At 37.7% G+C, this 72089-nt stretch overlaps 3 protein-coding genes across 3 annotated transcripts; 2 read left to right on the forward strand and 1 right to left on the reverse strand.

Moving 5' to 3' along the window:
- The first annotated feature begins 21035 nt into the window (after positions 1-21035).
- LOC114296821 (uncharacterized) lies at positions 21036-22019 on the forward strand. The gene has a single exon (XM_028241162.2). The coding sequence runs from the start codon at positions 21036-21038 to the stop codon at positions 22017-22019; it is 984 nt and encodes a 327-aa protein (XP_028096963.2).
- A 1712-nt stretch (positions 22020-23731) lies between these two features.
- Positions 23732-24732, forward strand: LOC145795701 (uncharacterized). The gene is made up of 2 exons (XM_082880569.1): positions 23732-23781; positions 23877-24732. The coding sequence occupies exons 1-2, from the start codon at positions 23732-23734 to the stop codon at positions 24730-24732; spliced, it is 906 nt and encodes a 301-aa protein (XP_082736695.1).
- A 12878-nt stretch (positions 24733-37610) lies between these two features.
- Positions 37611-43349, reverse strand: LOC114274223 (bet1-like SNARE 1-1). The gene is made up of 6 exons (XM_028216121.2): positions 43004-43349; positions 38957-39104; positions 38407-38463; positions 38255-38314; positions 38054-38139; positions 37611-37963 (listed from the first exon to the last, which is right to left on the reverse strand). The coding sequence occupies exons 1-6, from the start codon at positions 43027-43029 to the stop codon at positions 37936-37938; spliced, it is 405 nt and encodes a 134-aa protein (XP_028071922.1). The 5' UTR covers positions 43030-43349; the 3' UTR covers positions 37611-37935.
- Positions 43350-72089: the final 28740 nt, after the last annotated feature.

Genomic DNA, 72089 nt, shown 5'->3' on the forward strand with positions numbered 1-72089 from the left:
TATTCTTAGTTTCATTCTTTACAAATATTTATTAAGCAATTAATAAAAATAAATAATATCATATCATATAATCAAATAATGTAATAAATAAATAAATGATATATAGCAATTCTCTTTGATTATACAACAAACATATACAACTATAATATAAATACACAATCACACTGATGAAATCGACAATTCCTAATCAAGATTAGTAAGACACAAGGATTCACGTAATTTACTTCAGAAAACAATTAAAACTCTTTTACACAATCCAAGAGGATCCCCTCATCCATATATAAGTATATAAATTAGGGTAATGCAGAAGCAACTTGAAATTATCAAAATACCTAACCGGACCCCCTAACTCAGGGAAGGCTCCCCAAACCACCCTCCATTGAACCCAAGACTTGATATTTAGTTTTTATCAGGATTCACAACACCTAACAAATAGCAAACTCATATATGATTGGCTGTCACATGCTCACTCTATCTTTATTTACCAGTAGACAGTGTCCGGAATTGGATTAGAGTGTGCTACTAGGCCTTTGCGGTCCTGCCACAAAGTCTATATCGATAATTCGAATCGTTCAATATGTAAAGTTCGTCGAATATTTCATTCTTGCAAAAAATCATGTTCATCGAATATCAATAGTCACTTTATCAGATTAAATTTGTGTCAATAGTAATTATGATTTTAAAAATAAATTGTTCACACAAATGTGATATGATGAAGTAACTATTAATATCTAATCAATATATATATTTTTTTTTATAAGAATAAAGTACTCGACGAGTTCTACATATTGAACGGTTTGGATCGTCGAGACGAACTCAAAAATAACTCACATTAGGCCGAACTAGACCGTCCAGTTTACTAGTCCAAGTAGAGATAGTACAAGCCCTTACCAATATCGGGGTTATTATCTTTTAGGGTAAACTATCAATAGGTCAAAATAGTTGGATTTAATTCCCATCAAGTCCTATTGAAAATGAATCTTAATACAATCACCGTTAAAAATAATTTTTTATAACAATTTTTTACATATATCGCTAAAAATTAATAATTAAAGACTTTTTTTTGTCACAATTTTTATAAATTGTCATTAAAACTTACAATTAGTGACATTTTTCTATAACGAATTTTTCAAACTATCGCTGAAAGTTAAAATTAGTGACTTTTTTGTGATGCTTTTTTTAAACCGTCGCTAAAACTTATAATTAATGACATTTTTTATGACAATTTTCAAACTGTAACTGAAAATTAACAATTAATGGCATTTTTTAATAATATCTAATGAAAAATATTATTAATTATTATAAGAATAAGTCTAACTAATAGAACCTAACGTAAATGCCTCTTGTATCTTTTCTCCTCCATATGAGTAAGATTACTTGTAAGAACTATAACTCGATCAAATAGAGTTACAAAGGTAATTTTTCAATTTTCTGTATTTTCAAAATATTATGTATTGTTTACTAGGTACTTCAAATCAATATATAACACAAAATTTTACATATATGATATATTTATTCACCTCTATTAGGTAATTAAGAGACAAAAGATAATTTACGTAGTGTATGCTATGATTTTTATTTATTGAGAATATCGCATGGATAATAATCATAAGAAAAGGTTTCCTTCCAACCCCAGATGTAAGAGCTCCAACATCCCAAGTAATGTTGTACCTTATGATTCGTTAAAAGATTAAACAAGTATTTAGAGTTCTATTTAATTTAAGTAACTCGTGTATTTTTTTTTAATTAAATCTTTATCTAAAAATACAAATTTCAATTTTGGTAATTTTTGGATGATCTATCACCTTCTTTTTTCCTTTTCTTTTCTTTTTTTTTTTTTTTTTGGCACGATCAAATTGCTCCAGAGTTGTATTACACAATTAATGCTTGTTGAAAATCTGGCTACAGTTGTATTACACAATTAATGCTTGTTGGAAATCTGGCTACATTGGGCAACATTGTGCGTCACGGAAATATAGAAAAGGTTCGTTATAAAAAAAATTTAAAATGCCATTTTTTATTATTATTTGTTTTTAGTAAAAAAAAAATTAAGATTTCTCACATATATTTTAATGTGCATCTAGATTATTTGCAAATAATTTTTTTTTTAAATTGACTAAAATATGAAAAAGTTGCTAAAAACAAAAAATAAAAATAAAATTGAAAAAAAAAACTCAACAATATTTTTCAGAAAATGAAACCAAACATAATTTTTGTTGTGGAACATTTTGATTGTGCAAAACATAAATAAAATAAAAATCAGATTAATGTTGTGTTTGATTGGGAGATTTGGAGAGGGATTTAGAAAGGGAAAGAGAAAAGGTGTGTGAAACTAGGTGAAATGTATACATATTTTATTCACATTTCACCTAACTTTTCCCTTTCCCTTTACAAATCTCTCCTCAAATCATCTAACCAAACACAACGTAAGGGTTATTCAAAAATTGCCAATATTAAATTTTATATTTTTAGATAAAGATTTTAATTACAAAAAAGATAAATATGTTACCTAAAATAACTAGGATTTCAAATATAAGTTTTTTTTAATTGTGTAATCTCTTAACCAATCGTGAAATGTCACGTTACTTGAATTGTAGGAACTCCTACATACTAGGCTAGAGGAAAACCTTCTCAATAATGATATGACATTCTAATAGTATCTAAGTAATAGTAACCGTGCGATGCAAGAAAAAATAAACTATATATATTTTGTGTAATAGATAAATTATTTTAATCTTAAATTATATTTTAATAGCGGTAAGTCATGATGTTAAGCCATCCGAGTAGATACTAACAATAATTAACTCACAAAATTTCATAATAAAATTTAATATGCATTAAAAATTATTAATTATGAAGATTGTTGGGAATAATAGTATCACAATCACTTGATAACATAAATAACTTGTATCAAATTATACAAAACATTAAAAAAAAGAAATTCTATAAACTCAGAAAAGTTATCATAAATTTACTTAGATTTTTAAATCAGTGATGTATATTATTATTGTGGGACCAAATTATGAATAAATATATCAACTTTTAATTATAATTTATAAGTAGTTTTTAAAATTTTTTAATCTAAGTTTGTTACCTTACTTATAAAAAGAACTTCTCAAACAAATTATTAATTGATTCTGTTAACAACTTTCTATCATTGATCTTTTCTATCAATAACAAACACATATCATATCAAAGTATAAATCCTTCTCCATAATCATTTTCTTCATAATTTGAATAATACTTACATAGTTCCTACGTCATTTATAAAATAAAATTTAATCAAGATAAGAATTTTGTAAGATTATAAAAATTATATAAGAAAATGGTTTTAATCCATTTTAGTGATAAAAAAATGATGAAAAATTATTTGAATTGTACTTGAAAAAATATAACAAATAATAGCTTTAATCATTAAATACCAAAAAAAAAAAAATTATATAGGTTACTTAACGAAAAAATGATCGAATGCAACTAAAGTCATGGATATTGAATTAAATCATATGGGCTTTAAATTGATAGTATAATCTAATAAACCAACTAATAATAATAGAGAGATATTGATAAATATGTAGGACTTTCCTATCATCTTTGTATTCTATTCATTAATTTCATATATCATATGAAAGTTTTACTCGTCTCGATTCTTTAATAAAATAAGCACCAAGAAAATAAATTTGATAAGAAATTGGTTCTAAACTTTATTATTGAAAAAACAAAAATTTCAAAGAGAGAATTTAGAGATGGGATTGAAGAAATACTATAATGAATGACAGCCTTATCAAAAAAAAAAAAAAAACACATAGCAATGATCTAATGCAAACTGTAACGCCCTCAAAATAATACATATAAACCCAACATTCATGATATACAAAGACAAGAGAATAAAATATATTTCCATTAATTAGAGTATTCATTACAAAAATATTACATGTTGACAACAAAAGTAAATGTCTTATAGGCTTACAACTTTCCAAACCAACACTTGGTTACAAAAAAATAATACTAACTCAAATACACATTAAGCCCATGGCTTGAATTTACATGTAATATCAAAAAGACAACATAAATAATCAAAAGAGTCTTCAACTCTCAAGACCTCCCAAGCTACGTCCTTGGAGGTGGCATAACATCTAAACCTGAAAATGATGTCCCATATAAGGTGAGCCAACGCCCAGTAAAGATATACTAAGCATAATATGAGCAAAAACTAAAACAATAACATTTGATAAATGTTTAACTCATACAAACAAACATATATATCTCTTTCCACTCTATTACCCAAACCAATTCAAAGATATGGTTTTCAATTCATCCAGACAGTTTATAACGAGCCTCCAACTCATATCAATAACACTTCAACAATTTAATTTCAAATGATACTACAACTCATATTATGATCATTTCAATACTTCAATTCATCTACGTTATGCAAACGCAATTAGGATTTTGGGACTTTCACCCTGGACACTCCGGCCAACTTAGTTATCACTGGAGTCCATCCCCTATCTCCTCCAAAATCCGGTTTAGGAGTCCATCCCCTATCTCCTCCCAAACCGTGGAGTACATCCCCTATCTTCTCTCAAACAACATACATATACAATGTATTTAAACACTTATCATATACAATGATCAAGCGAAACACATATTCAATGTATTATTTCATCCGTCATATTCAATGACATACTAATATGATTAGTTTTAATTCACCTAATCATCATGCAGTGTCTACAACAATCAAGACTATCCTCCACCGATAACCCAAAACATTTATTTCTAAACAGATAATAAATTATCTACAATTTCAAAGGTGAGTGATTAATTAATCCAACTCCACCATTAAATCTCATAATTACTCAATTTCATTATTTCAAACTCAATTTCATTTTTTCATGACTTTCCCGAATTAAATTATACAAATTAATTCATCACAATAAATTAAGGCTTTTCTCCCCATTTTCTCAACATTGACCAAAGATCCAAATATCATCAATAAACATCAATACCCTCATTTTAGGACCCAAAATACACATAAATGGGTCAAATGAACAAAAACCTTTTTTATACATTTTGAAACCCTAACATCCAAAATTACCCAACTTCAACATTAAATCAAAAGACCACATGTTTATATCAAAGACCATAAATATGAGTAGTTATCCCTACCTCAAATTTCGGAGCTCAAAGGAGAAGATGAAGAAATTCGTAGGTGCTCCAAACCCAAAGATTTTCGGATCAAAATGTAGCTCACACCAAGCTCAACACTTTTTACAAAGGGACTAGGGTAGAAGATCACTAACACTAGATGATTTCTTATAGAGAAAATGTAGTCTAGAGTGAGAAGCTCTCAAGTTTGGATTTTGAAAAGCTAGAGAGAGAGAGAGTAAAAAAAAATGACTAAAAATGCTAAAATTCGGGCTGATATAATACACAGTCCGCTCGAGCATGGGACGCCCCGCTCGAGCGTCAAACACAAACTCCCGCTCGAGCCTGAAAAGCGACGCTCGAGTGTTGAATACACACTTTCAGAAGTTCTTCAAATGAAGGTCCCCGCTCGAGCGTGAAAGTGGACGCTCGAGCGTCCGATGACCTGCAGCGAAAAGTACTGAGGGTTGAATAATCACGCTCGAGCGTCAAAATTCTCGCTCGAGCGGAGGAACAAAAGCAAAGGGTCCGCTTGAGCGGGGCTCGAGCGTGAAGGCCAAAATCTGGGTATCAACTCTTGGTTTCCAAACACAACCCAAGACTCAAATACAAAGAGTAAAGGATGGAAATGAGAATAAGACAACAACACATCCACGGAGCCGAGTCCGGAATACAATTAAACAATGAAGGGAAAACCGGGATCGCTATACAAACTATTTTGAATAACTAATAGAAAGAATATCAAATTATTACCTCGGATAAATATAGTGACGAAAATTAATTTTTTGAGATTTTTGTGCTGCCTTCTCCCATGCAGCCTTCATTATTTTCTTATTAATACTCTTCTCATTCAGAGTGAACCAATTTCATTATTAATACTCTTTTCATTCAAAGCCAATAATTTTATTTTTTATTTTTTTATCTTTATCACTTGGTAGATAATAACAAATAATAAAAATTATCAAGAGAAGGCTAAGAATGTAAGAGGAGATAAGAAATTATAGATAAGGACATTTCATAAAATAAAAAGTCAAAAAAAAAGAAGAAGGTAATATGTGATAGAAGGAGAAAAAAAAATATGAGTAAATCAAAATAAAGATTTAGATATATATGTTTTTGGTAGATATATAAATTAACAAATCATATATTTATTTAAATTTTATTATTTTAATTTTTTGTAAATCAATTATTTAATCTTTATCTTTTTATGTAGACCAAGAAATTAATCTTTATAATTTATTTTTCAATTTTATACATTTATTTATCTATAAGTTATGAAATTAATTTTTTTAAATAATTTTTTTAATTTTTATCTTTATCTTTATCTATAGGTCATGAAATAAATTTTTATAAATTATAGAAAACATGAAAAATGATCCAAGAAGGTTGCCACGTAGGAAATAGAGAGTTTTAAAATTATGAGAATTTAGGAATAAATATTAATTTCATTATTAATGCTCTTCTCATTCAGAGCTAATATATATATATATATATATATATATTATCTTTATCACTTGGTAGATAATAACGAATAATAAAAATTATCAAGAGAAGGCAAAAAATTTAAAAGGAGGTAAGAACTTATAAATAAGGGCATTTCATAATATAACAAATTAAAAAAAAAAAAGAAAAAAAGAAGAAGAAGAAGATAACATGTGATAGACGGAGAAAAAAATATGAGTAAATCAAAATAAAGATTTAGATATATATGTTTTTGATAAATATATAGATTAACAAATCATATATTTATCTAAATTTTATTATTTTATTTTTTTTAAATCAATTATTTAATCTTTATCTTTATATGTAGACCACAAAATTAATCTTTATAAATTATTTATCAATTTTTATATGTTTATTTATCTATAAGTCATGAAATTAATTTTTTAAATAATTTTTTTTAATTTTATCTTTATCTATAGGTCATGAAATAAATTTTCATAAATTATTTATGAAAAAAATGCGTAATTTCGTTTTCTTTTAAATCAATTATTTAACCTTTATCTTTATTTGTAGGCCATGAAATTTATTTTTATAAGTTACTTATCAACTTTTATATGTTTATTTATGGAAAGAAATTTTAAATTATCTATAAGTTATGAAATTAATTTTTTTTTAAATTAATTGTTTAAATTTTATCTTTATTTGTAGACCATAAAATTAATTTTCATAAATTAATTTTCAATTTTTATATGTTTATCTATATGGCGGAATTTTGAAATTCAAATTTTTATCCATAAGTAATGAAATTAATTTTTATTTTAATTAATCAAACAAATAGAAAATGAAGAAAAATAGAAAACGTGAAAAACGATCCAAGAAGGTTGCCACATAGGAAAGAGAGAGTTTTAAAATTATGAGAATTTAAGAATAAATATATAGAGGCTTTTGACAAAATAACTACATTTAGTTATATATATAGTATAGATAGATAGGGGGTTTAAAGGAATTGGTAAATGTTATACCGTGTTGCTCGCATGGGGCCGCATCTTTATTATTAGGGTTAGATTTTTTTTTTCGTGTTGAGATCTCAATATAACAAAACTTGAAGGGTTTATAGGACCTACCACATGTCCCGTTTCAATAATTCGAACTGTTCATTTTGTAGGGCTGTCAATTATTCATAAAAAAAAAAATTAGTTTAATCCGATAATCATAACCATTTTCATTTTATACATCTGTGTCTGAAAAAATGGACAACAAGTATGCTTTCAAAACAAATCATTCATTTTTTTAGAGACAAATACGATAAAATGAAAGGTTACGATTATTGGATCGCCTTAAATTTTTTTCATAGATAATATATATTGCGGATTCTATAAAATAAACGGATCGGATTATCAAAATGGAGCCGGTGTTGGGCTCTACAGGCACACAATATACTCAATGTTTAAACTGCCTATTGAAATTGAGGTGTATGGGATGATTGGTATAGGTGGCAAAAAGATCATTCAATGGGGTGAAGGAGCTTTATTAGCTAGAAGAATAGATTTTTGAATCTCTTCATAGAGTTGGAGCAATTTCCCCATTTCCAAAATATAATAATGAAGAGAATAAAAATGGCAACAAGAAAGAAGGGGAAAAAAAGAAAATAGTGCCAAAATATTCATAGGGAATAACAAACTGTACATCTTACGGTAGCATTGGAATGATGTATATGTATAAATATTTTTTAAAAAATAAAAGATACTCACAGCATGTTGTGCATAAATTCTCCTTTTGGAAGGTTGAATTTTTTTATGTAGTCAACTGATGCAGATGCAAAAACAATTCCTAGAGCATAAAAGCAAGAAATTAAGTTTAAGGTCAAATCAGAAAACATAATTATTGAAGCATTTTACATCAACCATAGCTGGAGGGCCTCACAAAGGAACAAATTATATTTATAGATACATACTCTTTGGGATTTAAAGCCATTGCTCACACAAATTTTTTATGGTGTGTAAAGGTTGTCATCGTTTTACCTATCAAATAAAAATCAATTGCTATCATTAGAAACTTAAAGGAGAAAAGAAACACACAAACAAAAGTACAAAAATCAAAAACCAGAATATTGATTACCAAATCTAAGATCCGAGAACTTTATTGTTGTATCATGAGAACCAGTTACAACTTATGGATCCTGAAACAAACATTTCACAAAGAGGTTTGATCACAAGAAAAGGACTTCCTTGCTATAAATAGATGTTATAATAAAGTTTGCGAACGACACAAAAACTCTCTCTCTAAAAAAAAAACCTCTCTTTTTTCTCTCTTTAAACCTCCTTCTCCGGCCTCTTTTTGGGCTGGCCGGCCGCCGCCTTTGGCTATGGCGGTCGGCTGGCCTAGCTTGTTTCAGCGGTAGCCTTGTTAGTTTTCTTTCTTTCAATAAACTTGAGTCCCTCATTCTTCCCACCTAGGTGTGTTGCTGCGGGTGAGTTTTTGCTTTAGGAGCTGCTTCGGTTGGTCATCAGTTTGTCCTCTTGTGTTTCAACATTGCCGTAATAGCCGATTCTTCAAGGGCAGCCAGGGATTTCATTCGAGCGCTTTTGGCGAGTAGGAGTTTGAGGGGTGCGTTTTTGGACGGAAACAAGGGTATTGTAGGTGATACAGTTCTGTTCGGTTGGCACTCGTGCGCTCCTCCTTGAGGGAGAGTTTGAGGGGTGAAGTTGGGTGTTGTTTTTGTGGAGTTTGGCAGTGGGTGTTGGTCTGTGGAGTTTGGCAGCAGAGGCAAAGGTGTGGGTTTTGGGTGTGAGCGAGAAGAAGGCCTGGGGGGGTGGGTTTCGGCAGTGGGTGTTCCCGGGCAGTGGGTGTTGCAGCAGGGGTGTTTTTCTGTCGGCAGTGGGTGTATTCGGCAGTGATTGGTGTTCCCGGCAGTGGGTGTTGCAGCAGGGGTGTTTTCTGTCGGTGAATTCGGCAGTGGATGGTGTTCCCGGCGGTGGCTATGGTGTCTCCTCGGCAGAGGCGTGCCTAGAGGTGGCGTGGACAGCAGCTTCGAGTGGGTGGCTGAAGTGCAGAGGTATTGTTTCTTGCAGCAGAGGCGTGCTGGGTCAGGTCACGCAGCAGAGGCGTGTTGGGAGTTGTAGATGCAGAGGAGTGGTTTAGTGTTGTTAGCTTATTTTGGGTGATGGGTTAGTTCATTTAGTTAGTCATGGGTGTTTTTGGTGGGTTGAGTATGTGGGGATTCTTGTATTTTAAATTCTCGTTAAGTTCTTCTTAACTTTTTTGGTTAAAAGAAAAAAAATCGAGAGGCTTAAGGGTTGGTTGTATGGATGATGCGAGTAGCAGTAGTAGGGGTATTTTTATACTTCCGAATTTCTCTCAATGCATGTCATCTTCCTGTACTTTTAATTTTATGCTATTTAAGGAAATTTTTCTTTGTTGATAAAAAAAAAAAATAGATGTTATAATGCACAAACTACACAGCATAACCTTTTTCTACTTTGTCATACCAGAGAACTCAAATCCATGTTGGAGACCAAGCCTCTATCTCTATATTTTCAACATTGAGAGGAAAGGCCCAGTCTCTCTCCACTTTCATGTTGATCACCAACAGAAGTATATTTTTGTGTTGTGTCCTTTAGCATAAATTATCAAATCATCCTATGCTTCTAGCATCTCTGACATGACTAAAAAGTATAATATATCTAATAGATGAAGAAAAATATTCGAGGGTGAATTACAGTAGTAGTCCCTATAGTTTGGGGTTTGTGTCATTTTGGTACCTAACTTTTCAATTGTGACATATTTGACTTTGAATTTTGAATCTTATTCCAAATAAGGACAATTGAAGATATCATTAGATTTTCTAAGAGTAAAATCATCAATTTGATAAAATATAAACTAATTTGACAAAAATAAATGTCAAACAAATATTTTTGAATTTTTAAAAATTGTTTCTACCCACCAAAAATAAAATTATGTAAAATTGATAAATCTTTTAGGCATTTATTTTTTTTAACCAAATTAATTTTTATTATGTGTTTGGATGATGATCATGTAAAATTAATTTTAAAAATTAATCATGTAATTTTTATTAATTTTTGTCAATTTTACATAATTTTATCATTCGTGGATAAAAATAATTTTTAAAAAATTAAAAATATTTTTTTGACATTTATTTTTGTCAAATTAGTTTATATTTTATTAAATTGACGATTTTGCTCATGAAATTAAATAATGGTATCTTCAATTGTCTTTGTTTGAAACAAGATTCAAAATTCAGGGTCAAATGTGTTACAATTGAAAAGTCAGGGACCAAAGTCACACGAGTCTCAAACTATAGGAACTGTTAGTGTAATTTGCCCAATATTCTAATGTTGAAGCCATTCAGAAATTTATATAGTTTCTCTCCCACACGATTCTATCACAATTTTATTTAGTCTAGAGATACAAAATACTTTTTAAGAAGCCCATGCAATTTTATTTCAGAAGGAACTAATACGTTTAGAATAGCTCAACATAGGTGCTAACAGTACCATCTGGGTGAAAGGCAATTGATCATACTCCTATAACCTGGAAGAAAAAAAATGAAACAAGAAAATTGTGTGGAAAAAAAAATTCCATCTCCGACCACTAGCAGTGAACTCAACAACTTGTCCCTGCAATTTCTAGTTGAAGAAAAGGAAAAATTAACGCTTTATATGACTTCAGTAGGTAACTAAAAAAATATAAACTTTCACAGATATTCAATTATAAATTATCAGGCCTCGTTTGGCAAGAGGCTATTTTAGCCAATTAGTCAAAAAGTTACTAAATTAGCCAAAAAGCCAACAACCCATACCAAAAAGTCAAATATTCTCTTTTCTCTCTACTTTTTGCACATCTTTTCGTAATTAGCCAAAAAGTCATCCCAAACATACAAGTTTTTTTTACCTACCTTTTTAGCCAAATAGCCAAAAAGTTACTAAATTAGCATGTTCCCAAACGACGCCTCAGTTTAGGGTCACACAACCCCAATACCTCCTTCGATCTGGTAGATCCAATCAGTTCCAATGTCTCCAAATCCCAAAACTTCACTGTCCTGTCTGTTGAACCTGGAAAATAGCTCACCCATGACTATAACTTACTAGGGAAAGAAAGTAAAAATAAGAAGCCAATTTAGAGAACAAATGAGGCAGGAAATCTTATATAATCCACTTCAATTCTATTCAATAAAAAAGAGCAATCTCGATATAGAAACGAACATTGTTGTAATGAATGGTGTTAATTGAATGTATATATGAAAGACAAGGGGTTTTGTATGTGGTTACAGATGTACATAAACAATTTCAATGATATTAACAAATCCACAAAAGAAAATTAAAAAAATGAAAATAAATAATAGATTGAAACGAAACAGAGAGAAAAAGAAGGGTGCATAAGTCTAAATGAAGTATGTGTTTGGTGGCTGTGAAAATATGTGATTCGAATGGAAAAGGAAATTGATGGAGATGTGAAACTGGGAAAATGCGAAGAATTGGAAGGAAAATGGAAAAGAAGAGGACGATTAATGCAATAAAGAGAGAGAGAGAGAGAGAGAGAGAGCATACAGGCGTCGTCACTTGCTGAGTGAGTAAGAGAGGCGCGATTGAGACTGACTGCTGTTAGCTGTCGTTGCTCGCTGCTTGCTGCTCACTGTCGTCGCTCCTCGCTGCTCGAAGCAAAATTCCATCGTCGTCGCTCACTTGGGATTTTTGCTTCAAAGGTTTTAGGGATTTTGGGGAGAGAGCTCAAATATGGATTTTGGGGAAAATGAGCGCGAATGGGCTAAAGGAGTGGGATATAGAAAATTTTCATTACTTTTTGCGACGGCATATTTCAACCGTCACAAATGATGAATCTAACAAATAAAACGACGTTGTTTCAATAAAAGTTTTTTTGCGATGGACAATTGCCGTCACAATTTGTCCTCTATTTGCGACAGTAAATTTTTCCCGTCTCAAAAAGGTTTGTTTTGCGACGAGATGTAAGGCGTCGCAAATACTTTCGTATTTAAACACACCTTTTCTTGTATGTTTATTTGCAACGGGTCACTGGCATCGCAAAAGGTATTTATTGGCAACGGTTGAAAATGGCGTTGCAAAAGACCATTTTTTGCGACGGGATAATTGCCATCGCAAAAAGTTCCGTGTTATTTATCCTCTTTTCTTGTAGTGTATTAATTTTTTGTGGGCCAATATATTGTTAAATTTGAAGTAGGACTTTATGGAAATTCATAAGCTCTAACAAATTTTGGATCGGGTTTGGACTAAGATATTGAACAACTCAAAACTCAAATTACACACACACACATATATATATATATATATTAGTCATTCAATGATATTAAAACTATGTAGACCGTTAGATTATATTCATTATATATCATTTACATAAGTAATGTAATATAAAATCTTATAATTTCCTTTTCCCACTTAGAAATAACAAAAACTACCAAAACGATGTATCAATTTCTTGATTTTTCTCACATCCTTGTCTCACTTTCACCGTATAAAATATTTTTTATGTTATTAATGAGTGTACCAACAAAACATATTAATAAAATCTCATCTTTAACAAATAATTAGCCTAGCTGGAAAAAAAATCCTCAATTTTGTAGACAATTCAAACCTAGAGTTTAATTTATTCACTACAACATAAAAGTTTTAGAAACCAAATGTTTTGGTCTATAAAAGTGAAAATTTTGTTACAAAAGACATTTAGGGACTAATTTCTATTGCCATGAGATAGTCGTTAAAATGTCGTCCTGAAAAGTCAAAAATAAGGCTTTTAGCGACAAAATTTTAAAAATGTCACTCATAATAGACTTTTAGTGACAAAATAATTTGGTCTCAAAATGATTTATTTTTTAAGACAAAAAATTTGGTCCCAAAAGAATAATAATTCATCACTAATGTCTAATTTTTGTTATTAAAAATATAATAACAACATTTTTCGTAACAAAAATATTTGGTCCCTAAAAAATAATTTTGTTTCTAAATTTTAGTCTCTAAAACCTTAATTTTTTATAATGATTGTACTCAAGTTGGAATTGGGTTACAATTCGAACCCCATCAATACCAGTCTAAATTTGGAGTGTAAAGGTAGAATCTATCCTATCCGAGTCTTGGAGGAGCCGATTTCAGTAGAGGATGGTAGTAGTTCAGCTAATTTGCACTTTAATGGCACAACCAAGGAAGCTTGCTCTATCATCAATGGAGGGCTTCCCCTCCCTGCAGAACTTCGGGACGATGCTGACAAGGCCATCGCTGTGGCACTATCATCTAACGTGGAGGTTGACAAGGCAGCTGTAGGGGGTAGTCTAAGCCATGTGTCAGCAGCGGAGGAGACTGAGGATGGAGCGGGTTTTTCAAATGAAGCTGGCGTAGGTGTGGTGGAATCATCATTACCTATGGTAAGTCAGCATCAGGGGCAGTGTAACACGCAACAGGGGCAGTGTAATCATGCCATTCAGAACGGCGTTGAAGCTACATATGTGTGTAACACGCAACAGCCCGTAGAGGGGACTATGCATGGGCCTAACTTTTCTCAAGGCTTTCTGAAAAGCCTTAGCCAATCTTTCATTGATGGGCCGGGCATCAAGCTGGAGATTGCATTGGGCCAAAATGCTTTTGGACCACAGCCTATTGGGCCCTCTAGTTCTGGTCTTAAGACCCCATCATTTGGGCCTATTTGTGCAACCTCTTGGGACATCTCACAGACAAAGATTGGTGCTAACTCCAGCCTAAATATTTCTAGCTCTAACACCCAACGTTTGAAGAAAGGTAAGAGGAAATGGAGTAAAAGAGAAGGGCTCAAGCACTGTTTGCTAGCTGGGAAATTCTCTGGCTTTGCTAGAAAACTAGTGCAATCGAGTGCAACCTCAAATAAGGGACTTGTCAATAGCTTCAAATCTAGATCCACAACCGCAGCTTTACCTGTTTCAACTCTTAGTTCGAATTTACAACAATCTCCTAACCGTGGTCTTGTTCAAGAGGCTCAATCCACTTTGCAAATGGGGCAAAGACTGGGTTTAGAATTCCAGGGCCACGAATCCAAGGTGATTAGAGAACTAGTACAAATGGAGGAAAGGGACAAGGAGCGACTGGAAAGAGGAAAGGGTAAAGTGGAATAATCCACAATCACTGGGTGTTATCAGAGTCAATTTATTTCTCATATGAAGACATTAAGCTGGAATATCAGAGGGCTAGGAAGGCATGATAAGAGGAGCAAAATCAAAAAGCTGTTATTTGATAAGAAGATTGACATGGCTTTGATCCAAGAAACAAAAAAACCAAGTCTAACCAATCAAATGGTGAAAAGTGTTTGGCCAAGAGATAGGCTTGAGTTTATGCATGTTGATGCTGAAGGCTTTGCTGGTGGACTGCTTTGCATTTGGGATTCGGACATATTTGAACTCTCTGATTGCTGTTGCAGCAGGAACTTCATTCTCCTATCTGGTAAGCTTCTCAACTCCTTTAATTGTGCTATTGTCAATATCCATGCCCCTACTGACATCATAAGGAGAAGGAAATTTTGGGAATCTCTGCTAAGGTTGAAAGCTCATTTCCCCATGCCATGGTGTATCGGTGGTGACTTCAATGAGATTAGAAATTTAGGGAAAAGAGTAGGTGTCTCATTTAGGGATAGGGGTATGAGTGACTTCAACAATTTTACTGATAAATGTGAGGTAGTTGATCTTCCTTTGCTAGGCAGAAAGTACACTTGGTGTAATGCAACTGATGGCCACAAATGGAGCCGAATTGATAGGTTTCTGCTCAGCCCTGAATGGTTAGAAAAGTTTAAATTCAGCCAGTGGGGTCTTGCTAGGGTCTCCTCTGATCACTGCCCTATTGTACTTATGGAGGATACTAGAGATTGGGGGCCCAAACCATTTAAGTTCTTAAATGCGTGGATGTTGCATTTGAACTTTGCATCCTTTGTGGAACATACTTGGAGTCACTCACAGTTCTCAGGTCCTGCTGGCTTTATTCTTCAGCGTAAGTTGTATGCCCTCAAGTTGGCTCTAAAAATATGGAGTAAAGATGTGTATGGTGATGTCTCATCTAAGCTGCATCTTCTTGAAAATGAACTTCATCAATTGGAATTGAAAGCTGAGATTATGCCTTTGGTTGAGGATGACCTGAAGCAGCAAAGAGAGAAAAAGAATGAGATATTGAAATTAAGCAAGAAGCTAGAATGGGAACGGCTACAAAAATCTAGGCAGGATTGGAATATGAAAGGTGATAAAAATACAAGATTTTTCCATGTTATGGCTACTTGTAGGCAAAATCGAAATTCTCTCAATTCCATCACAGTGGGTGATGTAGTCATCGAGGCACCAGACCTAGTTAAAAATGAAGTGTGCTCATATTTCTCTAAAAATTTCTCCGAGGCTTGGAAGCATAGGCCAGTTCTTGTTGGTGATTTCAAGAGTGTACGGCTCAGTGACCACTTCCCTTTGCATGAGACAGAGTTCTCGGAAGAAGAAGTCTGGGCAGCTGTAGCTAATTGTAATGGAAACAAAGCTCCTGGGCCGGATGGCTTTAACCTGCTGTTTTTTCAAAAGTTTTGGAAGATGCTTAAGGGGGAGGTGCTTAATTTTATGAAGGATTTTCACACCAGTGGCAGATTACCAAATTACTTCAACAGTACATTCATCACACTGATTCCAAAGAAAGATAAAGCTGTCACCTTAAATGAGTTTAGGCCTATAAGCCTTGTTGGTTCTGTGTACAAAATTCTCTCTAAAGTTCTTGCATCCAGGCTCAAAAAAGTTATGCCTGGGATCATTGATGACTCACAATCAGTTTTTCTGGGAGGCAGGAACATTTTGGATGGAGTTTTGGTTGCTAATGAAGTTGTAGATAGTTGGCTCAAATCCAGGAAATCCGGGCTGCTGTTTAAGTTGGATTTCGAAAAGGCCTTCGACTCGGTCAATTGGGATTTTCTTTTCTCAATGTTATCAAACTTTGGGTTTGGTCCCAAATGGAATTCCTGGATCAAGGAATGTGTTTCTACTTCTAGAATTTCAATCCTCGTAAACGGCTCTCCAACTAAGGAATTTAATCCTCAAAAAGGTCTTAGACAAGGAGATCCTTTATCCCCTTTCCTCTTTAATATGGTTGTTGAAGCTCTTAACATCCTCCTCCTCCGAGCTCGGGAGTTGAATTTGCTCAAAGGGGTCATCATTGGAAATAATCAAGTTCAGCTGTCTCATCTCCAATTTGCAGATGATTCTCTTCTGTTCTATGAAGCGGAGTTATCGGAAGTTCTCACTTTGAAAAGGATCTTAAGGTGCTTTGAAGTAGTGTCAGGTCTCAAAATCAACTATCATAAGAGTGTGCTTTGCGGGTTGGTATTCCTGGCAATACTCTAGAGGAGTTTGCATCTCTGTTGAATTGCAAGACTCAAAGTTTACCACTCAAGTATCTTGGATTGCCGCTGGGAGCTAATCCCAAAAGAAAAAGGATGTGGAAACCAATAGTAGATAAATTCAAATTGAGGCTTGCCGGGTGGAAAATGAGGTTTCTTTCCCATGCCGGGAGGTTGACTCTGGTGAAAGCAGTGTTGTCAAGCTTGCCTGTATTTTACTTATCTCTGTTTAAGCTACCTGAAGGCGTAGCCAAGGAGTTAGATAAAATTCAAGCTTCATTTCTTTGGGGAGGCCCAGATCTAAAGAGGAGAATACATCTTGTTAAGTGGTCGGAGGTAACAAAGAGCATAAAGCAAGGAGGATTGGGCATCAAAAGAATAAGGGATATGAATGTATGTTTACTACGCAAATGGTGGTGGAGATTTGCCTCAGATCATGATTCACTATGGAAGAGGGTTTTATGTAGTAAATATAAGTTCCTAAGAGGGTCTTGGCTTCCAAACCTTTGTTCCAGCATTCATCATTCTAATATCTGGGGTGGCATAGTGGCAGCAGCAGATAAGCATGAGCCTCTCCTATTGTTCTATATTAGTAATCTTCATCTAAAAGTGGGGAATGGCTGTTGTATTACGTTTTGGTACGATCAATGGTGTGGGGGTATTTGCCTCAAAGATGCATTCCCCAGACTTTTTCAACTATCCAATAGTAAGGAGGGTCTTCTCAAGGACTTTGTGTCACACTCTTCTTCCATTTGGCTATTTACCTTCAGGAGAGCCCTCTTCGAATGGGAAAAGGATGAACTCCACAGGCTTATTACCACCATAGCTGCTCCCCCTACCTTGAATCTTGGAGTTGCTGACAAAGCTGTGTGGGCAGCCCTTCACCCTAGCAAGTCTTTCGTTTCCAATCTTTACAATCATTCTAATCTTGCCTTGGGTAACATTGTTCACTCTAGTGATTTGGTTTGGATTAACTATCTGCCTCCCAAAATACAATTCTTCGGTTGGCTTGCTTGGAAACACAAGGTTAAAACTTCTGTCTTCTTGCAACGGATTGGTGTCTTGGATAGGTCGGCTTCCACATCATGTCTTTTCTGTAACTCGCAACATGAAACTGTCCAGCATGTTCTAATTCACTGCCCTTTGGTGTGGAAAGTTTGGACTGGGTTATTACATTTGTGGGGTATTCTCTGGGTGGTTCCTGCCTCTATTGAAAATCTGCTGCAGTGGTGGGCAGGGTTCAATTGCAAGAAAAAGGAGAGGAAAATATGGCGTGCCATCCCTTTGGTCACCCTCTGGTCCATTTGGAAGATAAAAAATGAGTGTCTCTTTCAAGCCTCCCAACTTAACACCCAGCAGCTGCAGGAACTCATCATCATCAAGTTAGCGATATGGTTAAAGTCCTCTTCCAAACACTTTCCATTCTCCATCAATGATTTTCTCTTCAACACTTCAGGTGTTAGGCACTGCATACGCTCTTGAGTCACTATCTAATATGTTCAGGCTTTCTAATATGTTAGGCACTGCATACGCTCTTGAGTTGCTATCTGATATGTTTAGGCTTTCTAGGTAGTGCAATTCTGCTGTGTTTGATTTGCTGCTGTCTATGTAATTCTGCTGTCTGTGTGGTTTGGTTGCTGTCTGTGCAATTCTGCTGTGTTTGATTGCTGCTGTCCATGTGTAATTCTGCTGTGTAATCTAGTTCTTGGCTGCATTTTGTAATCTAGTTGCTGCTGTAATCGGTTCTGCTTCTTGGCTGCAGGTGTTTCAGTTCTGTTTTGGTCCTTTTCTTCTCTGTTTCTTGTTGGCTCCTTGCCAACTGGAGCTCCAAGCTTGTGTTAGCTTCGAGCTCCTCTTTATTGATATATTTTGTCATACTTGTATGTTTCATCAATAAAGATCTTCTTTTTCGCCGTTCAAAAAAAAAAAAGTTGAAATTGGGTTGATAGAAAAAGTTTCTCATAGATTTTGTGTGTTAAGACTTGTTGAACATGGAAACCGTTGGTGGAGGCAAAGGTGGATGGCAACTGGTGGTATATGGGCGAGGAATGTCTGCTAGTAAAGGAAAGGTGGCTAATACAAGGGGAAATGTGATCTACACTGTGTTCGTTGACAATATTCCATGGTTTATGAGCCCGAAGGATCTGCATTCCCTGTTTGGGAAATTTGGAGTTGTTAGAGATGTGTTTATTCCAAATAAGACTAAGAAAGCAACTAGATCAAGGTTTGGCTTTGTTAGGTATGGTTGTAGTATTGCTGCATCAGTGGCCATCCAAATGGCCAATGGGTTATGGTGTGATGACAAAGCCCTTAAGGTGAAGGCAGCGGAGTTTGAAAGAAGGGCACCAATAGAGAATCGAGGAACAGCAGGTTTAAAACGGGTAAAGAACTTATTCGCTCAAACAGATACAACCATGTATACAAGGCGCTCAGAATTGATAGATATTGGTGTTATGCCGTATGCCGATGTTGTCCAAGGTAGGCAGTGTCGTGAGGTGGTGAAACATGAGATTATTGCCACTGAAGTAGGGAATGGTTGGCTATTTGACAGCCTTATTGTGAAGTTAAGAAGTTATCATGTCTTTTCAGAGTTTCGGATTGCAGTATTGGCTAAGGGGTCAGGTGAGGTTATAGTAAGGAAAGGGGGAGGGGGAAGACAAGACATTGTATCATTTTCTTCTCGAGCCCACCTGGAGGAAAATCAATTACTGCTTCAAGATTATTGGAAGGAATGGTGTGAATCAGTAGCAGAATGGAAAAAAAGGGATTATGTTGAGCAAGAAAGGGAAGTATGGATATGTTGTTATTGTGTACCTTTTAACCTATGGAGTGCAGATACTTTTATTAAGATTAGTAAAATTTGGGGAGAGGTTATTAAGGTAGATGATGAAACAGTGCAATTATCATCCTTCTCGTGTGGTAGAGTTAAAATCGCCACTAAATTCATGGATTCTATTAATTCAAGTATTCGGGTTCTAAGTGGAGATAGGAGATACCCTGTAAGGGTGTGTGAGGAGCAAGTCATTGTGTCCAAAGTAATGCAGGTGGATTGTAAGTGTGCCATACATGATTGTTATAGCTCAAATAAGCTCGAGCAGTTGGATGGTGAACATGGAAACAGTGATGAGGAAGATGATGCTGAGGTGGCTGGTCATGAGTCTCATGATGTGGCTGTTGAAGAAGAGGTGGCAGTTGTTCAACGGAATGAGGTGTCTCTTAGTGGGGCCAATGCAAGTGAAGGTGAGAAAGTCGTTTCGTATCCATCCATTGTGGTGGAATCGGTTAGTAAATGTGAGGGAAACACAAAGGAGGCTGAGGTTCATAAAAATCGTGCAGAGGCAGATGGACTGTTGGAGTCTCAGAGTGTTAAGGGCAGTGGTGAGGATGACGAGGTAGAAAAGGTTATCACGCCTGGGTATATGAACAGTTTGAGTGGAGATGCTGTTAATAGGCCTGGAATAAATTTAGAGGTTGTATTGGATAAAGCCCAATTAAGTTTGGCCTTAAGTAAGCCCACTAATAACCAAGTGAATATTGGTTTAAGTAAGCCCAATAATAATTCTGTGGCTTTGGATCAGACCCTTAACAGTTGTTCAGTGGATCAGGCCCAAGGCAGAAAATCTACAACGTTGGCTGGGGCTCAATCTGGTGGGCTGTTGTCAAATAGGGGATCAAAATCTAATAGAGCTCAATCCCAAATTAGAGCTCTGGATACTGTTGGTTCGGGAAAAGAAAGAAGGGGAGGGATTGCTCGTCAAAAGCAAAAGATTGTGTCAAGAGGTGGAGGATCATCATCCATGGCAAATTGGCATAAGGGCCTGACTTTCCGTGTAGCAGCTTATGTTTTGTCACGGCCGAAATCACTTGGCTAGGGTTCATCCAAAAACACTGGCCTCATAGCAGAGGCGGTGGAAACCATCAATCTGGGCAAAGCTTTACGGATTGATTTTTTAGGTAAGGAAGAAGAGGCAGTGCGAAGAATTGTTGAGCTTGAAGTGGAAGATGCAAGCAAAGTAGCACAGGTGGCTAATGGTGTTTGATCATGAGCAACCATTAGGTGAAGGCAAGGTGTATAAATGTTTTTAATGAAGTTGTTGTCTTGGAATATAAGCAGTCTTGGGCGATCTGAGAAGCGACGGAAAATTAGGAATATAGTTCAGGAGAGGATGGTTGATGTCCTGTTTTTGCAAGAAACAAAAAAGGTTGGTGTGTCCGAAGAATTGGTTAAGTCTATTTGGCCATATGATGATTTGAAGTATATGTCTGTTGATGCTGATGGTTTCTCCGGTGGTATTCTGTGTGTATGGAAGGCTAGTGTGTTTTCACTTGCTAAGTGTTGTAGCTCAAGGAACTTCTTAATTCTATCAGGTACGATCCTTCCCTGTTTCAATTGTGCCTTCGTTAATGTTTATGCTCCAAATGATGTAACCAGAAGGGGAGTTGTCTGGAATGCACTGCGGAATTTAAAGTCACAGTTTGTAGATCCTTGGTGTTTAGGGGGGGACTTTAATGAGGTTAGAAGTATGGGGGAAAGGAAGGGGTGTATAAGAAGGGACAAAGGAATGAGGGAGTTTAATGAATTTATTAAGGGTGTTGAACTATATGATGTACCCATGCAGGCTAAACAATTTACATGGAGTAACTCAAGTGTGAGGGGCAGTTGGAGTAGAATACATAGAATTTTTCTTTCATCAGAGTGGCTGGAAAAGTTTAACTTTACGCTATGGGGTCTTCCAAGAGGGTTATCTGATCATTGTCCTCTTCTTCTTATGGAGGATAGCAGGGATTGGGGTCCTAGGCCATTTCGATTTATAAATGCTTGGATTTTGCATCCCCAGTTTTTGTCAGTCATGAAGTCTTCTTGGGTAGAATCAGAAGTTAGAGGTTGGGCTGGTTATGTTATTCTAGAGAACCATAAAAATCTTCGTTGGGTGCTAAAGAGATGGAACAATGAAGTGTTTGGGAATGTGGCACACTCAGTGAAGGTAGCTGAATCTGAGCTACATAATCTTGACTTATTGGCTGAATCAAGGGAGTTATCTAATGCTGAAGTAGATTGAAGGAGACAGCTAAGAAAAGAAGTTTGGTCATTGAACAAGAAACAAGAATGGCTATGGCTTCAAAAGTCCAGGATGAATTGGAGCATGTTGGGGGACAGGAATACGAGATTTTTCCATATTGTGGCGTCTAGGAGACAAAGCAAGAACTTGCTAAATTCTATATCTGTGGGTGGAGTGTTGTATGAGGACCCGCAAAGAGTGAAGTTTGAGGTCTTTAATCATTTCAAGCATGTGTTCTCTGAACAATGGAGGATTAGGCCTAAGCTTGTTGGTCAGTTTAAATCTATTGGTATTGATGGTGTTGCTGCTGGTCATGAAGCAAGATTCACAGAGGAGGAGGAGTGGGCTGTTGTCAAGAGCTGTGATGGAAACAAAGCTCCCGGTCCTGACGGTTTTAACCTTCTGTGTTTTCAAAAGTGCTGGAAGGTCATTAAGCCTGATGTGTTGAGGTTTTTTTAATGAGTTTCATGAAAATGGAAAATTGGTAAGTGGTGTTAATAGCTCCTTCGTCACTCTTATTCCAAAAGTTGAGGGTCTAGTTAGCATTTCGGAGTATAGGCCAATTAGTCTAATTGGCTCTGTGTATAAAATCCTTGCTAAAGTCCTTACTAACAAATTGAGGCAAGTGATCTCTAGGGTAATTGGGGAGGCTCAATCCGCTTTCCTAGGGGAGAGGAACATTTTGGATGGGGTCTTGATCGCAAATGAAGTAGTTGATTAGTGGAAGAGAAGTGGTCGGACAGGTTTGATCTTGAAACTAGATTTCGAAAAAGCCTATGACTCTGTAAGTTGGGACTGCCTTCTATCTATGATGAGTAGGTTTGGGTTTGGAACAAGATGGAGAAAATGGATCCAGGAGTGTATATGTACTGTTAGAGTTTCTGTACTAGTTAATGGGTCTCCTACGACGGAGTTTAGTCCTGGAAAAGGTCTCAGACAGGGAGATCCCTTGTCACCTTTCCTCTTTAATCTGGTTGCAGAGGGTTTAAATATGTTGATTCAAAGGGCAGGTGAATCTGGGCTTATCACAGGAGCAGTTATTGGTCAGGCTGGGGCAAGCACAACTGTCTTACATTTACAGTTCGCCGATGATACTATAATCTTTTGCAAGGCTAATGTGGAGGAGTTTATAGCAATAAAACGAATTTTGAGATGTTTCCAGTTAGTGTCAGGGCTGAAAATAAATTTCCATAAAAGCTATGTATGTGGAATTGGTGTGTCTAAGCAGATGGTGAAGAACTGTGCTGGTGTGCTCAATTGTCAAAATCAAAGTCTTCCTCTAGCTTATCTTGGTTTGCCTCTAGGTGCCAGCCCTAGATTGAAGAAAACTTGGAAACCAGTAATCGATAAAATTAGAGCCAAATTAGCATCTTGGAAAAGGAAACTTCTCTCTTTTGGGGGTCGTTTAACTCTCATCAAGTCTGTTCTGTCTAGTTTACCTGTGTACTATTTATCCATTATTAAGATGCCTCAATCTGTGGTTAAGTCAATTGATAATTTGAGGGCGGCTTTCTTATGGGGAGGGCCCGAATTAAGGAGGAAGATTCATCTAGTTAAATGGGAGGAGATTACTAAAAGAAGGGATCAAGGTGGGTTGGGAATCAGAAGGCTAAAGGATGTGAATGACTGTCTTCTAGCTAAATGGTGGTAAAGATTTGGTGTTGAAGATAAATCCTTGTGGAAAAGGTTTCTGTGTAGTAGATACCAGTATAATGGTAGGAGATGGTCGCCTTTTCCTTGTTCTGATGAATATCTATCTAAGGTATAGGGTGGGATATTAAGGGTTGGCCAATCAAACCCTCAATTGAAGAGTATCTTTCTTGATAACGTTAAGTTGGTTGTGGGAAATATGGGCAGGACTCAGGTTTGGTTGGATCATTGGTGTGGGCATCAGTGCCTTATGGAGAAATTCCCTAGGCTGTTCAATTTATCAACAGAAAAAGATATAACTTTAAGTGCATTATTGGAGAGGAAAAGATTATCAGGGGTTTGGGAATTTAATTTTCGAAGAGTGTTGTTTGCTTGGGAGGCCGAGGAGTTGGAAAGGTTAGTCACTTTAATTAATCAGGAAGAGTTGGGGGCAGTGGACAGTGAAGATTGTTTGAAGTGGCTGGCATGTTCATCAGAACAATTTTCTATATCCTCCATTTCAAATGCTTTTGCGGATAGTCCTTCTATACTGTGCACTGGTCTGCTATGGCATAATTTGGCCCCTCTGAAAGTTCAGTTCCTTGGTTGGCTAGCGTGGAAAAGTAGATTGAAAACAGCCGTGTTTCTGCAAAAGATTGGCATGCTAAATCAAAGTGCTTCCATTGATTGTGTCCTTTGCAGGAATGATGCTGAAACAGTTAATTATGTTCTTCTTTGGTGCCCTTTTGTATGGCAAGTATGGTCTACAGTGTTGAACTGGTGGGGGCTACAGTGGGCTCTGCCTGGTAATGTTGAAGGGTTGCTACATTGGTGGATGGGATTTAAGTGGAGAAAGTTTGAAGTCGGAATTTGGAAAGTTATTCCATTGGCAGTCATGTGGTCTACTTGGAAACTCAGAAATAAAGTGGTTTTTTCTGGGAAGCAGCTTTGCCTTGCAGAATTATGTGAGTTGATTATGGTTAGAGTGGCTTTTTGGGTCAAAGCTCATTCAAAGGGGTGTTCCTATTCAGTCCAGGACATCATTCGGAAATTGCAACAAATCAGGTACGTGCCTTTGTCTTGATGCTGGCGGTGGTGTTGGGATGATTTTATTCTTTCATAAGTTGGTGGAAGTTGGGGGTGTTTGGACTGGATAGGTGGTGCTGCTAGTTTTTGATTGTATGGAGTTTTGGTTGTTTTGTTCTTTCTGGTTGGGTGTAGTTCTTTTGGCTTGTTTGTTTTTCTTCTTGGGTGGTATCTCACCATCCTCTGGAGTGTTTTTTTCCTTCTTTGTTGATGTGTTCATCTGTATTGTTGAATTTCATCAATAAAGTTGATCTTCTTTGCTGATCAAAAAAAAAGTTGAAATTGAGTTAGCAAATTCTTGTTGCAAGCAAGAATGGATCTAAGGATACAGGCAGGTGGGGTCACACTTTCAAAATTTTTAAAAACTATGTATATCATACTAATAATTAGTAAGATTATTTAAACTAGAGTACTTCCTACCCCTAAAATTTCAATAATTCGTACCTTCCAAATTATTTACATTACAAAATTTTATAAAAAAGAAAATTTAATTAAATTTTATCAAATATTGATCAATTCTATTTGTTATATTTTTATAGTATTTAGAGTTACTTATATTTTTTTATTTTTTATTTTATTTAAGGTAAACTACCATTAGGTCCTAATAGTTGGACTTAATTCCCCACCAAGTCCTATTGAAAATAAATCTTAGTAAAATCGTTGTTAAAAATAATTTTTTGTGACTTTTTTTGCCCATGTTGCTAAAATTTACAATTACTGACTTTTTTATCACGGTTTTATAAATTATCACTAAAAGTTACAATTAGTAACATTTTTCTATAATGGGTTTTACAATTAGTGACATTTTTTTATAATGGGTTTTTCAAACTGAATGTTGAATATTAGTGACTTTGTGTGATATTTTTTGAAATTGTCACTAAAACTTATAATTAGTGACATTTTTTGTGACAATTTTTAAACTGCTGCTAGAAATTAACAATTAGTGATGCTTTTTAATAATGTTTGATTTAATATACTATTAATTCTCATATGACCTATTGGACAATAAGTCTACCTATTAGGATCTACAGGTAAGTCTCCATTTATTTATTATTATTCTTGTTTTCTGCTCATATTATTTATGTTTTTTTTTCCTTTTATAAATCATACTTTAATTTGCTTATGCATCTTATTTTGCATTCATTCTTATTTGTTCATTCTTTAGAAATAGAAATATTGTCTGTAAATAAAAATATTATCTACTTTAACATGCCATTCTTAAAATAAGTTCATAAAATTTAATACCGCTTATTTAAATAGATTATCATTGTACTCATAAAAACATAAATTTTCAATTATAAATTTTTTTCAAAACTAAACTGTATAACAAGATGGAAGATGATTTTATAACAAGTTATTTAATCATATTTATTGAGAAATATATTAATTAAGATTTTGATGTTGAGCTTATCATAGATGTTTTATATATATATATATATATATATATATTATAAAAAGTGGCTATTACAACATTTTCAAATAATTAACTTTAGTAGGCAGAGACATATATAATAATAGTTAATATTTTGTTAAGTTGATGCAGACAAAAGAAATATGTCTAATTAAATTTTGGTTCTCAATTATGTTGACAAAGAATGCATGATTAATAGGAACATTATTCATTTTTTTATGCTAGTATAAATCAAAATTTTAAATTATTTTTTTCGATAAAAAGTTTCACGTTTTTGCCCCCCAAACCTCAAATTATAGATCCGTCCCTAGTTGCAAGTTAGACTTGACTGGGGCAACTCTCAATACAACTTAGGTTAGGCACGAACAACCTCTCAATCCAATTAAACTTGCCCAAGTTGCATCTCAAAATAGAATAATCATTTTTTAATCTCCACATGGAATAATTATTCTTTTGCAATAGTAAATAATAATTTCAGTTGTAATATATTTTACATCATTTTTTTAATAAATCAAATATAAAAGTAAACATTATAATGAATTATTATTATATTTCAGTTCATTCTAATCAACCAAATCCATCATAAGGGTTTTTATTGAATTAGCTAGTGTGAAAGTTTGAATTCATCTTATTTGGAAATTGACTAATGTAAGGCCAAGTTGGACAATTCAAAAATAATTCATCTTTTTATCTTTTTATTTTTTTTCATCACATCACCTCTCTACTTTTCTGTACATCTTTTTGTAAAAAGATAAAAAATATACTTATTTAGGTCATCCCAAACAAACCCTAAATACAAAAATTATAAGGTTTTTAGTGAAATACCCTTTCTTTATGCTAAAAGTAGTCTTCAGCAATGGGGTTGAAATTACCACAAAATCAGCCCCAGATAGCTTCGACACCAGATGCATTGGTAGATTGTCTGAGTCCTTAATCAATTCTATAATTCCTATACAATGTTGAAAATGGTGTCCATTTTTTTTTTTTTAAACTATATTATCAGCAGGGATGCTTTTCATATTTATCTGTTCTTGATGTGACCCATTACAATAAAGAAGAAATATTTATTTGCAGTGTCTTAAAAAGTAAAAAAATCACCGTTTTATTCAAGTCACATCGTTTTATTTAATTCACATCATCTCTCTATCACATCGCTTCAAACTCAACTTATACCCAATTCTTATTTCATAAAAAGTCAAAAAGTACACTTATTTAGATCATCTCAAACGACTCCTTAAATGAAGTTGATCGCTGTTCTACAAAAGACGGAGGCCTCATTTGGATATTAGTTTTTTGATTTTTTTACGAAGTAAAAAAATAGTTAATTTTTTTAACATAATTTTTTTAGTTGTATTGAAAATCATGAATTATTGAGTTGTTGGCTTTTTTTTTTTTTTTTTTTTTTTTTGGACTTTTTAACTTGTTTAGCAAAAACACAAAATTTCCAAACAGGGCCTAATGGCATTTTAATTTTATAATGTATGCATTTTGACCGTCCTAAAATTAAAATATTAAAAAACAAAAAAGATTTCCAAACCAGCTCTTTGCCGAAACAACAAAGCGTGAATCCACTCTAAGGCCTAACCCACCAAACCACACTGCTTTAGTCCAAGGGCATCCAAACAGTAAATGTTCCACAGATTTGGAATCTTGATTACACATTGGACACCTAGCCTCAGGAGAGCATTCCTCAAAAATAAATTGTCTCGTGGCCAAAGAATTGTTGCAAATCCTCCAAAGGAAGTGCCTCAGTTTATGAGGGATCTCCAAGATTCATAACTGTTTCCATTCTTTATTTGTCCACACACATGATAAAGACAGTAAACATAAGTGATCAACTGCCTTCTTAACAACATTGTTGTACCCCGATCTCACCGTATAACACTCTTTAGAGTCACAATGCCACACCAAGTGATCCTCTTTATCGCCAACTGAGATTGGGATGGAAAAAATGGCCTCACATTCATTACCCAAAACAGCATTGTGAAGCTTACCCCGGTCCCATAGTTCAGTAGATGGAGTAATGAAATCACTCCCCTTCTGTATTTCATTCCCTAGTTCATGATTTGCCACAACTTTGAATCCTCCTACTCTAGGTATCCAACAATCATCCCAAAAATTAATAGATGCTCCATTTCGAACTTGCCATCTAAGGCCCCCATACAACACTTCCCTTCCTTGCAACAAGCTAGCCCAAACCCACGAAGCATGAGCCCCCTTAGTTGCATGTCGAAAGTCAAAGTGAAGGAAATAGATCCCTTTCATGATTTGAGCAAGGAAAGAATTAGGAAACTGAATAAGCAACCAACCTTGACGAGCGAGAAGTGCAATGTTGAAAGCTTTAAAGTCCCAAAATCTGAACCCTCCATTTTGTTTTGATAAAGTCAACTTGTCCCAAGAGATCCAATGGATCACCCTTCCACCAAAAATTGCGTATATAGGAGCTAAGCTTATCACACAATTTATTTGGAAATTTAAAGCATGCCATTGCAAAAGAAAAAATAGCATGTGCCATGGCCTTGATAAGATTCTCCCTTCTGGTAGTAGCTTTGCCTTCTAACTTTGCAACTTGGATAACACCCGTTTGCAAATAAAATTATAGGCATCAGACTTTGATATACCCCAACAAGAAAAAAGACCCAAATATTTTGCATTGGCCTTAATCTCATAAATGCCCAACACACCACACAACACCTGCTTCTTCCGACTCTCCATATTTGCTGAGAACTGAACCCCTGATTTTTCAAAATTAATGGACTGCCCCCAGGCTTCCTCATAAATCTTAAGAACACGAATTACCTCCCTGCACTGCTCCTCCTCAACTTCAAAGAACAGAAGGTCATCATCGGCAAATAAAAGATGGAAAAAAATGGGGCACGTACAATGAATGCGCAGGCCAACAAGTCTTTGATCCGCAACACTTCTCTCTATTAGCTTGGAAAGGACATAAATAACCAAAATAAACAAGTATAATGACAGAGGGTCATCCTACCGGAGACCTCGGGATGGTATGACACATATCTGTTTGGCTCCATTAACCACAACCGAATAAGAGACAGTCGCCACACACTCCATGACCCATTACACCCATCTCGAATGGAAACCCATATTCACCAAAACAGCTTGTAAGAACTCATATTGCACCTGATCATAGGCCTTACTGAAATCCAATTTAAGAGCCAAGTCCTCTGATTTCTCTTTCCTAATCTTAAGCAAATGAAACGCCTCATGTGCTACAATGATGCTATCCTAAATGAGATGCCTGGACACAAAAGCCGATTGAGTAGGAGACACCACAACCCCAAGAATTGTCTTCAACCTATTAGCAAGGATGTTCGTTATAATCTTGACACTGAAGTTACACAAACTTATAGGTTTGAAGTGTGCCAATTTTGTCAGGGCCGAAACTTTTGGATTCAAGACCGAATTTTGATGGAGTTCTTTAAGCAAATAACTGCCCCGAAGGAAACTTCTTACTACTTTACAAACCTCTTGACCCACTACCGTCCAATACTGCTAATAGAAATAACTCAAAAAGCCTTCCGGTCCAGGTGCCTTTAGCGCACCAAGCTGAAACACCGCTGCCCGAATCTCCTCATTCAATACCTCTCAGATTAACTGCCCATTCATATCTTCGGATATGACAGGTTCAACCACCTCTAAAGCTGCATCCATGGAAAAAGAATTCTTGCTCTTATAAAGGTCTAAAAAATAATGAAAAAAAGCCGAATCAATATCTTTGTTGGAGGATACTCAACTGCCGTCATCCAATTGTAATTGAAGCACTTGATTTCGTTGCCTCCTTTGATTAACAGTAGCATGAAAGAAGAAGAATTTTGTCCCCAAAATTAAGCCAATTGATTTGAGACCTTTGGTGCAAATACATTTTCTCTTTTTGCAAAAAAACTTCAACCTTAGACACCAACTTTCTTGGAGAGCCAGGTTTGCATCCGTAGCGGTTGACCTTGAATGCTTGCAATCTAGCCGCGCAACTTTGCAATTTTCTTCTTACTATTACCAAACTCAAGGCCACTCCACTCTTGAAGGCCCCTTTTACACTACTTAAGCTGCTGAACCAATTGAAACATAGCAGAACTCGTTTGGCTTTGATCCCATGCCTCCTGAATTTTCTCACCACAGACGGGTGTTATGGACCATAAAGACTCAAATTTAAATTGTCGAGGAACCCTCTTGGGCGGAATGCAACAATGCAAGATTAGTGGATAGTGGTCAGACCCCACACAAATATCATGAACAACTTGAGCAAAAAGAAAATCATTCCTCCATTCTACATTAGCCAAAGCTCTATCCAGTTGCTCGCGAACCGTATTTCCTCCCCATTGGTTATTAGACCAAGTATAAGTATTGTCTTTAAACTCAAAATCCAACAGAGCACAATCCGATATCATTTTTTGAAAGCCCTAAATCTGTGACCTATTACATTCACTTCCCCCTTGCTTTTCCAAAACTGTACCCACCTGATTAAAAGCACCATGCACAGCCATGGATAGATAATGTATTACATGGTCCATTTGAACCATGTAATTCCAAAACACTGACCTCTCTCTTCTTGAGGGTGGAGCATAAATGAACGAGGCAGCCCAATTCCTATATCCAGCTCCCGATAACACACTGAAAAATAGTTTTTGATTTAAAGCAGACATCCACTTGAACCTCGTCTACCCACCAGAGCACCAAAACACCCGACTAACCCACGGGTTTCAGTAAGGCCTATGATCAGGTGCAATGGGATAAACTATGAACCACGGGTTTCCATCGATAAACTATGAACCTGAACCTAAAAAGGGCACCACCGAAATTCCAACTCTGCTACGGAAAGGCCTAGCTGAAGAGGTTGAAGAACCAATAAATTACCCATTACCGACCATGGTGCATCCATTAATATTTTCCTCCGATCCTCCGCCTATGCAAACTTAAAGAAAAACACATCATCGTTCCAGGGTGATATTGACACTTTGGCCCTGGTCTTCCACGCCCCCAGTAAGATATTAGAGCATCCACAGGGGAGATGCTGAGGATAGTGTCAGTATCAGTTGTTAAGTTTTAGCTAGCAACGTTTGTTGTTTGGTGCTGCAGTGGAGCTGTTAAGGGTAGTATTAGAATACTTTGTCAATGTCAGGTGTTAATATGTTTGTTATCTGCAGAGAGCGTTTTAGCTAGCGAAGGAAAATATATTTTTGGTCTTACCCGTTGACCGGTCAACAGCAAATATTTTTTTTATTTTTACTTGTTGGGATTTTTTTTTTTTTGGACTTGAAATTAATTTTGGGTTTAAAATTTTTGATTAAACTAAATTATTTATTTATTTTATTTATTATATACACACACACATATATATATATATATGTATATATATTTAACACACTCCTTAACACATCTATTGCACCATCACTCACTCTCTAAGATTAATAAACTCTTAACACATCTTAACAAATATTTTTAGACCCTACTTTTATTATTTTTTGTCATATAACACACCTTAATACATTTTTTTAGCCACCCATTGTGATGCCCTTAGATACCGCCACCTTGTTAAAAACCTTAGGCGCTAATATCTTCCCCACTAGACACAGATTTGACACATCCTTACACTTTGAACCATAAGATTTTTCACTAACTTTTCAATAGTTTAATGATTAAGAGAAATAATTTTAAAAATTCATAGTGCAAAGTACAAATTTATGCAAAAGTATAGGGTAAAATGAAACATTTCACTTTCCCACCCTCAGACTTTCTTCATAATTTCACACTGGTTCTTCATTTTTTAATTATAACAATTAAATTATCAAATTTCAACTCGTGTTTTAATATAATTCTCTTGTTACTTGTTATTAAAATTTTGAATGCAAAATGGATGAGCACCCTTTGGCGGCATTTGAGGAAAAAACTATATGATAAATTATTCTCTTTTTTTTTTTTCACTCAAATTTCACTTTGATTTCTCATATTTTAAGTTTCATTCAAATTTCAAATAGTAGGATGACAAGAGGAACTAAAATAAGTTTGGGTGAAATGTATGTTTTACCCTTAACAGTTAGTACAATTATACTTGTAATCCTTATAATTTATTTCTTATGTAAATTCGATCTTTATAGTTTTAATTATATCAATTTTACTTTTGTATTTTTCATGTTGTGTGTCACATTGATAATAAATTAGACTGAAAATGGGGGATTTGGGCCCCGCGCGGGGAGTCCGGATCCTCTGCCGTGTTTGTCTGCGGCGCTTCTTGCGGCGCTACCAAAACGACGTCGTTTTGGTTTTTTTTTGCCCTTTCCTCTTGCTTTCTTTTCTGTCCCTTTCCCTTGGTTTCTTCTCTCACAGGTTGAGAACCCTAACCCACCTAACAGAGCAAGAACAGAGACGAAATTTGTTTGCTTCACTAGGCGTTTTGGAGTTTAAGCTTCACTAGTGGGCCCAAATTTTTTTGCTTTCCGAGAAAATGTAGAATTCCTTTCCAACTCAACTCAACTCAACTTTGGGGAAATGGGTATCAACTTGAAAAAAAAAAAAAAATCATCACCAAACCGTTTCTTACTTTTCTGGTGAAGTAATTCCCTTCTGCAATAGCCGGAAAACATATTAACATATTTTTTTCTGCTGAAGTAATTCCCATCACTCGCAATATAATATTGGAAATCTTATCAGATGAGTCAAGATCAGACCCATTGAGAAAATTAATAAAAGGAACACATGAGAAATCATACACAAAAAATCAAACCCAAGAAATCTTTTTTTTTTTTAACAGAAAACCCAAGAAATCAAACATATGAGAAATCAAACCCAAGAAGAAATCAAACCCAAACCACCACCACCTCCCCCAAAACCAGTAATTTTGAGCTCACACCTTGAATTCCTCAAAATCACTTCATGGGTTATTGGGTTGAGGAACTCACTGCTCCCTATGGATCTTGGGCTACAACTTGGGGGCTTTTCAATGTGCCTCTTGCTTCAATGTACCAGAGATATCCTCAAAGAAAACCACACAGTGGGAATTTTTTCTTCTCTCAATCTCGTTTGCAAGTTTCAAAGATTCATACCCATCAAAGCAAGCCCTAGCTTTTTCTTGCTCACAACTTTCTTCAACTCAAGAAATCTTTTTTTTGAACAAAAAACCCAAGAAATCAAACACATGAGAAATCAAACCCAAAGGTTTGCCTACTCGCCGACTGACGTTGTTTCACCTCCGTCCGATCACCTGTCTGTCTCCTCTTCGCCTCTCTGTTGTGGTCTCTCAAACAAACATTTGAGACCTTTCAGAGCAAACAATAAAGGAGGAAAAGAAAAAAAAAAAAAAAAAAACCAAAACGACGTCGTTTTGATAACACCGCAGAAAGTGCCGCCGACAAACACGGCAGAGGATCCGGACTCGCCGCGGGGGTGGTGGTTGAAGTTTATTCATCGTTTTTTAAGTAATTAAATAGTTAACGTCCAATTTGAAATATTCTATTTTCTTTTGATTTTTGTCCAATTTGTTTACACATATTATCAATTGAATTAAATTAGCATAGTGCGAAATATTAGAAAACAAAAATTAGTATAACTAATATTACAGAGATCAAATTAATGTAAGAGACAAATTACAAAGACTACATATAATTTTCCCTTCAAATCATATATCATATTCTATAATTTTGTGAAAGTTGCGCTTCGCCCTTCGTGAAACAAAAAGCTGTCCTTTGCACCCCATAGTTCTGTCAAAGTAACACTTGCCCCTTGTAAATAAAAGGTTGCACTTTATGAAATATATATATTTTGACAAATATGTCATATTTGTATTATATATTTATCGGTGTATGTGTATTGCATATACAAAATATGTATTTAAATTTTTTTTTAATTTTTGACATATTCAGACGTATCTAGTATAATATTTTTTTTCTACTACAGATATAAAATTCCTTTTTATTAGATTTCTTTTTATTTTTAATTTTACGATTAACATGATTTTAAAATTAAGTTATGATTTGTAAGTTATTTAATATAATGATATTTAATTTTTATTTATACATTAACTTTTGACATAAATGTTAATTGTGTATTGAATCTTAGCAAATTAAACCATTTAATCAATTTTTAAATTATTCTAAATTAAAAATAAACATTTTTTTACAAACTTATTAAGCCGTATCCGTACCCTAATTTTTTAGATTTTACCGTGTCAACATACCTGTATTCATACCAATACCAATACTTGTGCCGTGCTTCATAGGTTGCACTTCACCTTATATTTCTTCGTAAGTTGTATGTTGTGCAAGGGTGCAATTTGTAACTATTGCAAAATTATTGATTGCAAAGTATTACTATTAACTTTAGGCCAAGTGCAACTTTATTATCAAAGTTATAAGATGCAAATTATAAGATACAAAGTGCCAACTTGAACTCTTATAAGTGCAAATTATATAATGGAAGTGTCTAGGTCAATAAATTGGAGAAAAAAAATTGTGTTTGGAAAGATAGTTAGGTTTTTTTTGTGATTGGATGTGATGTTTGTGAGAGAAAAAATGAAATAATTATGGGGTTTGATGTGATATTTTGTTTGGATTTTTTTTTTTTTTTGTAACTAATTTGTTTTTTTTTTTAAAAAAAAAAAAAAAAAAAACTAACTGTGTCGTCATGGATATTGGTTGTAGAGCGAGGTGGCAACATGTAAATTACAAACTGATTTTCACAAGTTCTACGAAAAGAGTTTGTATTTTTTTTTTTTTTTTTTTTTTTGGGTAAGAATGAAACACAAGTTTCGACTCTAATTCCCAATTGAAGAAGAAAATATTTTTGTTTGGACGGACTGGATAACGTAGGATTGTAATTCACTGGACTGTTAGTTCTGAAATATATTATCCCCAGACTATTTGGTTGCACTGGATTTATATCTTATTTTATTTTTTTACTAGAACTTTAAAAAATTAAATAAATAGAATATAATATAAATTATAGAAATTTATTTTAATTTGTAGTTGAGATTTTTAAATTTTATTTTACTTTACTAAGTATAATTAATACCATATTATTAAAATAAATAATTTAATAAAGTATAAATAAACTAATAAATAAATTTTATTAAGTATAAATAATTTAATAAATAAATTTTATTTTTAAAAAGATGTCAAAAATATAATTTCACTACCTAATTACATGGATTGTGTCCCACCCCCATGGAATAGAATAATTTCACCAGAAGTGATTGGTAGCTCGAAATCAAGGCCCCCGAATCCCCCCCGAATTAAAAAACGACGTCGTTTCATCGTTTTGAATTTTTTTTTTTTTTGTTCAATCAAAAAAGAAGAAGAAGAAGAAGAAAGAGGCAGAAGCAGAGGCGACGGCGGCCAGGCGGAGGCAGAGACAGAGGCGAACGAGCTGCGACGATCGGCCGAGCGATCTGTGACGAGCTGCGACGATCGGCTGGGTGATCGGCGAAATGGAGGGGCCTCTCTCTCTCTCTATTTCCCTCTCTCCTCCCCTCTCTCTTTTTCCCTCTCTTTTGCCTTTCCCCTCTTCAAATGTAAACGAGAGAACAAAAAAAAAACAGGGAATTCGGGGAATGATTTTTCGGGGGAAAAATCATTTCTATAATTTCACTACCTATGGATTGTGTCCCACCCCCCATGGAATAGAATAATCCCTTAGATTTGGGATTCATAGTCTGGATAGACTATTAGTGCGACACAAAAAATTTCAATCAAACAACGGATTATTAGTCATATCCCATGCTTAAATCCTTTCAAACAAACACTACCTTAGAGGATTAAAGAACATAGACCAAGAAAAGAACAAAAAAACAACCACCAATTTATACTTTGGAAAAATGTGATTTGCACCATGATTATGCCAAGTAAGAAGAGACTATGAGAGTCGATAAGATTGGAATCAACATTTTGAAAATCGGATTGGTGAACGAATTGGAAGAAGGATCGGGTAAATGGGTCACCAGTTCAATCGTCGTATCGAAACGGTCGAACCATAAAGTCATAATTAATAATATATAATTAAAAATAAATAAATATATATATAATACTAAAAAAAAAATAAAAATTGTTACATAATATTTACCAGTAATATTTAATAAAGTCATAATTGATATATAAAAAAATAAAAAAATAAGTCACTAATTTTAAAGAAATTAAAAAAAAAATTAACATTCCCTCAAATTGATTGAATGTTAGATTTAATTTTGCAGGGAAATGAAATTTTTAACTCTTTCTTCAATTAAATATAATTCAAACAATTTAGGGCAAATTACAAACACCCCCCTCAAGGTTTGATAAAAATACAGATTCTCCCTTGAGATTTGAGAAATTACAAATTGCCCCCTGAGGGTCAAATTTTCATAACAAATTAGGGAAAATTAGGGGGGAATCTGTATGAAAATAAAAACTTCAGGGGGCAATTTATTATGAAAATATAAACCTCAAAGGGCGAGATGTAATTTCTCAAACCTCAGGAGAGAATCTGTATTTTCACCAAACCTCAAGGGAGGTGTTTGTAATTTGCCCAACAATTTAATTACATTTCACATAAGATTTTAAAGTTCTCTTTGAATAATCTTTTCCTATAAATAGAAATAAACTTTCATAATCTCTTCAAGCTTCCAATGAGACATTTCTTCATGAGAGGAGACTCTTGAAGTTAAAAATTTTAGTCAAAATTTATATTTATATATATAAGAAATAAAGAAAAGAAAAAACGAAAAATAACCAAGGCTGATTCACTGGTTTTTCCAGTTCTTGGAAACAAAGCCGGTTTTGGCCTTAATCAATTTTTGTGGCTCATCTAGACCGGAATTAGGTCCGGTCACCGGTTCTACCAATTGAGCAGGCCAGTCCGGTCCATTTCTTTGAACATTGATTGGAATAGTGGAGAATTTTACTTGGGAGGAGACCAAGATTATGATAACTGGGGACTTTTTTAGCTATTTTAGCCACAAAAGACAAAATAGGTTATTTTAGTCACGAAAAATAAAATATTATATCCAACCCATAATCATTACACTATTTTCTCACAAAAAAAGTCAAAAAAGTCAAAAAGCTAAAAAATTCTTCCCAAGCTAAAATAGCCAAAAAAAACTAAAAAACAAAAAAGCCAACCCACTTCCCAAACCAACCCTGAGTGGGATGATTTTTTTTTTTTATGGTTTGATTTTTCATTTAAGCCGCTTTGAAAAATGTAGTGGTTTCTTTTATTAAAATTATTAAAACTTGATTCAACTTAAGCTAATTCAATTGACCAGAACTTTTATACTTCATCAACAATTCGGCCCTTCTCTTATACAATGTACCTAAAAGTGGTGTTGAATATGTACTAAACAATGGACAACGTGTTTCAAGTCATTTTGAGATACTTTGAAAGTCTAGACTTTGGATTGTAGTTATAAATTCTCTTTGAACATCTATTAAAACATCATAGCAAATCATTCAATCAGCAAAAGAATAATGGGAACACATCGGTTGTCAATTCCTACAAATTTGCATTTCCATGTAGCCAAACAGCTTCATGCAAAAATGTTGTAGACATCACAACAATAATTCTGTATAGAATTATACCAACTCACACAACCAAACATATGCCAAATCACCAGGAATTAATGGCAATTCATTTCAGCATAAAAATTCTGGCTCTCATCAGTTCTCACTGGAATAAACTACTTCATAACCAAACACACTGCTTTCTGATAACCTTTCTTACCATAAGCAATGAGAAGAATAGCTTTGTTCTACTCCTGTTTAGCATCAAAATCTTCATTGGGCCCACTTCAAAATTCAACTTTAAAGTTCAACCAGACATGAAAAATCCAAGAACCCTAAAAATAAAAAGGTCAATCAGCATCAGAAGCATGGACTTATGAGCTCAATTCACACACACAAAACAAAACAAAACATAGATAACTTACCTAATGCCATAGTAGATAATGAAGAAAGAAACTACAAAATATGCCGCGAGTTTACACATTTGCCGACTTGATTTCTTCTCAAAAACCTAAATCAGTCACAACACCATTAGATTCAATGGCCCAAACCATTAGCCAAAAGCTATAGAAACAAACCAATAACATAAATGAAGATAAAATGCTGAGCAGACCAAGCTTATTTACCATCTTGAACCGATCCATAGTTCCTGACATGATTCCCCTTGATGAATCCATCTCATTGCCCTGGTTTACAAGTGCATCCATTCAAAATACAACGTGAACTAATCTCTTCATTAAAAATTCTAATTATAATTTCACAACTGCAACCAACTTACCATCCGGTCCAGCATACGGTTATGGCTCTCTGCCTCCTCATGTATGTCACCTGTTAACTGTCAAGAGATTATGCGACAGCTTTAGAAAGACAACTTAGATTCAAATAGTCACAAGTTTCCGGACACAAGCATCCAGAAAAATTCTCAACTATTCGCATGAGCACGTAGAAGAACACAATATTTACATCATAGTTAATGCATGCTAGGTTAGATATACACAAGAAAAATGCAAAACCTTCGTCCAAGTGTGGCATTTTTGGGCCCCAGCTCTCAGTATGTTAGCACTCCCCTTAATTGTTCCTTGCACCAATATCTAGATTAATTCACACAACCATTGACCTTGCCAAATCTGGAGGATTGGCTACAATAACACTGATTTTCCTAAATTTCAGTATGAGAGCTAATCAAAAGGAAAATTAATTGAACAATTAATTGGCCACAAATAAGCCAAAGATGCCTTGAACAATATCAAGCATATGTGTGCTTGCTGGAGAGGACAATAGCAATAAGAAATTGAATGGTAAAATGAAGACTTTTTCGTGAAACTCACTTTCTTTAAAAAGATGACTCTATCTTGCAGGCTGTCTATAGCTCTGTCATTGCTATGCTCATCAATCTCTCCAGAGTAAGAGGAAGAGGCCCGAATACCACCCTCCTCGATGCTATCATCAAAGAGTGCTGCTCTAGAGCCACGTTCCCTGCATACAGATTGGTCACACCATAACATAAGAGAACTATAAAAACAATAAATATAAGAGTAATGACATACAAACAGAAAATTCTTATAGAATTTCTGTACAAAATGATGTGGCTCGTTAAAGACTTTTCGCTTTAAAACAAAACACTGATAAAAAGGGTTTTTATTTACAAGAATGTTATTGCCACATTATTCTTATGACGGTTTTTGTATCATTTTTATGTATGAATAAAGTTTTCCTAAATATAAATTGGAAGTTTCCCACTGAACTAAAAGGGAAAATGCATAACTAAACAGAAACTTCCATACAAACAAACATGTGGTCTAAGAAGCATGAACACGGATACGCGACACGACACGACCGCGACATGGATACAACACTTACATGCCGATACATAAATTTTTTAAAAATGCAAGACATGACACGTGGGGGACAGGCAGGAAAAATATAAATTTTATATTGTTATTATATATTATATATATGAATATATCATTCAAAGATAATAAAAAATACAATACGACACTAATTCTTATAAATTTATATAGTTTTTGTTTTATTACTGTATCTTAAGTTGTTTTGTTCAAACTTATAATTAGTTTCACTTGTATCTAATCGATAGATACGTGTGTTTAAGTGATAGACACTTGTGTCCTTAAAGTATACAAAGAGTGTCCAGGTCTTTTAAAAAAAAAAATTAAAAAATTAAAAATAGGACATGTTTTGAAGAGTGTCGGACATGTGTTGGGGAAGTGTCCAAAGAGTGTCGGTGTCCGACACGGACAAGACACAGATACGTCACCTTCTTAGAAGTCTCCATGCTTCTTAGCATGCGGTATAATATAACTTTATATATTTATGGCATGGAAATTGATGATAAAATAAAAATGAAGAAACTAGCACACAAAGAGAGGCACTAGAGCTCAACATAATTTAAAAAGAACAAGAATTTTCCAACCCCCTCCAAAACAAATAAATAAAAGGAATCTGTGAATGGCATGTGGCATATGCCTCCATATGTTTAGTTACTGTGTCAATAGGTAAATCCACCACGCTCTTTGGTAGGCACGAAGTTTGTCACGCACATACTGAGGGAGGGCAACAAATGTGTAGACCTCCTTGCAAACATGGGAGTTAATAAACAAGAGCACATGGTTATAATTGAAGAGTACCCTCCAAAGCAAATCAAGAGGCTACTCATTGCAGACATGATAGACATGTCTTGCGAGAGTGCTTAAGGCCCTTGTTTGTTTTGTTTTGTTAAAAAAAAAAAAAAAAAAAAAAAAAAAAAAAATTAGAAAAAAAACTACATAGTTTTGGTGGGGTTTGGTTTGGTTATTCATCTAGGTTTCTTTTTTATATTTCCCTCCAAAAGCTACAACCTACACTTCCTCGAGTAAATACCTACAAATGTGTATCATGCTTGCTTTGGCACTTTTGCAGCCAATGAGCAAACAAGCATATCAGCTTCCACTTAAGCATGTGAAGCACCACGGGCCTCATTTCACTTCATCGTCAGTAAATGATATTGCTATGGCTCCATGATATCCCATCACAACTAGTGACACACCAATAGGCCAATATTGCAGACCCATCAACTATTGCTTGGTACACCATCATTGTTGCACGTCCTAAATAGCAGCAAACTGTAGTTACTGGTCACCTTGTGGTCCTAGTATTATTCAAAACCAAGTATAATGATCTTCCCTAAATACTCAACAAGTAAATTACTCAGTAAATTATTCAGTAAGATACTCAGTAAATTATTCCGTAAATTCCTAGTAAATTTTCAGTAAATTGTTCAGCAAATTCCCAGTAATTCTCAGTAAATTGACTAGTAAAAATTTACTGGGAATTTGCTGAACAATTTACTGAGAATTTACTAGGAATTTACGGAATAATTTACTGAGTATCTTACTGAGTCATTTACTCGGTAAATTACAATTTGGTTAGTTGATAATATCCAATGATTTACCACATGCCAAACAACAAACTCTGAATTTTGAGGCCAAGGTTTGAGCCTAGAGGGGGTTAATAGGTCAAACTCCAAAAAAGCCAAGGCCAATTTTAAAACTAACCAAGTGATTAATTAATTTTTAATCAACTCAATTACCTATGAATTCCTATTCAATCCATCCATCAAATAATCAATTAAACAATCAATTGAACCAACCTCATCAAAGTAGAAGCAATCAACCAAGAGAGAAGACTTAATGTGGAAAGTTTATAGAAGCCAAAGGGGAAAAATTATGATCCAACACCCAAATCAAATTCACTATAGAATCAAATAGTAACAAAACTATAGCTGAAGAACTACAACCCTTATCCAAGTTTACCTATACCATCGAGTCCTCCACAAGCTTCACCAACCTTTTGATCTCCACTGCAAAGTGACTTTGATAACGTCAACTTCCATTGATCCAACAGTTTCCATGAAGCTTTATGCTCAGATCTCCTTTCTTCAATGGCTCCATTACCCAACAATGATGGTGTAAAGGGACTGAAAGTGTTTGTGAGGGTTTTGGAAGTGAAATTCTCAACTAGGCCTCGTTTGGGAACATGCTTTTTAGTAATTTTTTGGCTTTTTGGCAAAAAAAAAAAAAAAAAAAAAAAAAAGTACATTTGAGATGACCTCTTGGTTTTTTACAAAAAGACGTGCCAAAAGTAGAGAGAAAAGAGAATTTTTGACTTTTTAGTATAAGTTATTGACTTTATAGATTTTTTAGTGATTTTTTAACTTTTAAGTTAAAAAGTAATGTTGCCAAACGAGGCCTAAATGCAAAGAGAAGCCTACTTTACATTCTAGAGATCTAGATTGAATCAAAATTGAGGTGCATCTTCAAAGATGTGAGAGCGGATGATCGCAACCTTTATGGAGATAAAAATATATTTAAAATAGATCTATAACCATCACTCGCATGCTCTAAGTAATGAAATGATGAGCGCACCATGGTCTCGCCTATCAAGTGCACCTTACAAGATTTTCAGTGTTCAAACACCTATCAACCGCACCTTGAGGGTAATCCATAAAACAAATAAACAAAGTGATTTAGGTGCACAAATGATGGGTTGGTGCCTAAGTGACATGCATAACGTGTTGCGCAAGGGCTCAAAAATGGTTGTACACTTTAGGGTAATGGATCTAGAGGCTTGCACCAACATTAAAGCCAAGGCTTTCATGAGTCACGAGCATGAGCACCAACACTCTCTCATCTAAAACACCACCAAGCATAAAAACCCCAAAATACAAACTCCGGATGGGTTGGTCACCGTAAATTTCCAACCTAAGGATTCGTTTGGGAAGTGGCTTCTGACTAAAATATGAAATGAAAAAAAATTGAATTGTTTGGGAATGACTTTTTGGTTATTTACGAAAAAAACGTGCAAAAAGTAGAGAGAATAGGAAGGAATCTTTGATTTTTTTTTTATATGATTTTTTGTCCCTTTTAGTCGACTTTTTGACTTTTAAGCTAAAATTCTTTCTTCCGAAAAGCAACCTAATCTATCCTAACAAACTTTACAAGGGAGCACAACACAAACTTCTCAGTGTCACCTATTCTCTCGGGTTGTGAAGAAGATTTCTCAATATTTCTTGCGGGTTGTGTGAGATTTAATTCCTTTTTAGTGCCTAGGGTTTGTTTTGTTTCGCTCCTAGTGTGACAGATCATTAACTAATTGCAATAACTGAAAAACCCTTCAACAGCAATGCATTATAAAACACGAAATAAAGATATACAAAACCCTTCAACATTCACCAGAGTAGTCTCTACAAGATTTTAGCAAAATTAAGATCTTCAATTTCATTTATCATCTACAAGATCTAAGTACACATAACCAATAAATCCAGAAAATCAATCCCCAACAATATATATATATATATATATATATATATGTAGACGAACCTGCGGTTGTTCATGGCTGAGACCATTCAGCAGATTCGTTCGTGTTCGTTTGTTGAGATTGGGATTGGAGTGAAGATTGTCGGTGTGTTTGTGTGAATCTCAAATGTAGCCAATTTTCCAATTGGAGATGCGAAGAAAATTGAGAATTTGTCGAAATTGAGTGCAGATCAAAGAAAATTGAATTGAGAATCTAATAATTAATTGAAGGAAGGTTGGGAAAGAGAAATAAATATTTACAATTTGGCGAAAACCACGGTGGTATGACATGTTCCGCGAAGAAGACTGGATAATTACGCTGTAAAGATAATTTTGTAAGTTGTATCGAAAATATTTTAATTACACACACAGGGGTTGTTTGAGCGTATTTTTTTAATTTTATAAAAAGATTGTGATACATATAAAGATATGATATGATTTTAAAAAATAAAATAATAAATAAATATATTTTTGTAGTGCGTCTCAAACACTCTCTTAAAACGCTTATATTTTGTAGTCAGTTTGGTTTTAATTTTTAAAATTTATTTTTCAAAAAATTTTACTTAGTTTTTCATTTTTTTTATTGAATTTTTTTAATATTTTGAGTAATTATTTTAAATTTTTAGATACACTTAACATAAATAAATTTAAAAAATATAATATTTATGAAAAAAATCTTTAAAAAATTCACTAAATACTAAAAATATAAAAATAAAAATAAAAATTCGATATATTTTTCGTATTTTTATATATTTATTAATTTTTAAAAATATTTTTTCACAAATATTTTACTATTCAAATATATCTAAGTAAGCTGTATCCGAAAAAATATTAAAAAACTACTTAAAATTTTAAAAATATTCACTAAAAATAAAAAAATACGAAAAACAAAAAACATTTTCAGAAAACTAAATTCAGAAAATTGAAATCAAATACACTATTTATTTTTAATTGTTATAATCAACTCATTATATTTAAGCGAAATTATAATGTCACTGTGGGGATGTATTTTCTGAATACCAATACGTGGCAAGGTGACACCGACGTGTCAGCCGAAGTGCCACGTGTCCAGGTTGTGACGCCGAGGTTATCTCGTCAAAAGCCGATGTTATCTTTGAAGATACCGGAATCCGAGATAAGTGGATAAGGGACAAGAGTCCTAGAATGAAAAGGGAACTCAACCTGGATGAGGGACAAGAGTCCTAGAATGAGAGAAGACTTCATTATGGGTAAAGATAAGACTCTTAGAGAGTTTATCCTTATCCCACTGGGAGTCCCAGATTAGCAGTAATCCTAAGTCCATTAGGGCCAGGCTCCTATTGGGACTAGGATTGTATTGGCTATAAAAGAGAGGCACCCCCATGGGTCTAAGGTATGCTTTTGATACTCAAGCTTGTGAGTTTAGTACTTGATTTATCTTTGAGAGATATACTGACTTGATCGTCGGAGTGCCCCCGGGTGGAAGAGCCACCGCCGAAGCCTTTTCTTTCTGTTGCAAGTTTGCTGAAACCATCTATTCTGCCAGTGCTCTCCAGCTGATTACTAGGCGGACAGTGTGGTCAGAAAATTACCCACACAATTTGGCGCCGTCTGTGGGAAACTTAGAAGAATAGATGGCCAGTGATGGACAGAGGGAAAACATTGGGGGTGACACTCCTACTGGGAGTGGCAGACCAATTGATCTTGATGTTGAAGGAGACAACCACAACACAGAAAATCATGACCAGGGCCACGGAGAAAAAAACGTCGGCCAGGAGGGCGACGCTTCGAAGAGGACAACCAAAGCAAGTATTATAATGAAGATAACCTTCAGGTATGGAGGGATAGGTGCCTACGGAGAGATAAGGAAGTAAAAGACTTGGCAAACAAGTTGGCAGACCTACAGTCAGTGGTCAACTTCATGATGCAAAACAATGTTTTGCAGCCATCATATCCGCTGCAAGATACGCCGATGCCAGCAATTAATACCCAGAATGGAGGAAGGAAAGCAATCCCCGAAGCCCCTCAGCTAACCAGGAATGGAAGGCACTCTCACCGACCTTCCAGGGAAGTCGGATGAGAGGAGTCGAGGCAAGAAGAGTTCCGAAGGACACATCGCATAAAGAATCCAGGGCCCAAAGAACATCGGCATGTTCAAGGGCAAGCACTCTGCTTTGACACAACCCATGGAGAAAGATCGAAATGGGCCCACTACGAGGCCGAAAGTAGCGTGCCAAAAAGATTGAAGTCCAGAGATAGCCGAGCTCCAGGTAGGAGTAAAGAAGACTTGAGAGATTACCTCAAGAGGAGGCAACAGAATGTTGAAGCCGAGGTAACTTTCCCAGTTAAGCCGAGGACACCATTTTCGGTGGAACTAGACAAATTTGAAGCGCCGAAGAGATTCAGTATGTCGAGGTTCCAAATTTATGATGGTAAGTCAGATCCCAACTTTCATGTAGGACTATACCTGAATTCAATGGCGTTATATAGTGGGAATGAGCCACTGCTCTGCAAAGTATTCCCCTCATCCTTTGGGGAAATTGCATCTGATTGGTTCCATAAACTACCAAAGGGAAGCGTAAAAACATGGGAAGGCCTGGCCGAGATGTTTGTGGCCAGGTTTGTGACGAACAAACTACAGCCCTTGAGGGTCGACGCCCTGATGGCTTTAAGAATTACCAAGGAAGAAGGCCTTAGGGCCTACGCAAAGAGGTACTACGAGGTGTTCAATCGAATACCCGAATGCAACCAAGAAGTGACGGTCGTGTCTTTCAAGAATGACCTGAAAGATGATTGCCCACTACGGAAATCTTTGGCAAAAACATTGCCAAAAAGCATGGAAGAACTCATGGCGAGAATCGAGAAGTACGCCAGAGCCGAAGAGGATACGTCGGGAAACAAAGAGATAAAGCAGGAGAAGGGAAATGGCTCGCTGAAGCGAGGCCGAGGTACCAACGGGCCGACCAAACAAGAAACAGAATTGAAGGGTAAACAGGCAGTGACGACGGTGTTTCGAATCCCTATCCATAAAGTCCTAGATCAAATACGAAACCAACCCTATTTCAGGACACCAACAAGAGCACCAGGGGAATTTATGGGAAGAAACGTTGGTAGGCGCTGTGCTTACCACAATGAAGAAGGACACCCAATTCAGGGTTGCAGAGCCTTAAAAGTACACTTAGAAGACCTGGTAAGACAAGGCCTTCTGAGGGACCTGGTTGATGAAGCCAGGACAAGAGAAGAACAAGCAAGATTGCCTTAAGCACCTGCAGCCCCGCCTCCCCCAGCACAACAACCACAGGCAGGAGGACTACGGATGGTTAATGTCATCCACTCAAAGGTGAACGAAAACAACATTCGGGGAGAAACGCAAAGAGTAAAACACCTGCAGCACGTGAACCAGGTCGGATACAAAAGACCTCGGCCTGAAGAATGCCAAGGACCGATGATAACTTTCACTAAAGCCGACCTAGAGATGGTCCAGCATCTGCATAATGATGCCTTGGTAGTATCCCTCCAGGTTGGGGAGTGCCAAGTAAAATGCATCCTAATAGATCAAGGCAGCTCTTGTGACATCATGTACGTCAGATGTTACAAGGAGTTGGGCCTTCATCCTGACGACCTGGAACAATCCAGCAACCCTATGGTCGGCTTCAATGGAACACCGACATGGCCACTGGGCGCAGCAAGCGTGGAAGTAAAAGCTGGTACTAAGAAGATCAAGACAGAATTTATGGTGATTGACACACCCTCGCCATATAACATCATCTTGGGAAGACCATGGTTGCATGCAATGGGGGCAGTTCCCTCAACATTGCATCAACTACTACGGTTCCCAACAGAGCATGGGATTGAAGAAGTCAAAGGAGATCAACTGCAGGCAAAAAATTACTCCATGGAAGCAATGAAGTCTACTTGCAGCATTCGAGAGCCAAAAGAGGCAGAGATTGAAGACGAGGACATGGAGGTCCTGGATGATGTCGGCAAGGAGCCAACCGAAAAGAGTGAAGAGACATTAAAGAAAATCCGTATCCAGGAGGGCGACGAAGAACGCTTCTTTCTTCTCGGCTCAGGCTTAGCCAAAGAAGAGGAAAGAGAACTGGAAGATTTTTTGAGAGCCAACATTGAGGTGTTCGCCTGGACACCTTACGAAATGCCTGGCATTGACCCCGAGGTCACTTGTCACAGATTGAATGTCGACAGGTCAGCAAAACCTGTGATTCAATGAGCCAGAAGACCGACGTTGATGCACGTCGAAGCAGTAGAAGAAGAAGTAGACAAACTTCTGGAGGCTAGAGCCATCCAAGAAGTTCACTACCCGACATGGCTGTCCAACACAGTAGTAGTAAAGAAGAAGAACGGCAAATGGAGGGTCTGTGTAACAACCCTCACACTGTTTACCAATTAATGACTGAATGATTACCGATAAACACTGATTACCGTCAAACTGAACTGATCATGACTGATAATTGAACTGAGTAAAAGTACTGAACTGACTGACCGAAATTGAAACTGAATTGAATGAATACACCTGTTTGAATTGCATTTTATCTATTGACTGTTTGTTTGATCTGTTCATGTCTTGTGTTTAAACTGCTCATTGAAGGCCTTATCGGCAGCCGAACTGGGAATGGATTAATTTTTTATGATCCTCATAATTAATGTGATTTTATGGTATTTTTATCTGAAAACTGATTAGGTATGCTTAAATTAGATTAAAATAAGCTGATTGGTCAAGTAGGACTTATTTACCAAACTAGCCTTGTAGTGGCCCACTACCTCAAAGCTTTTGAGGCTTATTACACTTAGTGCATTTGATTAAAACAACATTTCCATCAGCTCTTTCCCTTGACTCAACCGACCAAGATAGAGAGTGAGAGAGAATTGAGTTGATCTTGAGTTCTACTTTGTGAATTGCTTGGAGAGATTGAAGAATTGATGTATAGACTCCATAATTGAACTCCTAATCTTGCATTGGAGACCTAAGGTAGAGTAATCACCCTCTTGCTTATCTTTTTCTTGCATGATTCATGATAAAGTTGAGGATTGAGCCATGTTTTAGTTCATACATGTTGATATAGAGCATAATTCATGCATGCATGTTTGAATTGATGAGTTTTGAGTTGAATTCATGGTAAAATAGTGCATGCATGTTCATAATTTTGTAATGGTCCATGTTTTCAACTTGTTTTTGGATCAATTGGCTCCTTAGAGCATCAAATTGGAACTTCAAAATGATTTGAATACATGCATGTTTGCATGTTCATATTGTTCATGAAATTGGGTTTGAATTAACCACCCTTGGGCCTTGATTTCTCAAAATTGAGCTTTGAATCATATTATTCCATGTGTTTATATGAGTTTTCCAGAAAATGAGCCCAAGAGGATCGGTTTTGAGTTGTTAACAACTTGGTTTTGAGCTTGGAGGTGCAATCTGGAATTTTCAGATTCTGCACTTCCGCTCGAGCGGGGGAAATGCCGCTCGAGCGTGGAATCCGAGCATCCAGCATCTTTCTGCACTGTTTTACAGTCCGCTCGAGCGGAGTCATGTCTCAAGCTCGAGCGGGCGTCGAGCGGAGATTTCACCCATCCAGTACTTTTACAGTACGCTCGAGCGGGAAAGTTGACGCTCGAGCGTGTACCTTTGTCGCATGACCGCTCGAGCGGGGAAACCTGCGCTCGAGCGGGACTCTGTTTTTCTGAAAATCTTGAAACAGTCTTCTGATCACATCTTTGCATCCCTATTCCATTCTAGGCATTCTTAGGCCTAGTTTAAGACATCTTGTTGAGGATAGATGAGGATAGATGTAGAACACACCGAGGCATTAGGGGTTAAATTGTGTTATCTCCCAACTGTGTAGCTTAGTGTGTGTTCAATCTGTTAACTGTGTAGGGTTGGCGACTGGGGAGACACGCTCTAGCATACTGTAGCCCAAACTCTGTGAGTAACAATTGTGTAAAGATATGTTCAAATGATTATCTTCTGAATACTGAACTGAACTGTTTACTGAACTGATATTGTTTACTGAATGAATGTATGTCCTATCTTCTGAACTGTATTGTGGCATCCTTAGCACCTACTGTTTACTGTTACTGTTACAGAGATCTCTGTCGGTTCCCTCGTGGAACCACTACTGTTTACTGACTGATGGCCATCATTACTGTTCGGTCTTTAAGACCTACTGTTTACTGCTATGCTAATGGATGTACCACATATGACTGAATAACTGTTCTGACTGAAAGACTGAAGTATTGTTTAATGAACTGATTTCATTACTGTAAGGACATTTCATTCATAACCCCTTTACGCATTATGTTATTCACTGGGCTTTAGCTCACTGTTTATATATATATGTAGGTGCTCAGCCGCCAGATCGGAGCTAGGAGCGTGGGTTAGACTCCAGTTTTGTCAAGCCAGCCTTTGTGCCTCACTGAGAGGTTCCGAGTTGCCATGCTATGGCTTTGGGGTGTCTTGTTTTTCCCCCGTCTGTCTCCATACTGTTTGGATTACTGTATAGACTGTTAACTGCTAACCGTACTGTTATCAAGGGATTAGGTCCCTGTACTGTGTGACTATAAGTTTGTGTAGACTGTACTGTTTGTATACGTGAATGCATGAAAAATCTTTTTGGCATACAGACTGACACAGCTCAATGGACATTATTCATTTACTGTATTGGCTTCCGCCAGGCCCTGTACTCTGTTTTACTGTATTACTGTTCTGTAGGCCTTCGGTAATCTCGGATTGCTGGCCGGTTACGGTGCTAAACCCATAGGGCCGGGTTTGGGTCGTGACAGTCTGTGTAGACTTTACCAACCTTAACAAAGCCTGCCCCAAAGACAACTTTCCTCTGCCCAAGATTGACCAGCTAGTAGATGCAACTTCAGGGCATGAAAGGATGAGTTTTTTAGATGCATACAAGGGGTACCACCAAATTTCCATGCACCCTCCAGACGAGGAGAAGACCGCATTCATCACCCCTAAAGGCCTGTACTGTTACAAGGTAATGCCTTTTGGGTTGAAAAACGCAAGAGCAACTTACCAAAGGTTAGTAACAAAGATGTTCAAGCACCTGATTGGCAGAACGGTAGAAGTCTACATCGATGACATGGTCGTGAAGACCAAAGAATCTAAGGGTCATCTTGCCGACCTAAAAGAGGTCTTTGATATACTCAAAACATACCAGCTCCGACTCAACGCATCAAAGTGCGCGTTTAGAGTTGGATCAGGTAAGTTTTTAGGGTATCTGGTAACAAGAAAGGGCATTGAGGCCAGCCCAGACCAAATCAAAGCCATCTTAGAGCTACAGAGCCCGACGTCAGCAAAACAGGTTCAAATGCTTACTGGAAGGGCCGCAGCCCTAAACAGATTCATCAGCAGAAGCTCAGATAAGTGCAGACCCTTCTTCAACTTGGTGAAAAGAGCCACAAACTTTCTGTGGACAGAAGAATGCGAAGCCGCTCTAACCGACCTGAAGAAGTACTTGACTACAACTCCGGTTCTTTCCAATCCAGAACCAGGGGAAGAACTGTTTTTATACTTGGCAGTTTCAGAACACGCAGTCAGTGCAGTACTAATCCGAGAAGAAAAATGAGAGCAAAAAGCTGTCTATTTAAAACCTTGGCCGATGCAGAAACAAGGTATCTACCACTGGAGAAATTAATGCTAGCCTTAGTAATGGCTTCAAAGAAGTTGAACCATTACTTTCAGGCGCACAAGATTGTGGTCCTAACAGAACACCCACTGAAGTCCTTGTTGCAACAAGGAGACTTAATAGGAAGGATAGCAAGATGGGCAGTAGCCCTGGGCCAGTATGACCTGGAGTTCAGGCCGAGAACAGCAATTAAAGGCCAAGTTTTGGCCGACTTTGTGGCAGAATTCACACCCGAAACCATCGAACATTGGGCTCCGTTGAGCCAGGATGAGCACTGTCCCAGCAAGCAAGGAGAATCCCAGCCTAGGGCAAAAGAGCAAAGAAAGGAAAAACTCAAACCCTGCAGCATCTACATCGGCGATTCATTCAGACTGTTCGTCGATGGAAGTTCGAACCAACAAGAAGCGGGGGCAGGAGTACTGCTGATATCTCCAGATGAATAAATAATAGAACAGTCCATCCGTTTGGGGTTCAAGGCCTTAAACAATGAAGCGGAATACGAAGCATTAATTGCAGGGCTAAAACTGGCAGCAGCAGCAGAAGCAGATGAGGTAATAGTTTTTTGTGATTCACAACTTATTGTTAACCAGTCACCAGGTGAATTTGCAGCCAGGGACGAAAGGATGTCGGCATATGCAAAAGAGGTCATCAGATTGGCAGCCCTATTTCAGAACTGCCGATTACTCCAAGTTAGCCGAGATGACAACACCCACGCCGACACGTTGGCTAACCTGGCAACTTCAATGCAGACTGGAAAAACAAGAACAATTATGATCGACTATATGTCGGGCCCGAGCATAGAACCAGAGAGCACAGAACAGGAAGCAATGTGTGTGGGTATGGGGCCAAGCTGGATAGATGCAATTGTTGCATTTCTGAAAGAAGGAAAGCTGCCAGAAGATCATAAGGAGGCACACAAAGTCAGATTGAAATCGGCAAGATTTTGTTTAACAACAGATGGACACCTCTACAGAAGGTCCTTCACTGGACCCCTTTTAAGGTGCGTACACCCTTTGCAGGTTGAAGATTTCCTATATGAAATTCATGAAGGAATTTGTGGAAGCCACGCTAGGGGCAGATCATTAGCCCACAGGGCCATTACCCTGAGGTATTGGTGGCCTTACATGCAAAAGGATGCTGAAACCTATGTGAAGAAGTGTGAACAATGCCAAAGGTTTGCACCTTTGATACATCAGCCAGCTGCTGACCTGAACCCAGTATCCAGCCCTTGGCCGTTTGCCCAATGGGGCATGGACCTTATTGGGCAACTTCCCCAAGCAACTGGGCAGAGAAAATACTTGCTGGTAGCAACAAATTACTTCACGAAGTGGATAGAGGCAGAACCTCTTGCCAAAATCCGAGATGTGGACGTCAAGAACTTTATATGGAGAAACATCATCACCAGATTTGGGATTCCAAGAGCAATAGTTGTCAACAACGGAACACAGTTTGACAGCAAACTCATCAAGAACTTTTGTACAAAATTCAAGATCAAGAACTACTTTTCAACACCAAGTTTTCCCCAAAGCAATGGGCAAGCAGAAGCATCCAACAAAGTAATTTTGGATGAAATAAAGAAGAGGCTGCAGGCAGCAAAAGGAAAGTGGGTAGACGAGTTGCCCAACATGCTTTGGGCATATCAGACTACGCCGAGAAGATCAACAGGGGAGTCCCCCTTTGCCATGGCTTATGGCACAGAAGCAGTCATCCCATTGGAGATCGGCATCCCGGGGATCAGAACCCAGGGAGTAGAGAATGACACCAATAACATAATCTTAGCCCGAGATCTAGATCTTCTGGAAGAACGAAGAGAGAAAGCTGCAATTCAGCTCGCAGTACAGCTTGCTAGAGCTTACAACAAGAAGGTCAATCCAAGAGATTTTCAAGTCGGCGACCTAGTCCTGAGAAAAGTCGTCGGCAACAAGAAAGATCCCAGAGAGGGAAAGCTTGGCCCAAACTAGGAAGGACCCTACAGAGTTACTTCGGTATTAGGCAATGGAGCTTATCGGCTTGAAGATAATAAGGGCAAAGCACTACCAAGACCTTGGAACACTTGTAATTTGAAATTCTTCTATCATTAGATGAGCAGTATTTTCTGGCCGATGTCATCAATAAATTTTTTTCCCTTTTCTTTAAAACACATACGATTGATAAAGTTACATATTGGCGTTTTTGGAGACATGAATAATGAGAACACAAGTAGAACTCAGGTTCACATTGGGGGCAGAGAGAAGACAGAGACACTTAATTTACTTGTTGAAATTTGTAGCAATTTACAAGTTGGAGTTAAACTGATTCCTAGCTTGCTAGAGCTTACAACAAGAAGGTCAATCCAAGAGATTTTCAAGTCAGCGACCTAGTCCTGAGAAAAGTCGTCGGCAACAAGAAAGATCCCAGAGAGGGAAAGCTTGGCCCAAACTAGGAAGGACCCTACAGAGTTACTTCGGTATTAGGCAATGGAGCTTATCGGCTTGAAGATAATGAGGGCAAAGCACTACCAAGACCTTAGAACACTTGTAATTTGAAATTCTTCTATCATTAGATGAGCAGTATTTTCTGGCCGATGTCATCAATAATTTTTTTTCCCTTTTCTTTAAAACACATACGATTGATAAAGTTACATATTGGCGTTTTTGGAGACATGAATAATGAGAACCCAAGTAGAACTCAGGTTCACATTGGGGGCAGAGAGAAGACAGAGACACTTAATTCACTTGTTGAAATTTGTAGCAATTTACAAGTTGGAGTTAAGCTGATTCCTTATCTTTACTTATTGAAATTTGTAGCAGTTTACAAGTCGAAGTTAAGCCGAGATTATTCCTTAATTCACTTGTTGAAATTTGTAGCAATTTACAAGTTGGAGTTAAGCTGATTCCTTATCTTCACTTGTTGAAATTTGTAGCAATTTACAAGTCGAAGTTAAGCCGAGATTATTCCTTAATTCACTTGTTGAAATTTATAGCAATTTACAAGTTGGAGTTAAGCTGATTCCTTATCTTCACTTGTTGAAATTTGTAGCAATTTACAAGTTGAAGTTAAGCCGAGGTTATAGTTTGCACACTTATAGCAATCTACAGGTTGGTCCAACCAAAGAAGATGCTTAACACTTGTTGAAATTTGTAACAATTTACAAGATAATGTTAAGCCGACATGTGATCATCTATTGAAATTTGCAGCAATTTGTAGGTTGAGGTAAAAGCTAAGTATATTATTTAAACACTTGTTGAAATCTGTAGCAATTTACAAGTAGATCATTGCTTAAACACTTGTTATAACTTGAGAAAAAGTTTGCAAAGTTAACATTGAGTAGTATATGTCTTACACTTGTTGAAACTTATGAAAAGTTTGCAGGTCAGTATCTTGCCGAAGTAAAACTTGTAGTTATTAAACCCGAGATATGTGACCCCGAGAAGATTGCACAAAGGTGACAAGATATGAAAGGCATACAAAATATTCTAAGTATAGAACCATGCAGAAGCAAATCAAGAGAAATTAAAAAATTGAAGCATCCATAGAAAAACAGTTGCAGTTGTATACAAAAGAAGGCACTATGGCCTACCAGAAGTAAATTGTTTCGAAGTAACAAAGAAAGGCACATCGACCATGAGAGGAAGCTTACATTGTCCAGAAAACAAAACAAAGTACAAGGGTACAAAAGAAAAGACATGAAAGTTAAGACTTCTCAACATCAACATCTGGCTGGATCTGAACTTCAGAGGTCTCCTAAAGAGATACCTCGGCTTCCTTATCTACAGCAATTTCAGCATCAATCTCGGCAAGAGTTTCGTTAATACTCTTGTTGACCTGAGGAACGTTGGACGAACCCTGCTCTGGGGTAACTTCCTTGGCAACTGCATCACCATCTTCATCTTGAGTCAGGTCCAAGACCTGCTCATTCAGAGAAGGAGACTTAGCCCCAACAGTCTCCCTGGGTTTCCTTACCAAAATTTCTGCCTCATCCTCGTCCTCACCTCAATCTTCATCCTCAGATTCAGAAGCATCCTCAGGTTGACTTGGAGGTGGAGGTGGTGGGAAGGGAAGAGGGATAGCATCGGCATTGCGGAAGGGTGAATCAGCAGGAAGATCAAGTTTCTTTATCAGGGACATCCAACCAAGGGAGAAGCCCCTGTTGCATGCCTGCCTGACCTGAAGTTTGTATTCTTCAATGACGTCAGCCATACCCTGGGCGTATGCTTTTTCGTGGGCCTCCTTAATTTCGACATCCTTGGTGGCCAGAGCCTCCTGCAGCTCCTTTTCAGCTTGGGCCTTTCTGTCCTCGGCCTCTTTCTTCTCGGCCTCGGCGACCTTCTTAATTGCCTCAGCAGATTCAGCTTTTTCCTCGACTAGACTTTGGGCTTTGGTGGCGGCCTCAGCTTGGTCCTCCAATTTTTTCATCTTTGATTCGAGAGATTTGTTCTCCTTTTTCAGGGCAGAAACCTCCCTCTTCATGTCGGCCAATCTTTGCCGATTTTCAAAAGCTTGCATGGAGAGAGAGCGGGCATGTTGGATGGCCTGAAAGAACACAAGGCATAAATTGTTACAAAATTTTACAAAGTAAGAAAGAAAACAAATTTCAGCACAAAGGCACTTACTTGGACAGAGCGTTGCTGCATAAAGCAGTACTAAGTGCCACGCCGACGTTTATATCATCAGCGCTGTCGCTGGCAAGGACAGGCTGATCTCAGGTGTCCAGGGGACTTTTGGTATTCTGGAGCCCGAGGTCGTCGCAGACGATGACCTCGGCTTCTTTGATTGGGTGGACTCTGATGGCTGGGCCTCAGCAGACCTTTTTGCAGAAGCAGAAGCACTCTTTTTACTCTCAGCCAATTGTGAGATGGGCAGAGCATCCTCAGCCTCAACCTCAGTGGCTTTGGCCTTGGGCTGAGCCTTTTTAATTCTTTTTGGCTTTGGTGGGGGCATGGATTGAGTCGGAGCAGTATCAACGTCGACAGGTAGGTCGGCTAAGAGGTCTATAGCAACAGGCTTCGGACGACCCATCTCAGCAGTTTTGACAAGTCGTCGCCGACGTTTTCTTTCCGGTATTGGGACTAAGTACGGGGCCGAGGTAGATGGTTGATTGGTTGGGTCAAATGTTGACTCTTGATCTGTTCGTGATGAGGAGACGGTTTGAGTTGTGGCAGTAGGTGGAGAAAGGCTTTTCTTCTTTCTCTTTGGGACGTCGGGCAGTGTAGACTTGTACATCGGAATGAAATTCAGTACCAGTGGAGCCTTGTGCTTTTGGATTGGCAGATCTAGGAGCCTCTTTAAGTCTCTACTGGGGATGTAGGATTGGCGAAAGTCTTTTGGTGGCTTGCGAACGTCTGCAAGAAGAAACAGACATTAGAAACAGATAAAATATTGAAGACTTAAACAGCAACAACTAAAATATTGACACTGGACTCTTACCCTTGCCCTCTTTAACTGATCGGGGAAGAGGGTAGAGATGGGCGTCCTCGTCTGCGCCAAACTCCCAATTGCCCGAAGCAATAACATAGTTATCTCCAGCCCTCTTGTTGGAGTCTGGGAGGTCGGCTACGATTTTGTATTCTGTTGACCTCGGCTTAAGATAATAAACGAAGCCTTTTTCCTTCAGGTTAAGGAGGCACATGGTATAACAGTACTGAATATCGGCCAGGGTGATCCTAGCGTTATCTTGCCTAGCTAAAGCTATGATGCCATTGATCACTCGATAAGAGTTTATGGCAAGTTGCATAGGGTTCAACTTGTAAAAGTGAAGAATTTCGCGAAAGAGAATGTTAAGTGGGAGCCGGAGTCCGCACTCAGTAAAAGCTACTATAGGAAAGGGCATTGAATCATCTGTGGGCGTGATAGAGTCATTATCTTCAGCTAGCCTCAGATGGACATCGGCAGGAATAGAAAACTCTTGCCTAAAGTACTCAAGTTTGGTCGGGGTGTCTACCCTATGTTTCCACATACCCATAACGTCGGCCTAAAATCAGAAGGCTAGGTTTCAGAAAGAAGATGCTCTAAAGAGGTTATCAGGACCTCGGCGAAACCCTAGGTATATACTGGTAAGGATTGTTTCAGTTTTTTCCTAAGAATTGACAGGTTCTATAGACAAATCCCAAACCTAAATCTATGGGGGCAAAAATTAAAAGAAGGCAGAGATCTGGCAAAGACACAAAAAACAGAAAACAAAGGTGAAATTTCAGAAACAAGAACAGGAATGGGCTATCAAGAACATGAAGAATACAGAAGTAAAAGGTCAAGAACAGTGGCAAGAAAAGTGTTGAAACAATACAAGTGTTCAAAATATGAGTGAAATCATGGAATAGACGCATCCAGATGAATAACTCAGCAAATCAAAGGTTTGAAACAAAGCAATAATGGCAGTAAGTAAACGAAAGCACATAGAAGAAATTGGGAATCAGAAGGAACTGTTGCTTACCAGGAAGAATGAAGCCGATGTAAGGGCTGCTGAAGTCAACGGAAGTTACAGATGTGACAGAATGACGAAAGTTCCACTAGGAAGACAAATATAGAGCTTGCAGGCTTCAGCAATGGCGGAATCGAAGGAACGAGTTTTTGAGAAAGAAACAGCAAGTGCAAAAGTAAAGAAACGAAGAAGGAAAGGAAGGGTTTTGTCAAAAACCAAAAACGGCGGCAAAAGGTAATCAATGCGCCTGGAGCAGTGCATACGCCAGACGGTGCAGACAGATTAAGACGGCTAATAAGCGCGTCGCAGGCATGGACCAATAAGGTAAAAACGCGTAAGTGAAACGGTTGAGAAGTAATGCATAACAGCTCATGCACGTGGGAAAGTTCATTTGAGTTCTTGTTCTTGAAAACAAGGCATATCGGCTTGACAATCTCAGCCGAAGAGTTCTTACGCCGAGGTACTAAGAAAACAATACATATATAGGTTCCATCACCTCAGAATACTGAGGTAATAGAACCTAGGGGGCAGTTGTGGGGATGTATTTTCTGAATACCAACACGTGGCAAGGTGACGCCGACGTGTCAGCCGAAGTGCCACGTGTCCAGGTTGTGACGCCGAGGTTATCTTGTCAAAAGCCGAGGTTATCTCTGAAGATACCGGAATCCGAGATAAGTGGATAAGGGACAAGAGTCCTAGAATGAAAAGGGAACTCAACCTGGATGAGGGACAAGAGTCCTAGAATGAGAGAAGACTTCAGTTTGGGTAAAGATAAGACTCTTAGAGAGTTTATCCTTATCCCACTGGGAGTCCCAGATTAGTAGTAATCCTAAGTCCATTAAGGCCAGGCTCCTATTGGGACTAGGATTGTATTGGCTATAAAAGAGAGGCACCCCCATGGGTCTAAGGTATGCTTTTGATACTCAAGCTTGTGAGTTTAGTACTTGATTTATCTTTGAGAGATATACTGACTTGATCGTCGGAGTGCCCCCGGGTGGAAGAGCCACTGCCGGAGCCTTTTCTTTCTGTTGCAGGTTTGCTGAAACCATCTATTCTGCTGGTGCTCTCCAGCTGATTACTAGGCAGACAGTGTGGTTAGAAAATTACCCACACAGTCACTATTCTGTGTTAATAAGATCCTGGCAAAACTTGTAACATGAGTCATATTGGACACTTTGCTTGTCTCTTTTATAAAATATATATAGAGCATGGATGGAAAGTTAATAGTAATTTTAGTCTCTGATGAACAATATTTTTTGCAATGGTTGAAAAGTCTATTTTGCCCTTCTTTAATATTTTGTGGTGTTACACTTTGGAGGTTAATAATGGAAAATCATGAAAGAATATAGGTGGTTGCTAATGCTTCCATGCTTTTTTCTATTTACCAAGTCTTTTTGTTCATTCTCTCTCTCTCCTCTTTCCCTCTTGAATGAACAAACAAATTTCTCTCTCTCACACACATTTTTGTGTTTTTGGTTCCTTTCTCTCCGCCCCTCTCCACTACAGCAATATGCAAGAACCAGATTGAACTTGCCGAGCTTGAATGGAGTTTTGAGTATATCCATGGTACAATATCTCTCAAAACTCTAAAATGATTTTGTGTTCTCTTAGTTCAGTGACACTTGAAAGTGCCATTGAATTACTATTTTAGTGACATTTTCTAGTCTTGTGGCGTTTTGAATAAGTGCCATTTATACCCATTTCAGGGTAGATACTAGTGGCACCTCAGTGACACTTGCCAATGCCATTACACCATTATGGCTAAAGACTTTCAATGACACTTTGATGTCATGATAGACACTATTTGTGACACTATCAAGTGCCATTAAAAAAAGATTTAGTGGCACTTTAGTGACACTTGTAAGTGCTATTGCACCATTAAGGCTAAAGACTTTCAGTGACACTTTGATGTCACGATAAACACTATTTGTGACGCTATTATAGCGATTCCGGTTTTGACCCGTTATCTATTGTGTTCCAGACTCGGGTTAGTATGGTTTAGAATGATAATTCATATCTTGTTTCCCTTGTCTCCCCTTTATTTTGGTTATCGGGTTACTGTTGTGCGTTTGGAACAGGTTGATTGCTTGTATTTCCAAACTTGTGATGCCTAGATTTTGGCTCTTTCGATCGAGCGGGCATTCTTGCGCTCCAGCGGGCTTCTCAAATTTTGCTCCTCCGCTCGAGCGGGCATTCTTGCGCTCGAGCGGGATTTGTCAACTCCCAGCATTTTACAATTCTACAAATACTGCGAGAGTGCATTGGATGGTTGAGCACACAGTCTCACGCCCGAACGGGGTCCTTCGTCTGCAAAACTTCTGGAAATGTATATTCTACGCTCAAGCGAAACTTTGTGTCTGACACTTGAACATCACTTTCTATGCTCGAGCGAACTGCGTGTAAAACAGTCTATGAAGATGACATTTTGAATCAATTTTTCATATCTTTCTCTCTCTAAAACTTCCCAAAAATCTAGATCTACACTTTCTCTCTCTAAAACTCACATTCTCTCTTAAATTTTATCTAGATCTGTTGACCTTTTCACCCTAGTGCCTTTGAGAAAAAGGTAGAGTGCATAAAGATCTTCATTTTGATCCGATTAAAAGTGGTTTCGTTGTTCTTGGAGTCTCACTCTTGCTTGGTTTATCTTCTTCCTTTGAGGTAGGTATTTTTTCTACACTCTCATATAGTTTTTAGCTTAGTTATTTGTTATTATGTAACAATGGTGAGATTTGGGAGTGGTTTGACCAAACCTAAGGTTTGGGGGTGAAATGTGAAAGAGTTTTGGGTGAATATGAAATAAATGAGTTTGGGGACTGCAAATATGTTCATGTTGTGTCAAAATAGTAAATTTGGGTGCTTGGGTCGATATTTGGAAAAAAAATTGGGGGGGGGGTTCCCTAATTGAATTAAATTGTTATTTTGTATAAACAATTAAAATTGACATTGAAAATGTGAAATTGGATGATCTTTGATACAAATGGTAGAATTGAATATGTATTACTCCACATCTTTGGAAGTTTGGAATAAACTATCTATTTGAGATCGAACATCTGTTTAGATATAACTGTATTGGGCTATCGGTGGATGATAGGTTTGATTATTGTAGAAATTGCATGTAGATTAGGTGAATTGAAACTAATCTTTTGATGGCTGTCATTAAATATGACTATGCTGAAATACATTGTATATGTATGATTATTTGGAAAAGGCAAGGGAATGTACTGCATGTGTGATTATGTGCTTAAATACATTGCATATGTATGATTATTTGGGAGGAGAAATGATATGTACTCCATGTATGATTATGTGTTTAAATACATTGCATATGTATGATTGTTTGGGAGGAGAAAATGGATGAACTCCATTATAATTAAGTTGGTCAGAGTATCCTGGGTGAAAGTCCCGAAATTATACATGGGTGCCTAGCTAGCGGATGAAATATCTATAAAATAAAAATTATAGTGCTTGTATAGCCTACGTTTACAGGACCCGTTTGATGGTTGCCTGCGGACAAAATATCCGTAAAATGGAAGTTTGAAGTGTTTATGTATATGTGTTGTATGTTTTGAAAAACAATGAGTTGTAACCTCAGTTTTGTTGTTGAAAAATAATGAAATTGACTCATGAATTGAGAAAGATAAGTGAACGAAATATGAATTGAAGGTAAACGGGCTAAGATTTGAATTTGGTATCTTTCGAATATATATAAATTTGTGAATGTTTTATCCTAAGGCATTGTATATGCACAGTGTACTTATACCTCTGCTAAACCTCATATATTGTGTTAGATGATTTCTACTAGGCTGTGGCTCACCCTATTTGGGAAAATCATTTTTAGGTAATAATGGAATGCATCCACCAAGGCAATAGCTTGGGAGAGATTTTCGGGAGGAAGAGCTTCTTATTTTGATTGTATATTTTTGTAACGCTAAGAGCTTAAGATGTAATGAGCAAAACTCACTTTTGTTGTAAACAAATCAAGACTTTCAAGATTTGGAAAGGTGTAAGCCAATAGGGCATTTATTTGTGTTAAACTCTTTTGTATCATTAACTTTATTTAATAAAGAACTATTTACTCTGATTTATGTTGTTATTAATTTATGTTTAGGTTGCATTTATTATATTATTTTGGGGGCATTACAAGTTGGTATCAAAGCGTACGGGTTTTGAATAATTTGGGTACGTGGGAAGTGGTTAGTACCACAATGAGTTTGTCTCGCTTGTTAGAGACTTAAGTATAGACAGTATGTACTTATATGACAACATGCTTATGTGATTATCTGGGTATAAGATTGAATTTCTAGGATGTTGATTGGGTTTACGGGTTTCTAGGAGTCCTATTAGAAAGGCCCTGTAGACACCCCATTTTTGACCGACCTTAAGACTTAGACGTCACCGATTGAGTGCTCGGTGATGGTGTATATTGTACTCGTTCAGAAGTTTCAGAGTCTCGGCTGCGAGCCTTGCCTCCGGACTTTCGGGCTCTTTCGTGTCTTGCCTCGGTTTGCGAATCAGGCTCCGTTTTCTCTGTTTTCTCTTCCCGAAGGGAGGGAGAGGTCTCATAGATCATCTCTCAGTGGCCGTAGGCTACGTTTTGTGGTCGTAGGCCATTTTTCCCGTTTGGAGCCCGGTTTCCGGTTTTTCGGAGCCGACGGCCGTGTACCTCGGTTCGGGACCGCTTAGCCACCTTCGTTTGCTCCGATTTTTGGCACACACCTTATTTCCTCCATTTTGAGGGACACTGTGGTTCGAGAGACCAACTTCGTGGTCGGACACCACTTCCAGTGCCTAACAGCCCACTTTCGGGGCCCCAAACTGCGTGTTTTGGCTCCCGAACCTTCATTCTGCATTTTTCGGCTCTGACCCGAACTTGAGATAGTCATATTTTGAGGTCCTTTTCATGTTTGATTAAGGACCTTTTGCTGTTTGAGATCTCCTACTGCCACTTGCTTCTTTACCCCTCTTTTAGGCCTTTTCTTGCATGATAGTTTAGGCCTACTTGTATTTATTTTAGTGGCTTGTCATAAACTACAAAGTATCTTATTTTGAGCCCCTCTTCAACTTTGTTGAAGGGCTCTCTTCAGTTTGAGATCTCCTACTATCACTTGCCCCTTTTTCTCCCTTTTAGGCCAATTTTGAGGGGAAATTTGAATTTCATTTCCCCCTATTTTCCCCCCTCTTTTCCACCCTCTTGTGTCTATATAACAGACCCCCCAGCTGTGTTTTAGGGGTTAGAAAATTTTGGTTTGGAGCTCTCACATTAAATCTCTCTCTCTCTCTACTCTAAGCCTTAAAAAACCCTTTTGATTCTTACACCATTTCCTCACCATCACCTAGCACCACATCACCACTCCATTCCAGCAGCTTGGAGGGTCTTCTCAGAGCTTAGGAGGAAGCATTTCTTGATCCAAAATGCTGTCAAAGATTAGTCTTCAAGGGTAAGTCCTCTTCTCCCATTTTTGACCCTTTTCTTGGTTCACATCTTAACTCTTTGTGCTTGCATGTTGGGGCTCTGACCCTAACTGAAAATATCATTTTTTTGAGCTCTATTTCATGTTTGTTTAAGGGTCTCTCACTGTTTGAGGCTCCCTTTTTGCACTTGCTTCATTACCTCCTTTGTATGCCATTTTCTTGCATATTATTTTAGGCCTATATTTAAACTGTTTTGAGCTCTAGTCCGAACTGTAAAGAATCTTATTTTGAGCCCTTCTTCAACATTGTTGAAGGGCTCATCACTGTTTGTGGCTTCCTTTTGCCACTTGCCTTTATATCCCTCTTTTGGCCTCATTTTTGCATGATTTGTTAGCCCCTTGTGTTTGTGTTTTTGGACTTTGGTCTGAACTGTAAATGGACTTATTTTGACCCCCTCTTCATGTTTCATCAAGGGTCTTTTGCTGTTTGATGTTTATTTTTTCCTCCTTGTGTTTAGACCTCTTTTTAGGCCTTATTTTGTATAGTATTTTGAGCATGCTTGTGTACTGTTTTTGGCTCGGCCACCAACTGTAGAATACCATATTTTGGGCCCCTCTTCAACATTGTAGAAGGGCCCTTCTCTGTTTAGGGACAGCAGCTGCCACTTGCTTCATTATCTCTCTTTCGGGGCCATTTTTGCATGCTAGCTTAGCCCCATTCGTGTTCACTATTTGGCCTTGCTTAAAGTTGTAAATATGCTTGTTTTGGGACTTCCTTGAATCTTTATTCATGCTTCATGATCAAATAATGCATGCTTTGTATAGCTATAGGTCATTGCGTATGCCTAATTTTGCATTTAGGGTACCATTTCATGCATCGGGTGCCATGTTTCCATGATTCGGGGCTGTTTTACATCATATTTCGCTTCTAAAATTTGCATGTTTGCATATCATATTTCATGCCTTGCCATGTCTTGTTAGAGTGGCATTTGGTGCCTTAGGTTCGGTCCTCGGTTTGCGTGCATGTGTGCACGCATTTCGAGTGTCTCATTTTTCATCCAATGGCCTCTTATGTGAGTGTGGCTGAGGTCCACTCATGTTGGTGTAAGTCCATTATGCATTGTGTATGCCATTTCATTTCATAGCATTGCGTATGCTAGGTTGTATGTTAGCGCATTGTGTATGCCATGTTATCTCGTGCATCGTGTATGCCATTTCATAGCATTGTATATGTTAGGTTGTATCTTAGTTGCATTTCATGCATGTCATGCATATTGCATTGTGCTTGGGATAGGAGTTAGCCCGAGCACGGGAAACGAGGGACGTTTCGTACTTCGCGTGACAGAACGTGTCTCAATTCCCAGTCACCGACACTCCGGATTATCCATGATGGAGTTTAGGTTTTGTTGTGTTTATATGTGCATTCATTTCATATTGAGTCGTGCAATTCGACTCCTCGGCCATCATGCATCGAGATGGCACAAGGATCGTGGCATGCATACATTTGTGAAAATACATTGCCATTCCCCTTTCCTGCTCTCTGTTGCAGCAAATCAAGAATCACCAGTCTTCCAGGGCTTGGCGCGCTTTTCAAAAAATATTGCAAAACAGAGGCTAATTGGGGCATCACAGTGGATTTCCGTGCAAAGGCGACCCGGATATGCATCATTCATCATCTGAAGAAGAGTCAAGGCAGTCCCTGGCTTGCATGCCAGTTTATTGTTTTCTTAGTTAATTTGGTAATTAATTAGGATTTTTGTACATATTTGGACTGTATTATTTATTTGGACTGTACTATTTATTTGGGACTGTATTATTCTTTCGGACCCTCTGCGCGAGGGCACAACTGTAATAAGTGTGCATGCGTGTGATGTATGTCTTCCAACCCCACGTCTTTCTCCTTTTTATTTACCAGCTTATGATGGTTAGATTAGGGCATGTTTCAATTAGCATACAGTATGATAGCATGTTTGCATTCATTCATCTGTTTTGCATGCACCGGGTTCGGCGCATCATACTAACTGCATTGTATTTTCAATTCTAAGTTGAATACATGTTAGCTGTAGCATTTCATATACCATGTTTATAATAGCCGAGCCTGCTATAGTTGCATTTTTGCATGTGTTGCATTAGGCATTTCTGTATAATTAGGATCATGCATGGATTTCTAATTAGCTTTTGTTTTGGCTTGGAGTACTCGGTAAGTTTTATGCTTTAGCATCCTTGCATGCGTGTGAGTGACTGCCATGAATAGCATGCTTACCATGAGGCTATAGTCCAAACCGGGGCGTTCGGGGGACGTCTACAGTTTCTAAGAGACGAGCTCCCCCGTTCCGTTCGATATTGGGCTCACTACAGCTCAGGACTCTCAAATTGTCACGGTTCGTAATCTGAACCAAAGAGTCCAAATCTGGCAAATCGTTTTGAGAAAACAGATTTTGAAAGAAGTGCCAAACATGGACTGCTTTGCCAGATACAGAGTCGCCACCTAAATATTTTATTTTGGGGAAATTTAGGAAACCCTGACTCGTTTGCCTAAGGCCACGTGTATAATTAGGACTATAGCCTCATGGTAAGCATGCTATTCATGGCAGTCACTCACACGCATGCAAGGATGCTAAAGCATAAAACTTACCGAGTACTCCAAGCCAAAACAAAAGCTAATTAGAAATCCATGCATGATCCTAATTATACAGAAATGCCTAATGCAACACATGCAAAAATGCAACTATAGCAGGCTCGGCTATTATAAACATGGCATATGAAATGCTACAGCTAACATGTATTCAACTTAGAATTGAAAATACAATGCAGTTAGTATGATGCGCCGAGCCCGGTGCATACAAAACAGATGAATGAATGCAAACATGCTATCATACTGTATGCTAATTGAAACATGCCCTAATCTAACCATCATAAGCTGGTAAATAAAAGGGAGAAAGACGTGGGGTTGGAAGACATACATCACACGCACGCACACTTATTACAGTTGTGCCCTCGCGCAGAGGGTCCGAAAGAATAATACAGTCCCAAATAAATAGTGCAGTCCAAATAAATAATACAGTCCAAATATGTACAAAAATCCTAATTAATTACCAAATTAACTAAGAAAACAATAAACTGGCATGTAAGCCAGGGATTGCCTTGACTCTTCTTCAGATGATGAATGATGCATATCCGGGTCGCCTTTGTACGGAAATCCACTGTGATGCCCCAATTAGCCTCTGTTTTGCAATATTTTTTGAAAAGCGCGCCAAGCCCCGAAAGACTGCTGATTCTTGATTTGCTGCAACAGAGAGCATGAAAGGGGCATGGCAATGTATTTTCACAAATGTATGCATGCCACGATCCTTGTGCCATCTCGATGCATGATGGCCGAGGAGTCGAATTGCACGACTCAATATGAAATGAATGCACATATAAACACAACAAAACCTAAACTCCATCATGGATAATCCGGAGTGTCGGTGACTGGGAATTGAGACACGTTCTGTCACTCGAAGTACGAAACGTCCCTCGTTTCCCGTGCTCGGGCTAACTCCTATCCCAAGCACAATGCAATATGCATGACATGCATGAAATGCAACTAAGATACAACCTAACATACACAATGCTATGAAATGGCATACACGATGCACGAGATAACACGGCATACACAATGCGCTAACATACAACCTAGCATACGCAATGCTATGAAATGAAATGGCATACACAATGCATAATGGACTTACACCAACATGAGTGGACCTCAGCCACACTCACATAAGAGGCCATTGGATGAAAAATGAGACACTCGAAATGCGTGCACACATGCACGCAAACCGAGGACCGAACCGAAGGCACCAAATGCCACTCTAACAAGACATGGCAAGGCTTGAAATATGATATGCAAACATGCAAATTTCAGAAGTGAAATATGATGCAAAACAGCCCCAAATCATGGAAACATGGCACCAGATGCATGAAATGGTACCCGAAATGCAAAATTAGGCATACGCAATGACCTATAGCTATACAAAGCATGCATTATTTGATCATGAAGCATGAATACAGATTCAAGACAGTCCCAAAAAAAGCATATTTACAGTTTTAAGCAAGGCCAAATAGTGAACACGAATGGGGCTAAGCTAGCATGCAAAAATGGCCCCGAAAGAGAGATAATGAAGTAAGTTGCAGCGGCTGCCCCTAAACAGATAAGGGCCCTTCTACAATGTTGAAGAGGGGCCCAAAATATGGTATTCTACAGTTGGTGGCCAAGCCAAAAACAGTACACAAGCATGCTCAAAATACTATACAAAATAAGGCCTAAAAAGAGGTCTAAACACAAGGAGGAAAAAGGAAACATCAAACAGCAAAAGACCCTTGATGAAACATGAAGAGGGGGTCAAAATAAGGCTATTTAAAGTTCAGACCAAAGTCCAGAAACTCAAACAGAAGGGGCTAACAAATCATGCAAAAATGAGGCCAAAAGAGGGATATAAAGGCAAGTGGAAAAAGGAAGCCACAAACAGTTATGAGCCCTTCAACAATGTTGAAGAAGGACTCAAAATAAGCTTCTTTACAGTTTGGACTAGAGCTCAAAACAGTTTAAATATAGGCCTAAAATAATATGCAAGAAAATGGCATACAAAGGAGGTAATGAAGCAAGTGCAAAATGGGAGCCTCAAACAGTGAGAGGCCCTTAAACAAACATGAAATAGAGCTCAAAAAAATGATATTTTTAGTTAGGGTTGGAGCCCCAACATGCAAGCACAAAGAGCTAAGATGTGAACCAAGAAAAGGGTCAAAAAGGGGAGAAGAGGACCTACCCTTGAAGACTAATCTTTGACAGCGTTTTGGACCAAGAAATGCTGCCTCCTAAGCTCTGAGAAGACCCTCCAAGCTGCTGGAATGGAGTGGTGATGTGGTTCTAGGTGATGGTGAGGAAATGGTGTAAGAATCAAAAGGGTTTTTTAAGGCTTAGAGTAGAGAGAGAGAGAGAGATTTAATGTGAGAGCTCCAAACCAAAATTTTTTAACCCCTAAAACACAGCTGGGGGGTCTGTTATATAGACACAAGAGGGTGGAAAAGAGGGGGAAAAATGGGGGGGAAATGAAATTCAAATTTCCCTTCAAAATTGGCCTAAAAGGGAGATAAAGGGGCAAGTGATAGTAGGAGATCTCAAACCGAAGAGAGCCTTTCAACAAAGTTAAAGAGGGGCTCAAAATAAGACACTTTGTAGTTTATGATAAGCCACGAAAATAAATACAAGTAGGCCTAAACTATCATGCAAGAAAATGCCTAAAAGAGGGGTAAAGAAGCAAGTGGCAGTAGGAGATCTCAAATAGCAAAAGGTCCTTAATCAAACATGAAAAGGACCTTAAAATATGACTATCTCAAGTTCGGGTTGGAGCGCAAAAATGCAGAATGAAGGTTCGGGAGTCAAAACACGCAGTTTGAGGCCCCGAAAGTGGGCTGCTAGGCACCGGAAGTGGTGCCCGACCACGAAGTTGGTCTCTCGGACCACAGTGTCCCTCAAAAGGGAGGAAATAAGGTGTGTGCCAAAAATCGGAGCAAACGGAGGTGGTTAAGCGGTCTCGAACCGAGGTACACGGCCGTCGGCTCCGAAAAATCGGAAACTGGGCTCCAAACGGAAAAAATGGCCTACGACCACAAAACGTAGCCTACGGCCCCTGAGAGATGATCTATGAGACCTCTCCCTCCCTTTGGGAAGAGAAAATGGAGAAGACAGAGCCTGGTTCGTAAACCGAGGCAAGACACAAAAGAGACCGGAAGTCCAGAGGCAAGGCTCGCAGCCGAGACTCTGAAACTTCTAAACGAGTACAATATGCACCATCACCGAGTGCTCAATCGGGGACGTCTGAGTCTTAAGGTCGGTCAAAAATGGGTTGTCTACAGTTGCCCCTCTTTGACAGAACTCGAAAGTCACACGTGACGGGAGTGAATGTCAAAGCCTAGAGACGACATATTTTTTAAAAAGGCCGAAGACTTAGACAAACAAGCAAGATAACAAAGATGTGCCCGCAAACATGCCCGCAGGCAGGGGGCAAGATGCAAAATGATATGCAGGAAGATTTTGATAATTGGACTTATACGCTACGCGAAGCCGGTTTGAAAATTGGACTTATACGTTACGCGAAGCCGGTTTGATAATTGGACTTATACGCTACGCGAAGCCGGTTTGAAAATTGGACTTACACGCTACGCGGAGCCGGTTTGATAATTGGACTTATACGCTACGCGAAGTCGGTTTGATAATTGGACTTATACGCTATGCGAAGCCGGTTTGATAATTGGACTTATACGCTACGCGAAGCCGGTTCGAAAATTGAGGATTCATGCAATGCACTGTAATGTAGTGGCTAAAATGCAATGTAATAGCTAAGAGGTAAAGGTACCTTATAGGGGCAATTGGCAATGACTTACCTCATGCTGCTGGGGATCTTTCGCTTCTTCTTGGTTGAATTGCAGGTACTACTTTTCTCCCTGACTATGGTCGCAGCTTTCCCTATTCTCCAACAGGGTGACAGACTAGGTTGGATCAGTATCCAGAATTGAGGTGCATACAGATGCTATCTCAATCTATGGGGCTGCCATACAGATTTCAAGCCGAGGATACACCCCTGGGTATTTAAACCAGACTTTAGTCTCGGAAATCCCGAACCTTTGCGTTCTAGGCATAAGCCATTCGAACTCTAGTTTCCACCGTCTCAGTTGGTCTCCTAGGAACTCACCGCAAACACAGGCAGGTGGCTATACCAGACCACCAGAAGTCGTTCGGGCACGACAAACACCAATGGAATTGCACCTTTAGAGGATTTAAGGTCTCCTAGACCGGGGAGTGCACAAGATAGTGAGAATAAAGACGCAAGATTTAAGGTCTCCTTAGACCGGAGGATTTAAGGTCTCCTAGACCAGACAGTAAAATAGATACGATGTAATAGATGTGATACAATAGATGCAAAGGGTGAACACACGCCAACCACGCTGGACTCGCGAGTGGAGGAAGAACAAAGAAAATCAATCAGGAGCGCGCTCCATGCAACCTAAGATAAATTCTAAACACGCTGAAATAGTGTGAGGAAGGGAAGGCTCCAATCACGCTGAAATCGTGAGAAGAGGTCCAAAAATAACCCGCCCAGCGCGTCTACAACGCAACCTGGGATAAAATCCAAACACGCTGAAATCGTGTGAGGAAAAGAACACTCTAACCACGCTGAAATCGTGAGAAGAAATTCGAAAACAACCGTCCAGGTGCACGCACAACGCAACCTGAGATAAAATCCAAACACGCTGAAATCATGTGAGGAAAAAAAACACTCTAACCACGCTGAAATCGTGAGAAGAGTTCCGAAAAAACAACCGCCCAGGTGCGCGCACAACGTAACCTGAGATAGATTCCAAACACGCTGAAATTGCGTAAGGAATGGGACACTCAAACCACGCTAAAATCGTGAGAAAAGGTCCAAACAACAACCGCCCAGGTGCGCGCACAACACAACCTGAGATAAAATCCAAAAACGCTGAAATCGTGTAAGGAACGGGACACTCAAACCATGCTGAAATCGTGAGAGGAGTCCAAAAAACAACCGCCCAGGTGCGCGCACAACGCAACCTGAGATAAATTCCAAACACGCTGAAATCGTGTAAGGAACGGGACACTCAAACCACGCTGAAATCGTGAGAAGAGGTCTGAAAACAACAACTGCCCAGGTGCGCGCACAACGCAACCTGAGATAAAATCCAAACACGCTGAAATCGTGTGAGGAAAAGAACACTCTAACCACACCGAAATTGTGAGAAGAGGTCTGAAAACAACCGCTCAAGTGAGCGCATAACGCAACCTGAGATAAATTCCAAACATGCTGAAATCGTGTGAGGAAAAGAACACTCTAACCACGCCGAAATCGTGAGAAGAGGTCTGAAAACAACCGCTCAAGTGCGCGCACAACGCAACCTGAGATAAATTCCAAACACGCTGAAATCGTGTGAGGAAAAGACACTCTAACCACGCCGAAATCGTGAGAAGAGGTCTGAAAACAACCCCTCAAGTGCGCGCACAACGCAACCTGAGACAAATTCCAAACACGCTGAAATCGCGTAAGGAACGGGACACTCAAACCGCGCTGAAATCGTGAGAGGAGTCCAAACAACAACCGCCCAGGTGCGCGCACAACGCAACCTGAGATAAATTCCAAACACGCTGAAATCGTGTAAGGAACGAGACACTCAAACAACACTGAAATCGTGAGAGGAGGTCTGAAAACAACCGCTCAAGTGCGCGCACAACGCAACCTGAGACAAATTCCAAACACGCTGAAATCGCGTAAGGAACGGGACACTCAAACCACGCTAAAATCGTGAGAAGAGGTCAGAAAACAACCGCTCAAGTGCGCGCACAACGCAACCCGAGAAAGTCCCGAAGGACAACGATCCCAAACGTTGCTCAGCGTAAAAGGATAAAAGGTAGAAGATAACACAAGATGCAAATAAATGGAAGTATGGTGTGTATGACAATACATGTGGAAAAGTGCATAACAATGCAGGTGGAAGGGTGCATAACTTTCAAGCAGACTTGATCTTGCGCTTGAGGTAGAGGCACACTCACACTTCGGAGCATTGACAAGGCTTGAAGTGGTACACACGGAATGTAGTCCTGGAACTTACTGAAGTTGAAACAAACTCAGATACCTGACATTTTCCTCTTTTGCTTTTGCTTTGTAATCCGGAACTATATATAGCTTCAGATAGGTCCTGGTTCTACTGTTCTCACATGACCTGGGTTGAATCCTGCGATTTTATGAAAGAACAAATTCTGTTTTGTACAAATGTGGAGAATGGCACGGCACTCGGAGCACAAAATGATTTTATTTTTGAAATTGAGAGATGAGTTTTCGACCAAGTATTGAGCCTACGACTGAACACAGCAAAACGATTCAACAAGGAAATAAAAGGCACACAACCTAGACACATCGAGTAACACTCGAAACGACTCAAAACAAGAATCGAGATAAAACAAAAAGGCACGACACTCAGACGTGCACAGGGAGCCTGTTTCACCGGGTAATGTTTCCCACCCTTTCTCATTTGTGGTTCTCACATCACTCGGCCCTCAAGCTCTGTTTTTTTGAAAATGCCCTCTTCTCACTTTTCCTCTCATCGCACATCTCTCTATTCTTCAATCTCTGATTTTTCATCCCTCTCCTAGGTGGTTGATGGATAAACAGCAAATTGTGGGCTCGTGTCCCTAGCATTCTACTGGATTCTCTTTCTTCCGCTCACAGCTAGTGAATTCCTTCCACGGAAAGGTTGCGCTACAACTGGGTGTGTAGCAAATCTGCAGCTAACATCAGTTGATGATGCTTTGCTGGGGAGTTTGGACGTGATAAGATGTGTCTAGATGATAGAGTGGAATATCTTGCCCCATTCTAGTTCGTGCTTCGCACTTTGCTTGATACCTCGTTGCTTGGAGGATGTGAGAGCTTTCTACCCTTTGTTGTGCCCTTTTCTGGCGAATACGGTGCCTTTTCCGACAAGTAGAGTGCCCTTTCTGGCAAGTATTTTGACAAAGGGGAAAAGACAGAACACCTGACTCAAATGTGCCCCTAGTTCATCATTTTGACCATTTTTTTATTTTTGCTTTCTACCAAAACAGTTTTGACCAA

The sequence above is a fragment of the Camellia sinensis genome, chromosome 7, assembly GCF_055761805.1.
Source record: "Camellia sinensis isolate YWXY chromosome 7, ASM5576180v1, whole genome shotgun sequence".
NCBI classification, from domain to species: Eukaryota; Viridiplantae; Streptophyta; class Magnoliopsida; order Ericales; family Theaceae; genus Camellia; species Camellia sinensis.

Bases quoted from the DNA above. Each gene is read 5' to 3' on its own strand.
- LOC114296821 (XM_028241162.2), top strand. From the start codon at position 21,036: ATGTTTTTAATGAAGTTGTTGTCTTGGAATATAAGCAGTCTTGGGCGA.
- LOC145795701 (XM_082880569.1), top strand. From the start codon at position 23,732: ATGGTAGGAGATGGTCGCCTTTTCCTTGTTCTGATGAATATCTATCTA. The intron at 23,782-23,876 runs GTATAGGGTGGG...AAATATGGGCAG, and splicing joins CTGATGAATATCTATCTAAG to GACTCAGGTTTGGTTGGATC.
- LOC114274223 (XM_028216121.2), bottom strand. From the start codon at position 43,029: ATGGTCTCAGCCATGAACAACCGCAG. The intron at 39,105-43,003 runs GTTCGTCTACAT...ATCTGTATGCAG, and splicing joins TCAGCCATGAACAACCGCAG to GGAACGTGGCTCTAGAGCAG. The intron at 38,315-38,406 runs GTAAGTTGGTTG...CTTGTAAACCAG, and splicing joins ACCGTATGCTGGACCGGATG to GGCAATGAGATGGATTCATC.